Raw genomic sequence first — 62,630 nt, 5'->3', positions numbered from 1 at the left:
CCCTACTAAAGTGACCACCAAATTCACTGTTCTGTTTATATACCAACCCTCATCCAGAAGGAACTTGATAATTATATACATAGCAATCACTTCATCCACCACTAAAATGCTGTCACCTCTGGGTTGAAACATGGCAGCTGTTAAACTGCAGATATTTAAACTCCACACCATTTAGGACAAGAATATGGACCAAATCCTCAGCTGGTGTAACATAAAAATTGAGGCTTGAGTCCAATTAGACCAGCTTTAGAAAAGAGTCGGCCATTGTTACCAGTTTATCTGCCCATTGACTCCATTAAGGAGCTCTGCTGGGGTAGCATTTCTAGCTGACTATAGATTAAGCAAGTTCAGCAATAATTAGAACTTAATGACTTCAGTATTGCTGCATGTAGCTGCAATGCATTGAATCCCTGAGTCTTTTCCCACCCCCACACCCCAACATTCTTTCCAGATATGTCTATTCAAGACAGTTTAAGTTCCTGTTTCTTCCACATCCCATCACAAAAGCTAATCATACAAATTCAAATATTTTGGAACACAAGAGCTATTTCTGGAAACAAAATGGGGGGGGGGTCTTTGTGTTAAAACCCTGTGCACTGTTACATGTGGGTAACTCATAAGGGAGTTTGTAAAGTTATTTGAAAATATAAAGGGCTACATAAGAGCCACGTATCATTATAACCTTTACCACTGGCTTTAAATTACATGGTTCAGGGCTCAGTTCTTCAAGGGGCTGAGCTCTTCAATCTCCTGGTAATGGGAGTTTAGGGCTCTTCTCAACACAATGCAGCATCAAGCCCTGAGTTGCCATGTGTTAAAGGCTTCTCTACTCCGGTCATATATATATAAAGGGAAGGGTAACCACCTTTCTGTATACAATGCTATAAAATCCCTCCTGACCAGAAGCAAAGTCCTTTTACCTGTAAAAGGTTAAGAAGCTCAGGTAACCTGGCTGGCACCTGACCCAAAATGAACAATGAGGGGACAAGATACTTTCAAATCTGGAGCGGGTTTTTGGCTCTTAAAAATCCAAGGCTGGTTTGTGCTCATCTTGTTTATTCTCAAGTCTCCCTAGGAAAGGGGGTATAAGGCCTTGGGGGGATATTTTGGGGAAATAGGAACTCTAAGTGGTCCTTTCCCTGTTTTGTCTAAATCACTTGGTGGTGGCAGCATACTGTTCAAAGACAAAGCAAAATTTGTGCCTTGGGAAAGTTTTTAACTTAAGCTGGTAAAAAATAAGCTTAGGGGTTTTTTCATGTGGGTCCCCACATCTGTGCCCTAGAGTTCAGAGTGGGGAGGGAACCCTGACAACTCCCATATTTTTTAGCCAGCAGGGCCAAGTTCATTCTTACCTTGCCCCCTCAGCTTTTAAACACACTGGAAAGAGAAAAGGCCATTAGCAACTAATACCCCGATCCTGCATGGGCAGAGCCTTGTACTTGCATAGAGATAGTCATGTTCTTCTCACACTTTGGGCCCAAGAAAGTGAAAGTGGGTTCTTGTCAATTTTCTGTCATCTTGAGCCTCAGCTGAATGGGATTTGGAAAACAGGCTTCTCCATAGGTCTGGATCTAATCCCAATGTTTTAAGGTTTGAATCTGGTGATTTCATTCTCAATCCCCCCAAAATGCAGGGGAAGGCACAGATTTTAGATTATAGGTCCCAGTTTGGCCCCATCCCTAGTTATTCTGGAAAAAGTATGAGGGTGAGAGGTTGTGAGAACAAGTTCTATTCCTACATATTGTATGTGTTTCAATCATGGTATAGTTTATTCGCTTTTCATTTCATTTATGAGTCCTGAAACCCTGAAAGCATTTTGGAAGAGAGCCTCTCAGGTTATAGAATTTACATCCAAGATGGCTATCAGGTGGGCAACTTCAAACAAATTAAATCTCTGTAGGTGATGGAGCACACTAGAGCTACCTTCCACCAGTAACATTACATGTTCTTTCAAGAGCAAGAATTACCCAGATATAAAACAACTTACATGAGTGAGCCCAAACTCTGAATAAATTAGTCCTCTCTTGCTGCTTGCCTTAACATTACCCCGTCCACCACCTGTTAAATTATATCTTTGTCCTCTGCGTTGTATCTGTCTTTCCATCCAGAGATCACGTCCCTTCTCCCTTCAGATAAAATCATCTCCTATCCTGTTTCCTTGAAATCCAGATTCTGATACTCTCACCACTCTTAAGCCTCTTTCCTTCACTGCCTGTCCACCTTATAAAGCACCCATGCTCCCAAGAAGCCTAATTGTTACTCCAGCTGTGACCGTAGGGTGCATAAGTGCCTCCTCAGGCAGGGACAAAAATTGCAGCTGAAAACCATAAGTCACGTCGTTTTTTTGTTGTCTTACACGTCATACAGGAGCCAAATGATGGCTGGCCACAGCCATTTTTTCCCACCACGCTCTCCTTTTCCAAAATAGACCGAACACACATTTTAAAAGAAAGGTTTTAAATAATAGACGCAAGTTATCCTCAGAATGGAGTTTACCCTAGGAAAGTAATGCAAAGGTAGAAGAGATCAATTTTATAAGCTATAGCTCCTCTGTAACTTGACAGTTCTGACTTTTCACAAGAAGATCCACAAGCAGGAGATATACAAAGCTCACCTGAACGTTAGAGCTGCATCTCCAGGGGCCTCACCCATTTGAAAATTCTCTCCCCTTTTTGTGCTTTTTAAAATAAAACCCAGAATGTGCCTTTCATTAAATCGGTTTTAAATACATACTCAAAATTCCCAGTCACCTCCCTGTTCTCGCTATCTCCTCTTCTGTGGGAGACACTTGCCAGTGATGGCTTGACATACCAAGTCTTCACCACACTCAGACGAGGGACAGCGAAGATAACCATGCCACCAGACACTCTGCTTCCTTCCCCAGACCTGAAGAAGAGCTCTGTGTAGTTTGCAAGTTTGTACCTTCCACCAGCAGAAGTTGGTCCAATAAAAAGTATTACTTCACCCACCTTGTCTCTCTCATAGCCTGGGACCAAACATGCCATTTTAGTTATTCTTTGCTGCCCTCTGCTGGGCCACTTCCATCCTGCAGCAATCAGGGACCAACCCCTGCCAATATGCTCAAAGGAAAGAGCATTTGTAAAGACAGGCACTTGGGAGTCTGAACAAACTATGAATATATTTTAAAAGCAAAATTGAATAAAGCCACCCTCAAAATTACAAACGAGAGGCCCACTCCTGTGATGTCAGTTGCAGTGATGGCGCTCTGCTGCTGGAAACTGCACAGCACCTTGCAAGATCAGGCCCCAAGATGCCCTGCATAGACAGAAGGGGAAAGGTTGTCTATGTGTGGCCAGAAGTTATAATAAAAGCAATTTCAGAAGGGCTCTCAGGCTTTGTTCAAAAGCAAGGAGGAATGGCGGATTGCCAAGAGGATGTGAATTCCACACTTTGGGGGTGATCACAGCATACATCACCGCGAAGTCACCACCAATTGCCAGGCTAGCACATGGACAGTGGAATCTATTAAAGCGGATCGGCATTCTCATTCTGCCCTATTAGAATGCTGCTCCAGGAGGAAGCTCAGAAGAGCAGAGAGGATTAGACTAGAATAGAGTCTAGTCCCCAATGGATACAAACATAAAAGTTTAATTGTTATGGGGTGAGAAAAAACTGCTGCAAACTGAACTTTAAGACCTGAAAAGAAGCTATCCCATGTTCAGGCTCTAAAGCTCTTATTCCACTAAGATTTAGTGTTTAATAGAAGAAAAAGAACAATTTATGGAAGAGGCAGGTTTTTTTAGACTGTGATGTCATGCCTTAGGCCTTGTACACACTGGCGCTTAACTTCAATATAACTTAAGTCACTGGCATGTGAAAAAGCCACCCCCCTGAGCGACGTAAGTTACACCAACCTAAGCGCTGGTGTGGACAATGCTACGCTGGTGGGAGAAGCTCTCCCGCTGACATAGCTACTGCTGCTCGGGGAGGTGGAATAATTATGCTGACAGGAGAGCCCTTATTTGGGGTCAAGGGTTCAGAAAATGCATTATAAAGACCAATAAAAACAGCACGGCTCTCCAGTGCCACTGGCTGCGGCTTGTCATTCTTCTATTGCCAGCAAATCATGCAACAAGCTGCTGTGTGCGTATTTCATGCTGGAATGCAGTTCTCAGTTTTAAAACATACAAGAGCAAATGCCTATTTTGAACTATGGTAAAAACCCAATATATTTATAAACATTTATTCATAGAGATTTATCTGACACCTGTGGCTTCTGCATCTGTGTTCCATATAAAATTTTGATGACACCCTGCTTTTGAACTCAATTAACCATTGTTAAAGCAAGCCTTTGGGGGGTACAGATGGCACAAACCCTATTCATCATCAGCTCAACAGGAAACTAAAATCTAGGAAACGATGATGGCAAACTATGTATGACGAGGGTCAGGTTCTGTACTATGCCTCTCAGAAGGTCAGTGCAGCTCTTAGGGACTGCTCTAATTTACCGTGGCTTTATCTGGCTGCCTATGAGCTGCTCTGCAGTCCAGAATTGCTGGAGCCCAGAATACTCTTACCAGTGATCAGTGCTGCTTTCTTCCTATTGCAGGTCGTGATTTGACAATTTAACAGCCCATCACCATTCCTCATTTTTAAAGACCCATCCTTAAAAGACACAAATGATCCTCATTTTCAAAGCCTCATCTTAAGGTTGCAAAAATGGGACAATGATCTTAATCAGCTCTTGTAGCTCTGACAAAAGCTACTAGAGAATGATACAAAGGGAGAGTTTAAGTCTCTTTTTCTGCCACGTACAGGTAATTCTTATTGGTAAGTTTCCTGTATTTTCCTCCTTCCCCTCCATGCACTGTGCCCAGATAAATGAACTCCAGTTCAAATTTTAAAAGGATTCAGAAGCATGTAGTTGGTCAGGACTGGTCACCTAGGGGCATTTTTTAGCATTTGCATTTGTGTGAACAACAATTAAGGTTGTACAAAGATCCAAACTGTTTTACTTTTCTAAAAAAGACAAAATGTAAATGATCAGTGATGTTTTTAAAATGCACTGAGAAGAAAACAACAACATTTTATACAAGGTTTAATTTTTAATAGATGTTGTGTGAGCATTATACAAAGTATGCAGCCAGAGCTGCCATTTTGTCCTTGGGTCTCTTTGGGTTGGGTCTCCCTCCAGGTCTCCTGCCCTTTCCTCTTCCTCGACCCTGCCTTTTCCCCTGTCCTCCACGGTGCATAGGGTGCCTCGTGGCTGCGTGCTTAAGCTCCACCAGGTCCTGGAACACAGGGTCACAGAAGACACAGCCTGAATGCTGTGTCTCGTCACCAGGGAGGGGAGACTTAGCTTTATTAAAATCCACATCCACAAGGGCCGCATCACATGACTCGCAGGTCTCTGGCGACACTCGCACCTTGTGGGCATTCTCAAAGAAATGCACGATCACATTGCATTTGTTGCAGGCCATCTTCCACTTGGGACCTGACGTGGGATCTAGCACCAGAACCCCATTCTCGCATTCCACACACTGCCCGATTCCAAGCATGCTAAGCGAGTGCTGGCATGTTGGGTGAGTACACTCGTTGCAGCCCATCCCTAGGGAAGAGAGTAAAACCACATCATCAGAAACTTTGTGTTCTATTTTTGCATTTTGCAGGAAATGTGATGTAGGATTTAAACAGAGCTAAATGTACTCTATATACCCTGACAGTCCTACGCACAATACAGTGGGTTAAGAATGGAGTCTCAGGCTTAACTCAGTCTTCTCAGCCCAGAAGTCTAACTGTGGAAACAAGGAGAATTCACTAGTTCTGGAGTAAGACACTCTTCCCCCCGCAGCTTAATAAAAAATAATCACCCAGTGATATAAAATTGGGTCCAAGACTTAAATAGGTAAGACCCCATTCCGATCAACCCATTAATATTCTGATGTTTGCTGTGGAACTACTCCATGGAAGTCAAGAGTGGAGCTTACAGTATCAGTGAATCATAGCTATGGCGGAGCTGAAGTAGGACATGCAAAGCTCTTGCTCTGCACTGCCGCCGTGATTGCTCTGAAGAGTTCTCAGTGTCAATGTACAATGAAGAGTAATGGAGAAATTTAGAATGAAAATACACTATGTCCCACTGAAAACAGATTTATGATGTCCACTTGTTGTCTCACATGGAGACTGTAAGCGGTTTGGAGCAGGGAACCACCTTTTATTGTGTGTGTGTTGTATTACCGTAGCACAATGGAGCCCTGATCCACAACCGAGGCCTCTAAGTGCTACCTTAATACGAACAAGAATTGTGATAATAAAAAACTGGCGTTTTAGCTAGAAGTCAGTCTCATCTCGGTACCCAGGCTAAATACACCTCCGACCCCTTCTTGTCTCTCGAGTGCACTCCTCTTTCAGGTATCAGGCTTTGAGCCACCACTTTGCCTGTGTTTAAAAAAAAAAATCACACGATTCCCACCCTCTCAGACCTGTCCCTGGGCTGCAGTCTCTTGTGTGCTAACCATGACCACCTCTGCAAGACTGACTCAGATTCAGTACCTGCAGATCCCTTTCCTCCAGGAGCTATAAATAATGGTATCTAGTGACCAGAGGGTCCTCTCAAAGAAAAGCATGGTTTATTTAGAACCAAAGCATTTCAAAGAAAAAGATCTTAAGATGCTGACCAAATCTAAACACGCCTGTCTTTCCCTTAAATTTACCATTCCTTTGAAGCCAGGGAAGGCCCCAGTTGTTTCAAACAATCCTCCAGAACTGTCAGTCTGTGTTCTCCAGGGACAGCTCCCTTCCTCTCCAGAGGATCTTTTATCTACAGCCATTTTGTTTCCTTCTTGCCTGCTTTTACAATAGTCTCCTATTAAGCTAGACCAATACATTCCTATGGGACCGCCCAGTAACCCAATATAACTACACAGTGATTATCTCACTGATCAGGTCACACACAGAATTCATAAAATTATTACACAGCAGCTCCACGTCTGCCACAATGAGATCAATTAAACTTAGCCTATTAGTTTGAAAGTTATCCTAATCGGAATGCTCAATAAGATGCATTGCATATATTGAGCGTTATGAAGGATACCCTGCATGTGCAGAGAGGCTGCTTTCTAATTTATTTTGATTTATAAAAGCAGCTGTGGTTGTCCATCCAATTCTCAGAGTACCCACTTTATAAGCTGAAAAATAATACATTCCTGAAAACGACAGTAAAGGAGTTTTCATATTAAAAAACATCCCACTCCACATTATGGGTGTTAGAAAAATGCTCTGTTTTTAATATAACTGGACAAATATGAGACTGTTAAATATGATATTTTTCAAATAAATTATTCATTTTGGGGAACTTTGACAAATATTTTGCCAACGCAGATGAACTTGGTGAAATTTTTCAAAGTAAAATGGTCAAAAACAACTTTTTTTTTTAACATTAGAGTTGAGCTAATAATGAACAAATTTTAAAAAGCTAGTGAATAAAAAGAATTTTAAAATTAGTTAATCCCCAAATTTCCCTGCCTTTAACTCAGCTTTACCAGCTCTAGCAAGTACCTTCTCTCAGCCTAAAGGAAATTCACAAGTTTCAAGATTAGTTCAGATGTTAAAATCAATCCCTGTAGACAGGGATTTATCAAGGAAATCCTGTTAGATTCTTAAATTCAGGAACAGCCAGAAACGTGACTGAAAAAAATAGTACCTTCCTACTCAACAGATCTGTTCCTGTGTATCTTTAAGTCATAGCCATTTACCTCACTGATGAACAATTTTGAAGAATTCCTTTTAGCACAGAAGAGCCAATAAAGTTGTGGAAGAACAAACTGGTTTCTACTATTCCTCATTAACTGAACTAAGATCCAATTGCAGAACCTTTGTTAGTGGTGGTGAAGGGGCAGAGAGAAGGCCCCAGCTTGTTTTTAGGAACTTGGTTAGAAAAAGCACTTTTTCAGTTCTAAACTCTGCATATTTGATATGGAGCCTTTGGGAGGCAACAGTTCTAGACACTTACGATTTGGTTTTGAAGTTATTTAGCTGAACAGAATTTTAACGTTCATACCACTGACTGGGAATCTACTAAAAATGCCCCACAAAAGACCAAACAAATAATTGATTTTAGAATTGTTACAATGTGGTTGATCATTCCATATCTCAATGGAAACTCTACCTTTTTTCATGTCCCTGAAGGGTGGATGGTTGTAACAGTATGGACATAGTGGGTAGCTCTTTCCTCTGGATCCGGAAGACCACAGCACCAGCTCAAAGTCATCCAGGGGGCAACGCAGCTCTTTGTAGAGTTTGATGGTGCCATTCTGGGGAAGGCTGTATGTTTCATCACAGTGAGAACAGTGCAGACGGCTTGGCTTGGCCTGGAAATAGAATAAGAATCTCCAAATAAGCTACAAGAAAAGGAGTACTAGTGGCACCTTAGAGACTAACCAATTTATTTGAGCATAAGCTTTGGTGAGCTACAGCTCCGGGGACTGCTACTGGTCTCACACTGTCCACAGGCTGTGCCTTGATCAGAAGGACTTGGGCCCCCAAAGGGGCACCGGGGAGGGAGTCTTCTGTACGCCACATTTCCCACACCCCATTAAGTGAGCTGTAGCTCACGAAAGCTTATGCTCAAATAAATTGGTTAGTCTCTAAGGTGCCACTAGTACTCCTTTTCTTTTTGCGAATACAGACGAACACAGCTGCTACTCTGAAACCTGCAAATAAGCTACAGCTCTGATCCACTTTGTAAGGTTCAAAACCTCCAGTAACGCAACTGTTATTGCCACCTGGCCTGCTCCATGGGGAGAACCCCCTTTGGGCCTTTTGAGAAGCTCTATTACATTTTACAGGGAGCCATCTGAGACAAGATACAGATGAACCCAAATGTATTAAGGCAAAAAGATATTTTTAACCATTGATCTTCAGCAAGTAACTTTTGAAGTACAAACACAATCTCTAGGTTACCTTACCTGGATGTACTTCATAAAACGATGGCATTTGCCACAGCGAGAAAGAGGTTTGCCTGTGGCAGCTAATGGTGAAAAAGACACTTCCATCAATTCATCCATACCTGCAGAAAAGAAATTGCATAGGTTTTGGAACCCTACTGCTACCTTTTTCATAGTGAAAGTCACCCATCTCTCTGCACATAAAATCTGAGAAAGAGTCTGCTGGGCCAGAAGCAGACAAAATATTTAGTGATAAACATGTTATATCTGTGCACTCTGTTTGCAAAACAAATATATGTACTATAAAAGCTTTCTAAAAGAGCTGTAATAAGCATGCATAAGACACAATATATTTCAGCCAGTTTTAGTGTTTTGCTTCTTAATACCTACCACCATGCAAGCAGGTTACAGATTTCAAGTGCGACTTTGTGTATGCTGTTGTGATGGGGTGCATTCAGTCTTAGCAGCTCCCAGCTGGGGGCCCCGCTGTCCAACTATACCCCACCCCAAGAAGCAAGTTTGTCTACAGAGGCTTCTCCAAAGAGGCTATTTTGGAAACCACAGAGACCTTGGAGGCTTGAAGGGCTAGTAACAGCCAATCAGGACCCTGCTGGCCCAGATAAAAAGGAGCTTGTCTGACCTTAGCAGTTCAGTTTCTGGCTAGGAATAGGACCAGAGGGGCAAGGCAGGTTACTCCTCTCCAGCCAAATGAATGTAAGGAATAGCCACAGTTTGTTTTCTGGGTGCATTTTGCAAAGCTGGGTTTGCAGGGAGAAAGGGGACTTAGAACCTTAACCCTGAGATAAATGGTGAAGCTAAAGGGCCCAGGAAAGAAGCAGCAAATAACAGAACTGAGAAGTACATGGCTGTTGTTTATAGGGTTCTTGGGTTGGAACTCAGAGCAGTGGGTGGTCCTGGGTTCCCAACCAGCCACAGGTAAAGTGGCATAAATCCCAATAAATGTCTGGAACTTGTTTGGGAGCCTGAATAAAGGGCTGAATTTAAAGGGCCCAGAGCTGGGGCTGAAGACCTTAGGCAAGGGCAGACAGACTGTTTGTTTATTGGACTCTAATACCCTGGAAGGGGTTCATTTGGACTTGGTGACACTATACCCTGACACTCAGAGGCACTCCAGAATGAGTGCCCTGTTAACAGATGTTCATTCAAGTTCTCTGTGTACCTAGTCCCTTGAAAGGTCTCCTGAAGAATTATGGATTCTCTCAACTCCTTACCAACAATTAGCCAGATTTTGGAGAACTTCAGGTGTGAAGGAGCCTTACCTGCAATAGAATCAACAAAGTAGTGAAACTTCCTTTTGAAGATATCAAGGGTGTGCTCCAGAACCTGCTGATAGTTTGCTTTCCCTTGAGCTATCAAGTTGAGTTGCTTCTCTACTGCACTGCGGATTGTAGGAAGCACCAGCTCGGCATCTAACAAAGTCAGAAAGACAATGGGGAAGCAGCTATTAAACAAGAAAGGAGATTGGCAGACAACAGGGTGGGAGCGGGGGCAGTGAAACTGTCCATCCACAAAGAGCTCTCAAATGAGCAAAGAAAGCAAACTGAAAAAAGGACAAATTTTTAGTGATAATGCTAGGGGTTTGCAGTAGCTTTTTAAGGTCTGCTACCTGATTTCTTCTCTATAAATCCTCCTGTCCCTAGAGATGCAGTCACTGTGCTTTTCCCTCTTCCCCAGGGGGGTGAAAAAGAGGCTGTCTCCAGACATCACTGCAGCTCAACATGTGATGGGGTGGGGGGGGGGGGGGGAGACACACAAACTGTGCACAGCCTAAATCCTATACTTCTGCAACAAGAATGAGCTCTACAGTCCGGGGTAGTGAATGATCCTTAAAATCCTGCGGTGTCCAGAGTTGGCCAGGAACATAGTTAAATGAGAAGAAAATGACAGAAAATAAAACAGCAGCAACTGACCTATTTTGTAGTAACCATGAACCAGAACAATGCCAAGGTTTGTAGGTTTTAATCTGCGACCACTCTCCACTGTGACATAGTTCCGCTGGCAGATATTGTTAATGTGAACTGGGATACTTGCATCAGTTCCTGTCACACACAAACACAACATCCTTCTTGAACACAAATTACAACTTTACATGCAATATTCTATTCTCTCTTCCCCTTTCCTGGTTTGTAAGTCAGACACTAACTCTCTCTCATGCCTTAGGCAAAGGCTAACATCCAGTTCTCCCCACTTTTCCACATCATTCTCCATTTCTCAGCTACTTTTTCCCTTTTTGCTTAAAAATTCATATGTTCTTTTCAAATCTACAGGAAAGACTTTTCAGTTACAAGAAATCTGCAACACGTACTTTGTTTTTAACTCTTCTGCTGCTTCCAGGGAGACTGCTATTATGGCAACAGCTGTCTCATTCTATGTTGTCAGCATATATATACATATATATATACATATACACACACACACACATACACATACACACACACAATGAATGAAACTCCACTAGAATAAGGAGGATAACTAGACCTTTTCAGCAGTGTGCAGTTCACTGTACTTAGGAAACAGTTTAGATAAAAAAATAAATATTATAATGCTGAAATGTACATGCTACATTAAGATACCAGAGCCAACATGTACAAAGCATGCTGTAAAGGCAGGAAGTCAGTCCCTGGATGGAGCGAGCACATACAATCTCTGGTTAATTGAGGAGTAACACTGATGGGGTTATGCAAGGAATATTGTTTGGTGCTCTTTGGACATAAGAGTAGTAGACATGAAATGAGAGGAGGATAGGAGAGAAGGAGGGAGAAATGTGCGGACAAATTCTTGAAGGCCACCTAAAAGATGCCAAGGACTTTGTGATTTGAGAGGAAACATAAGCCATCATTGAACATATTTACAGGAACACTAATAGGCCATTTCTGACAGAGAAACTTCAGAAGAGCAACTCCTTGCCCTCTGGGAGGAGTATTACAACATCATGTAAAGGAGACACGTTCCTACCAATGCCATGTTTCTCCATCAGAGTGATGAGTTCTGCTTCAGTCAGGTAATCAGGAGGATTGGTTTGTTTCTCCAGCAGTTTTACTTCACTGACTGGGAAAACATCTCCCTTCTCACAGCTGGGGAGGCTCTCCTCCAACGGGATGCTTTGCCAGGGCATAATCTCAGTGAACCCTGTAAATAAAAATAAATGGAAACTGAACCGTTCCACAACTTCCTAATTCTTTCTAATTCTAACTGGAGCTGTACTACACAAGTCAAGGCTGAGAAGCTGACCTAATGGCAGTTTGCACTGCCACACAGAAGATCATGGATACCAGACTAAGACGAGGCCGGAAGCATTAAGGAAATAACACAATGAACCTCTAGAAGGAGTTGCTTCCACCACCCAACATCAACCCCTCTGTGCTGATTCTGGAATGCTGTTGGCAGGCCCCAAAAGTTAGCCCTCCTTGGCTAGAAATAGAATGGCATGAGATCGAACTTCAAAGGAGCAAGAAGGGTTTTTTAAAATACCAAGTGTGATTAGGCAAAATTAGCACAAAGCCTTAAATTATTTCCTTTTAGTACCAACAATAAGTTTGCCTTAGCAAATATAAATAAAAGACTGAAGAGCATACAATCTGAAACAGATCAAGTCTCCTCCTGCATGCAGGGGCAGCGCTTTTTAGCATGTTGTGGGCACAACTGGAACAGAAATCCTAAAATGGGTCACACTGGGAAATCCAAGTGTGAGGATGAGAGCAAGAGTTGGTGGTGGTTGTTTTTTTTAATATTGCAAAAAAATGCTTTAAATTCCCCCACTCTCAAAGCCCTTGCTTTTATTTTAATTTCTCTTCAAATTTTTATTTGGGGGTAGAGGGAGAAGAAAGTCATAACTAACCAAACAGTTTTTCCCATGTTTTCCTTACCTGGTGAAATAACCATCTTTCCTACACAGGTAAAATGTTCAGGGCCAATAATAAAAGAAATGGTGGTTTGGAGATATTTGCAATCAGCGCAGACAGTGGCAATGAAATGTCTAGTGATATATTCATACAATCGCCATCCATCACCACCTGAAGACATACAACACCTTGTTACTCACATAAAACCAACTTATGTTGAACTATAGAATACTTGTTTAAAAAAAAGTTTGCTATAAAAAACTTTACAGGAAAAACTGGCACTTAAAGTAAAACAAAATCTAAAAGTTCACCTATTTTCTCTTTTAAATCCACTCTGTCGAGCTTTGGTATTACAACGTACATGGATTGCCTACTGATCTTAAAGGTACTGTAATATACAGGCACACGAATGGTCTTTTATCTTTAGTTCTGAACTTGCTTGCCATTATGAGTTTAAGTCAATTTTCAACATTAATATAATGTATTTTTCTGTAAATTAATCTACTGTTCCTCATACTTCTATTTCAGCTTTTCAGGAGTTCCGGTGCAGTCACTAACTTTACTTTTTTTTTTTGTTTATATACCAGAAAAGGGTCAGTGACTCAGTTTTTTCTGAAAATACCAGCTGGGGTTTCCAAACCAGCTCCAAGACCTCAGGTACCCAACCTTCTTGCAAACGGCTGTTTTTTTATAGTAAGAGTTGTGTGTACCTAGTTCTGCTTCTGTTGCAGCTCTCATTGGAGTAATTGGAGGATGGTCTCCTGCATCATGGCCTTTCCTTGGACGATTAACACCTTCTGACAGCAATGCCTTTACCTACACAAAATGAAAAGGAGAAAGCAGAAACAAGTTGATAACACATCCAGTCTCTACAGACTAATGTGCTTTTCAGATCAAATCCATAAGATCACAAACCACAGAAAATACAGTTACAAATTTGTATACTGACTACTGAGGTCTACAGACCATTAAGAGATGCTTGTGCTATTTGAGAGCATGGATTTCTTGATACTGTTTTCCCTAGACCACTGGCCAAGAAAGAACTTGTAAAGCATTTCAAATTTTGCTTCATACACTTACTGTTTCTGCCCAGTAAGGGTTATTAGTCTGCTGTCTCAAAGGTTCTTTCAAGTCAAAGTTTTCTGGATAGTGGGTTGTTTCTGTTCGAGGGTAGCTAATATAACCCTGAGTATAAAGTCGTTCTGCTATTTGCATAGTATGTTGTGGACCCATTCCTAGAAGAAAAAAAATAATCAGAGCTATGCAGAAGATTAATCTCTGCCACAGCAAACATTTCCCCATGACAGGTCTTAAATGCACTACTATGATGTGTGTATTTTCTACAAAAGCATTTCATGACCAGAATCTGCTACTTTACCCTACACTTCACTGCTGACAAATTCTCTAAAATTATAACACAATGATCTTATATTACATTGTAGCTAGTAATCACTTGCCTGCATTGCTAACAATGTGTTCTAAATGTGCTTCCTTTATTTCATGAGACAAGTCAGAACCCAACACGTTTTCTCTTGAGAACAGTTTTAAAACTGAAACGTTTATATCTCCACATTATCTACATACCCAAAGCAGCGCTGGCAACTCGTAACATTTCTACTGTGTTCAGCGCCAGTGGTCTCTGCTTTGCTTTCTCCTTCTTACTCACAGATTCTACCTTAAAAAACAGAACAGCATTTCCCCAGTAAGTTCTGATCATGTTTATTTCATGATACTAGCATGAGTTTCATAGTTCGTCTAAGAGCACTACACAGGCTTGTAGTATCTATTTTGTTTTATGCTCTGTGTCCCCCAAGTCCCAAAATATTTCTTATTTCAAGGAACTTTGATTGGTGGAAGTTTTAGTAAAGGTTGAAAACCTGGCCCTAAGGTGTCTTTGTGCTAGAGGCCAGTTTAGCCCCAAGGTTAGGGGATGGAGAGAGGTATCTTACTGACATCTTTACCACCCACTCCCTCAGCTGCATGTCACTTCAATCAGCTGATGATTCAGTCCTTAATCCAAGTATAGTATCAGTTCTAACTATAACCCACATTTTTAAAGGCTTCATCTACATTCTTGGAACACCTTGCTGGGTTTAAGCACATCAATCCAAATAGACCGTCAAACTAGTACTGTATAGAATGGAATTGGCAGTTAATTGGCTATACAGACCGTACCATACTATGTATGTATGACTTCTGGTTTTAGGTTTTACCAATAAAAACCCACTATACTAAAAAAACAAAAAAAAAACCCAACCAAAAACCTCCAGGTATTTTTCCGAAAAATACCAGAAATTATTACTTGTATCTAAGGGCTTGTCTACGCAGTAATGTGAACTACTGGGGTGTGATTTCTTAAATGCATTGATTGGTTCGTGTAGGCTCTGCTGGTGCACATGAAAGGTTCCCGGGTGCTTTAACGTAGTGCCGTTTGAAACGGTACTCTGTTAAAGCATACTAGGAAAGATTTACAAAGAGACTACTCTTTACAGTATATACAAACAGAAAGCCTGGAAAACCCCTATTTTTGGACAACTATGTAAAATTTAAAAATTGCTAAAAACAAACCCCCCAAAACAGAAGCCCTAACCTTACACACGACCAAGTGTTTCACTACAGGAATTTTGTCATATAAGTAATTCAATTCTGATTTATAAAGCAGCTCTTGGGAAATAAATCTATTCAGCAAGGACAAAGCAGTACTTCTCAGGTTTAGTAATACAGACTTCTTCTCTAAGGGAAGCCGCCTTCCACCATGAGTGATGCCAACTCCCAAAGTCAACATTATTATTTGTATTATCGAGCGCCTAGGTGTCCCGTCCATGGATGAGGACCCCACTGTGCTAGGTGCCATTGGAAAGGGCCTTCCACAAAGAAGGCTACATGCCTGTAACATTAAAATGACGTGACCCACAATCATAACTCTTCTACCTTTCATTCTGCATGCACACTAAATGGAGCTAAAACCAAGACAAAAACGACATTTTATTGAATACCTTTTCTATTTCAGAATTAAAAGTACTATATAGCTATCTATATATATAAAACTTAGTACTTAAGCCATATGATATATGGCTTTACTTGTACTTACTACTGTTCTTACCTTTGCTTCTCTTGCCATCTTGGTTATGTTTAGGAACATTTGAGCAATCTCCCGATCGAACACCCTAACTCTATCCCACTCCAAAGTGAGAGAGCTTTCTTTTTCATGGTTCACCTACAGGGAAAAAAAAATAAAAATCTAAATGTTTTGTATTTAAGTACAGCTGACACACTCAAGCATTAACAACTTCCAGGCACAGTCTAAAGCCTCCTTTTGCATGGACTTCTGAGAAAAATGTGGATTCTTAGGTCCAGGGTTGTAGATGGCCTAGCTGGAGTTTCAAGGTCTGGTTAATAAGTTTCATCGTTCTTGCAGAGCAGCCAAATAACTGAAATATTGAACAACAGATTTAAAGTTCCTTAGTGATTGTGGGTGTTTTAAATTACATGGGATAGGTAGCAGATAAATCAAAATAGTTTGTTAATATAGATAACTATTCCATTTGTAATTATCTTAGACAGAGATGACTAATACAATTCAGGTTTAAAATCCTGATCATAAAAATAAGTATCAACCTGCACCATCCGGGTAAGGATGCTAATAAACTTAGGCTCTCGGAGAACAGAAATCAACATTTGATGTTGACATTCAGGAGAAGCATATCATGCAGGACTGGAAACAAGGAAACAAGAACTGACACATTAGCTTTCATCTTTTCATTTAAGATATAGCAGTCTATTAGCTTTTTATAATCCTGCTACTACTTTTTAAAGAAGTCAGTGTACACACAAACACAACTTTTTGGTTAGTTCTCAGAGCTTCAGCACCAGCAAGGCTAGTGAAACTGGTGTGCGCTACCAAAGTATTCAGAGGACTCACCTGGCAATTAGTATACCATGTGTTACACTTGCTTCAAAGCTCCCAGGCTCAGCACTGTGTGTTTGGCAGGCTAATTAAATCACGTATTGACTACAACTAGAAAACCAGTGCAGGGGCTTACTTACCTGAAGCAACCCATTTTGAGTAATCATTCTGGCTGAATCTAAGTTTAGACTGCTAGGATTCAAGAAGGCTGATAAACTGTGCATATAATCACTTTAAATTAAAGCTGACATCTTTGAATCTGTGCCATGAAGAGTGATCACATGCATATAAAATTAATAAAAATCCATCAGTTCTTTACACTGTAAATTATAGGCAATCTGAATTCTAGAGAGCTGTCACAAATATATAAGTTAATACACAGAGACAAAAATAAAAATGAATTTTACTGATAAAATGTGCACTAACAAAACAGACAACTATGAATGGCATAAAAAGTTACCTTGGCTTGCAGCACCCAATAAGTTTCAGGTTTGAAAGACTGGATTTTATCATGTCTTTCTACACAGAATCCAAGTGTCGGGGTCTGACATGGCCCAAAGGAGATGAGTGAGCTGTCTAAATTGCCATATTTCCCCTGAAAATATTTAGTTTGAAACCTAAGGAAAAAATATTGACAAAATTGTTTAAAATTTTTTGTATGTTAATAAATTCTATTCCCTTCAAAGGGTAAATTTTCATAAACTTACATGGATACATATCAATGTAACGACACACAGAGCTTAGAATATTTTTTCAAGAATGACCAAAATCTTTAATAGTCAATGTAATAAATAAATAAATAAATAATCCTTCCACATAGGATCCTGCTACCTCTTGAAGAGACTGGGAAGGGAGACTGAGATAGAAGTCAGGGTATACAACATTTTTAGAGCCTGGTTCAGGAAGACTCCTTAGCTAGAGAACATATATATCAGAACTGCAATGGACAATCAGTGGCTCTCTTTCATAAGAACGGAAAGAACAAATTTCACAAAAAAGTTAAAATTAAAAATAAAATTAGGGTTACGGTTTTAATTAAAAAAAATTATATGTATAAACTAGGTAAACAACGATCAGCACAAGAACAATCCTCTGTTACCTTGTAAATGCGCAGCCAATTCTCAGATCCAGCTCCTGGCGGGCATCCACTGACAAAGCCTCATTTCGATTGGGTTCTCCCAGGGAGTTCATAGCATTGCAGATGTCTGTGTCGGTAATGGAACTGAACTTTGCTCTGTAAACTGTCTTTTCAATGCCACGAGGTTTATTCATAACAGGAAGAACAGCATCAAGAACCTAATGGAAATAGAAGCATGTGTTAACAATCATAGGAGGCAAGAGTTTTCGTGTCTGTGCATCTCTCTAACAAAGATTACACAGAATAATAGCCAATATCTTACCACTTTCTTCCCACCAATGAGATTTCATGCTTTTCCATTAACACGCTGGCAAGAGCAGTATTGCTCATATATACACATTAGAAACACGTTAAGGAATAAGCACATCATAAGCACTTATTTACTAGACACCGGCAGCTAGTGAAAGTGAAGAACTATTTCTAGACAAGTGCAAAAAAGAAGTACCCATGGGATTTTGTTTGGCAGAGTTCACAGTATCACCCTGCAAAAGTTTGCCAGCTTCAATCTGAACCAACCTTTTAAGGCCTCAAAGACAATTCAGTCATTATGACAGGGCTAAATAAAGCTGCAGATGAACACAATTTTAATAAAACAAAACATAGCAAAATCCACTAATGTAGTGTTAATCGCAGCTGCAGGATAGGTACAGAAGTAAGGCTGTACAAAGTGACACATTATATCCTTTTGTGGAAAAATTGTTAATTTTAATTCTATACCTATTGTGTACCAAATCCAACTCTCTTGTGCACTTTAAGGTGGCCTCTACAAGCTAAAATTTCTACCTTCCTAATTAACAGAGCACTGTGGTGGCCAAGTTTTTACAAAGACAATAAAACAACTATTCCAGCTGTGAGATGTAGAAGGACCTTCACCACAGATAAACAAAAGTTACAAGACTGATTTATGATTTTCAACTAGTGCCCTAGATGTTGAAAATCCATGAGTTATTCACCAAGTTATTCCATGCCTTAAAAATCTACTAGCTTAATTTGTGTAGCCTTTAGTACATATCCACAAACTAGTAAAATGCCTGGTAACACAATGTATAGTAAAACCTACATATGTTATGGTTTTATAATAAAATAGTAATGAAAATCTTACCTCAAAACAGATGTTTTCCCCCTCCTTATCACAATCCAACCATAAAACAATGTAGTCACAGCCTCTTCCTTCCACCTATAAAAGAAATTAAAGCTTTCCAACAATTGAAAAGCAACTTCCTTCTGCTCATAACTCTTTCAATGTTAATATATTTATCTTCTGCACTTGTGAATTCAAATACCAAACTAGTGTTGAAACAGGGACGTTATTTGGGGGAAGGGCTGCAATAGAGAGGAAGGAGTATAGTGGCTAAAGCATGGAACTGGGAGCCAAGAAACCTGGGACCATATTCTCCACCTTCCTTCCTCCCTCCCCTTTTTCAAAAAATCCACCTGAAAAAACCCAACTTGTTCTGTGAATCAATATAGTTATAATGAACGCACACTGGTGTATGATTGTACCGTACCTTTAAACTAGAAAAATCTCAGAGCAAAGAACTATTTATTTGGGATCTCTCAATGACTCTACGCCTCAACAGCTTCATTGCAGCTGGATTCTATTCCTGGCTCTGCCACAGATAGCATGTATAACCTTGGGCTAGTCCTTTAATCTTCCTGTTTCCACATCTTTAAAACTGGGATACTACTATCTTATCTCACAAGGAAGTCATAACGCTTAATTCATCATTTGAAAATACACTCAATCCTCAGAAGGACAGAAATGCAAATTGTTTTTATAGGATTTCCAAAAAGTATTATTTTGTAAAAGGAACCACCCCCCCCCCACCACACTGCACATTCAGCAATACAGCTACCTTCTGGAGACTGCATCGGTGAGGAGTGATAAATAAAGGACATAACTAGTTTTAATAAACAGCTCACTTTCCAGGGCTTATGTCCGCTACAAATAAAGTGAATTGTGAAATGAATGAATTGTGTGCCTGTTGTAAAAAGTGACACATTAAGGGTCAAATTCCAATGGCAATGGCAAAACTGAATTCAGTGGGGCAAGGATTTAGCACTAACCAAACAGCCACTTAACAATAAAAGAGAAGGCCTGGTGGATTAACAAAGAGCTGCCTCCTGTAGTGAGGAAAACTGAGCCCTGGTCTACACTATGAGTATAAGTTAGATTTAGCAGTGTTAGATAGGTTTAGCCCTGCACCGGTCCACACTACGAAGCCATTTTTTCTTTAAGGGCTCTTAAAACGGGTTTCTGTACTCCTTCCCAACAAGTGGATTAGCGCTGAAATCGACCTCACTGGGTTGAATTTGGGGTAGTGTGGACGCAATTCGATGGTATTGGCCTCCAGGAGCTATCCCAGAGTTCTTTATTGTGACCGCTCTGGACAGCACTCTCAACTCAGATGCACTGGCCAGGTAGACAGGAAAAGCTCCACAAACTTTTGAATTTCACTTCCTATTTGGCCAGCATGGTGAGCTGATCAGCACAGGTGACCATGCAGTCCCAGAATCACAAAAGAGCTCCAGTGTGGACCGAATGGGAGGTACTGGATCTGATCGCTGTATGGGGAGATGAATCCACGCTATCAGAACTCCGTTCCAAAAGACAAAATGCCAAAATATTTGAAAAAAATCTCCAAGGGCATGAAGGACAGAGGCTATAACAGGGACCTGCAGCAGTGCCGTGTGAAACTTAAGGAGCTCAGGCAAGCCTACTAAAGAACCAGGGAGGCAAATGGCTGCCCTAAGTCAGAGCCCCAGACATGTCACTTCTATAATGAGCTGCATGCCATTCTAGGGGGTGCCCCTAGAACTACCCAAGCCCTGTGCGTGGACTCCGTCAATGGACTCTCACGCAACAGGGATGCGGATATCAGGGAAGAGGAAGAGGAGGAGGTTGAAGAACAGCAAGCAAGTGGAGAAACCGTTTTCCCCGACAGCCAGGAACTGTTTCTCACCCTGGATCTAAGTACCCTCCCAACCCACTGAAGGCGGGCTCCTGGACCTAGAAGGTGGAGAAGGGACCTCTGGTGAGTGTACCTTTGTAAATATAATACACGGTTTAAAAGCAAGCGTGTTTAATGATTAATTTGCCCTGAAGACTTGGGATGCATTCGCGGCCAGTACAGCTACTGGAAAAGTCTGTTAACGTGTGTGGGGATGGAGTGGAAATCCTCCAGAGACATCTCAATGAAGCTCTCCTAGATGTACTCCCAAAACCTTTGCAAAAGGTTTCTGGGGAGGGCAGCCTTAATCCATCCTCCATGGTAGGACATTTTACCACGGCAGGCCAGCAGCATGTAGTCTGGAATCATTGCGTAACAAAGCATGGCAATGTATGGTCCCGGTGTTTGCTGGCATTCAAGCAACATCCATTCTTTATCTCTCTGTGTTATGCTCAGGAGAGTGATATCATTCACGGTCACCTGGCTGAAATAGGGGAATTTTATTAAGGGGACCTTCAGAGGTGGCCGTTCCTGCTGGGCTGTTTGCCTGTGGCTGAACAGAAATCATCCCCGTTGCTACCCACGTGGTGGGGGGAGGGGTGAAGCCATCATCCCAGAGAATTGTGTATGTGGGTGGGTGGGTGGGGTGTTAGTTCGGTTTGTGCTGCACGTTAACCCGAAAAACCGCAGCCCCTCCTTTTCAATGGCCAACCCATTTTAAAGGGCCAATCCAATGGGTGCTTGGTATGTGAAATGAGTGTGCTGCTGTTTGAAACCATTCCCACACGTTAGGAAGGTTAAAGAAGCCAAAAGACTGGCTTACTATGTCTGTCTGCAAGCCGAATTCTGTTGCCTGCCGGCCCTGTGTGTGTGTGTGACCTCTCACACCAAACCAGCAGGCCCTCGATATAAGAGGCAAAATGCGACCTTGTAAAGAAACCACACGTGCTATGTAATGTTAACAGTTTGGTTCACCATGAAAGAGTCTACCCATTGTTCTCTAAAGTGTCTCTTTTTAAAAGACTAATCTCCCTTTTTCCCCCTCCCACAGCTGCAAATGTTTCAATACTCCCCCTATCATCTCTGTCCCAGAGGCTATCAAAGATTAAAAGCCGAAAAAAAATGCACTCATGATTAAACGTTCTCTGAGCTCATGCAGGCCTCCCACGCTGGAAGAGCCCAGCACAATGCGTTGAGGGAGACGTCAGAGTCCAGGAAAGCACAAAATGAACGCAAGGACAAGAGGGACGAGCGAGAGGAGAGGAGGGATGAGTGAGAGAAGGAGGTGGCAGGATGCAATGTTGAGGCTACTGGACGATCAAACTGATATTCTCCGGCATATGGTTGAGGTGCAGGAAAGGCAGCAGGAGCACAGACCGCCGCTGCAGCCCCTGTGTAACCAACTACCCTCCTCCCCAAGTTCCATAGCCTCCTCGCCCAGATGCCCAAGAATGCAGTGGGGGGGCCTCCAGCCACCCAACCACTCCACCCCACAGGACTGCCCAAGCAACAGAAAGCTGACATTCAATAAGTTTTGAAGTGCAGTGTGGCCTTGTCCTTCCGTCCTCCCCCACCCCATCCGGTGCTTCCCTCCTCCCCCTCCCCCACCCCCCCAGGCTACCTTGGCAGTTATCCTCCCTTTGTTTGACGAATTAATAAAGAATGCATGAATTTGAAACAACAATGACTTTATTGCCTCTGCAAGCAGTGATCAAATGGGGGGAAGAGGGGGTGCTTAGTTTACAGGAAAGTATCTCACAGATATTGTGGAGCGCGCAGCAAGCAGTAATAACAATGGGAATATTGGTTTCACTGAGGTCTAACCAAGTCAGTAAACTGCGCCAGCACGCGTTTAAACATCCAAATGCACATTCTACCACCATTCTGCACTTGCTCAGCCTATAGTTGAACAGCTCCTGACGACTGTCCAGGGTGCCTGTGTACGGCTTCCTGAGCCATGGCATTAAGGGGTAGGCAGGGTCCCCAAGGATAACTATAGGCATTTCAACATCCCCAACGGTTATTTTCTGGTCTGGAAAGTAAGTCCCTTGCAGCAGCCATTCCCACAGATCAGAGTTCCAAAGATACAAGCGTCATGTACCTTTCTTGGCCATCCTATGTTGATGTTGGTGTAACGTCCCTCGTGATCCACCAGTGCTTGCAGCACCATTGAAAAGTACCCCTTTCGGTTTATGTACTGGCTGCCTTGGTGGTCCGGTCCCAAGATAGGGATATGCGTTCCGTCTTTTGCCCCACCACAGTTAGGGAATCCCATTGCAGCAAAGCCTTCTACTATGACCTGCACATTTCCCAGAGTCACTACCCTTGATAGCAGTAGCTTAGTGATCGTGTTGGTTACTCGCATCACAGTAGCCCCCACAGTAGAGTTGCCCACTCCAAATTGATTCCTGACTGACTGGTAGCTGTCTGGCGTTGCAAGCTTCCAGAGGGCTATCGCCACTTGCTTGTGAACTGTGAGGGCTGCTCTCATCTTGGTATTCTTGCGCTTCAGGGCAGGGGAAAGCAAGTCACAAAGTTCCATGAAAGTTCCTTTATGCATACAAAAGTTTCGCAGCCATTGGGAATTGTCCCAGACCTGCAACACTACCTCCCACCACTCTGTGCTTGTTTCCCGGGCCCAGAATCGGCGTTCCATGGCATGAGCCTGCCCCATTGCACCAGGATGGCCAAACTGCCGGGACCTGTACTTTGAGAGGTGTCCATGTCCTCATCACTCTCCTCACCATGCTATAGTCGCCTCCTCGCCTGCTTTTGCGAGTTCTGGTTCTGCATATACTGCATGATAATGCACGTGGTGTTTAGAGCTGTCACAAGTGCTGCAGTGATCTGAGCAGGCTCCACGCTTGCTGTGGTATGGCATGAGCAGGAGAGCAGAGTGGCAGTGGAAGCGGCAGGTGGATGACGATGCTGACAGCAATATGACACCCGCACGGAAAAGGGCGTGAAACGATTGTCGCCCGTTGCTTTCACGGAGGGAGGGAAGGGTAGGCTGGCAGCAGTCGGTGCTGCTGGCTGGGAGAGCTATCCCTCTGCCAATATTCCAGGCAGGACTGAATCTCCATTAGACAAAACTTGAAGAGAATGACCTGAGTCACTCCCATTTATGTGCAGGCGCCCCCTACAGACCTCACTGAGGTCCGCCAGGAGCACCCACGTCTGCCCAGGCGCCCTGACCAACCTGACCAAGGCTGTCCAGAGCACCCAGGAGACGATGAGGACGGCTACCAGTCGTACTGCACTGTCTGCTGCCACAAAGCAATGAGCTGCTGCTGTGTAGCAATGCAATCCCATGTCTGCCAGCACCCACGAGACGTACGGCGACGGTGAGCTGGGCAGGCTCCATGCTTGTCGTGGTATGGCATCTGCATGGGTAACCCATGAAAAAAGGCGCGAAACGATTGTCTGCCATTGCTTTCATGGAGGGAGGGAGGAAATGGGGGCCTGACGACATATACCCAGAACCACCAGCGACAATGTTTTTTGCCCGATCAGGCATTGGGATCTCAACCCAGAATTCCAATGGGCGGCGGAGACTGCGGGAACTGTGGGATAACTACCCACAGTGCAACGCTCCGGAAGTGGACGCTAGCCTCGGTACTGTGGACGTACTCCGCCGACTTAATGATCTTAATGGTTTTAAGTGGGGACACACACAACCGACTGTATAAAATCATTTTCTAAAAATTCGACTTCTATGAATTCGACCTGATTTTGTAGTGTAGACATACCCTGGCTATGGCTACGCTACAGCTTATGTCAGTATAAGTTATGTTGCTTAAGGGCATGAATAAGCCACCCCCCTTTGCGACCTAAGTTACACCAATCTAAGCACCAGTGTGGACAGTGCTGTCAGTGGCAGAGCTTCTTCTGCCAACAAAGCTACTGCTACTTGCAGTGGCTGGAATAGTTAAGTCCACTGGAGAGCTTTCTCCCATTGGCTTAGAACAGGGATCTCAAACTCAAATCACCATGCGGACTAATACATTGGCCCGAGTGCCGCATCACTGACACCTTTTCATACAAAGTTACAAAAGCCCCCTCCTCTGCCTCAGGCCCTGCCCCTACTCCACCCCTTCCATGAGGCCCCACCTCTGCCCCACCTCTTCCCCGTCCCCATTTCAACCTCTGCCCCAACTCTGCCCCTATTCCAACCCCTTCCCCAAATCCCCAGCCCCACCTCTTCTCCACCTCCTCCCTGAGCACGCCATGTCCCCGCTCCTCCCCCCTGGAAAGTCCTAAGCACCGCCAAACAGCTGTTTGGCGGCGGGAAGCGCTGGGAGGTAGGCGGAGGAGTGGGGACGTGGCGTGCTTGGGCGGGGCGGTGAGGAGCAGAGGGGGAGTCGGTGCCTACGACAGGCCGCAGGAAATAGCTCCGCGTGTTTGAGACCCCTGGCTTACAGCATCTGCCCGAGCAGCGCTACAGCGATGTATCTGAATCAGCTGTGCTGTTGTAAGCCCTACAGTGTAGCCATAGCCCCAGAGCTGGGAGCACACTCCTCTACCTCTTCCCAGATGGTATTCGAGCACAGTGAAAGGCACGACTCCCAAGATATGGGTGATAAACCAGCAGAAAAAAGTCCAAGTGTCAGGTAGTGAAGAACTCGAGAAGACATTTGGGGGTACTCAGAATCAGAAGGGATTGTTGAGGTCACCCTGCACAAAGTAATTAGGCTGTGGGAAGCCAGGGTGGGATTATGCTTGTAGGCTGGCTACTGGTGTCAGAGTGCTGAACCATAACAGCATAGCATTAAGACATCCAAATTTACAACGCAGGGGGTGAAAGAGACCATTATTGGTCTGGGTGATCTCCCAAGTGTTACAGATGGCTACAACTCAAGTAGTAACATATTTCAGACTTTGAGAAACCACCTGCTTTTCTGGGGACAGAGTTGGAGAACATGTTACAGTGTTGTAAAGGACATGGTACCCTTCTAAAATCCAAAAGGAGAAGGAAATGGTTGGGGGTAGACAGATTCAGTTCCCACTATTAAAATGAAGCATTGTAGAACCTCACTAGTTCACACTAATGGCCAGGAGACAAAGATATGGAATTTTGTTAATTAACTGGCAGCGAACAGCAGAAAAACAAGGGTAATGCATCACAAAATGCTGTTTTAATTTTTTATTCTTCGCATTAGTAAATCTTCTGTAGAAGATTTGGAAAAAAAATTTAGTAATACGAGATCTCATATAAGCTCTCTGCTATTAAATCTTTGCTGACACGGAGGACAAACTGTGACTTTTGCAATAACTCTAGGGTGTAAGGATTAGCACATTTCTATTTCAATCGGTTTAATAAATAAAGGGAGAAAACAAAAATATTAAAGAAAAAAGAGCACCCTGAGTCAAAACATTTACAGTTCAAGCCTCAACCCCCCGAACTTTAAGATAATTAGCGGTGGGAAAAACATCTTTCATTGCCAAAGGATGAAAACTATGCAAATGGCCCTCTAGAAACGAGGATGAGGAGGAACATGAAAGATGGGACTGGTAGTCTCTGGAATAAAAGTGTATGGGAATTAGCAGCAGTGGCCTTGGATTCATAGATTACAGGGCAAGAAGGGACCACTGCGGCCATCTAGTCCAGAGGTTTTCAAACTTTTTTTCTAGCTGAAGAGAATTGTTGATACCTAAGACCCAATGGAGTTGGGGCAGGTGGTTGGGGTGCAGGAGCGGGTCAGGGCTCTGGGCTGTGGATTAGGGGTTTGGGGTGCAGGAGGGCGTTCTGGGTTTGGGGGGGCTCAGGGGTGGGGCAGGAGTGTGGGACTGGGGTGCTGGCTTACCTTGGGCGGCTCCTGATCAGCAGCGCAGCAGGAGTTCTAAGGCAGGCTTCCTGACTGTCCTGGCACTGCGGACCTCGCTACGCAGGTCTGGTTCCTAGGCAGAGGTGCACAAGCGGCTCAGCACAGCTCTCGCCCCCAGACACTGCCCCCGCAGCTCCCGGCTAATGGGAGTGCGGAGCCAGTGCTCGGGGCAGGGGCAGCGCACAGAGCCCTGTGGCTCCACTGCCTAGGAGCCAGACCTGTTGCTGGCTGCTTCTGGGGCACAGTGCAGTGTCAGAACAGGTAGGGACTAGCCTGCCTTAGCCGGGCAGCATCACCGACAGGACTTTTAATGGCCTGGTCGGCAGTGCTGACCAGAGCCGCCATAACATTCTGTGACCCATTACTGGGTCGCGATCTGCAGTTTGAAAACCACTGATCTAGTCTGACCTCCTGTATAACACAGGCCATAAAACTTCCCAAAACTATTTCTTACAGTATATATCTTTTATAAAAACTTCCAATCTTGATTTAAAAATTGTCACAATGGAGAATCCATCATGACCTTTGGTAAACTGTTCCTATGACCAATTACCCTCACTGTTAAAAAATGTACACCTTATTTCCAGTCTGAATTTATCTAGGTTCAACTTCCAGACAATGGATCATGTTATACCTTTATCTGCTAGACTGAAGAGCCCATTGTTAAATATTTGTTCCCAATATAGGTACTTATAGACTGTAATCAAGTCACCCCTTAACGTTCTCATTGATAAGCTAAATAGATTGAGCTCCCTGAATCTAGCACTACAAAACACGTTTTCTAATCCCTTAATCAGGCTTGTGGCTCTCCTCTGAACCCTCTCCCATTTAGCAACATCCTTCTTTAACTGTGGACACCACAACTGGATACAGTATTCCAGCAGCAATTGCACTAGGGCTAAATAAAGAAGCAAGATAACAAGGGAATCTCAAGCAGGAGTAGAGAGGTTATGTACGCAAGGATTGCATTTGCCCTTGAGGCCACAGCATTACATGGGAGCTCATGTCGAGCTGATTATGCACGGCGATCCCCAAATCTTTTTCAGATTCACTGTTTCCCAGGATAGACTCCTCACATCGTGGATGTAAGGCCTATGTTCTTTGTTCCTAGATGCATACATTTAGTCATGCTTGTAGTCAGAGAGAACACTAACCATTTAATTCCACCCCCCACAAAAAAAAACAACTTTAAAATACATCTCATAAAGAGTACCTGTAAAAATTTCACCATAGTCAATTTGGGGTTAGCTTCTTTCTTTTCTGTAGGGGCTTTGCTAAAAAGTTCTGCTGGATCCACTTTGTCCCAATTGTTATATTTTCCTGAAATGGGAAAGAGTAGTATCGGGCGTTCTAAATACCTTAAATGAAACACTTATTGTACAAACACATGGCTTCAAAGTGTATCATAGTATGCTGTCTTCAGAAATGGCATTCTTTAGGAAAGTTCAGTCCTTCATACTCCTCCACCAGGTACCATAATGACCTCTAACTTTGATTTATATTAAGATCAGTAATATTTTAAAAGGGACATCAACTAATAACACATTTCTAAGGGAAATTTGTTTTGTAACACATTGCTATAACTGAAAGATTAGAGGGAGGAGAAAAAAGGCTATTTTTCTCTATTTCCGCAATTTACTCACTTTGAGCATTTAACAGTCCTTTATGCATAGACAATTTCATTGTTTCTCCTATATAGTCAGTTGGGTCCCATTAGCTTGTTTCATCTTCCATATCTCATAGTCTTTGTTGATTGTAATTTCTAGCACTAACATGGTGCTGTACATCTTCAAAGCACTGTGCAAACTATTTAATCCTCATAACACCTGTGAGGTAGTTAAGTATTATCTTCATTTTACAGATGAAAAAACAGTTGTCAAATGACAATCCCAACGTCACAGAGCGAGTCAGTGATAGAGAGAACATTAGAAACCAAGGAGTTCCTAGTTTCCAGTCATGTACTTAAGCCACTACACAATGCCTTGAATATTCCATAACACATTAGACAGTGCCCTTTTAATAATATTTTACGTTTATAAAGTACCTTCCATTCAAGAATCTCAGTGTGTTTTACAAACTTGAGCAAATTTAGCCTCTCATCTCCCCATTTACAGATTAAAATAATGGAGGCACAGAGAAGGTAAGCGACTTGCCCTCGATCACACACAGTCTGTTGCAGTGTCAGGCATGAAACCTAGAGCTTCCGACTCTAGTCCCATGTCTTAACCCGAAGGCTATCCTTCCTTTCACCCTCCTTTCTCTTATCCAATTTTCACTGCAGCACTTACTCGGATTTTACTGTCAGAGTTATCTGTGCAGCTATTTAAAAAACAACAACACTGGTGCAAAAACTGCTCAAATTCAAACAGACGACAGACAGACACTACCTATGAAATCCAGAGTCATCACATGACCACACACAGATGTCATTTTGAAGTGGACACTCTGCCCTATGAATGATCCAGTGTACTCATGTACAGAGCATGCTCCATTCAGCCCTTTATGGGAGGACATGTTTCCTGTTACAATAAAAATAATAATTATTAACAGGCACTAAAATACTGAAAGTAATCTTGTTTCTTGCATCATGAAATTCACTCTTCCCTCTGTATCTCAACTCAGATTTCCCTGAAACCCTTTTCCACTCTCTAAACAAGTTTCTCTCCTGCCAACTCCCACCCTTTGGGCCTTTATTAACACCCTTCTGTTTAACATACCCCAAACTTCCTTCCTCTCCTCTTTCAAAAATTCCTTCTGATAGCTCAACTTGTCCTGGGGATCAAGATAAGTATAATGAACACACTCTTCTCTATATATGATCTGTACTGTACCAGCTCATACCTTTAAGGCAGAATAGCCTCAGAGCAAAGGATCTGCTATTTATTTGGCATCTCTCAACAACAGTACATCTCTATGTACAGTAAAAATACTACATTAAATAACAAAAGCAGACTCCTGTAACAGAGGCTGCTACTTTATTTTTCAATTTTATGGTTGTCTGAGGTTACGAGAAAATGGAATGATATAGAAGAGCTCTATAACAACCTTTTAAATTCTGAGTGCCATGCTGCTTCCTCATGATCAGCTGTCTGCAGCTGGCAGCCAAGATTAACATTGGGAGGTAACAGCTGCCCAACAGCATCCAAGTTAGCTGTCCAGGGTTTTTTTTTAGCTCCCAACTTCCCTGAAGTCTAGTAGTCTTTGTAACGTGCAGCGATTAGTAAACTGCTTCACTTCGAAGCAAAGCCATACGCTTATACGTTCTAATGGATTTAGTCCCTACAATACAAATATACTGTTTGTCAGAAAGACAAACAAAAAAGGCTGAAGAGATTAGCACATTTTCCATCTTACCTCTTGAGAGGATCTTGGCTATAGACTGAGCCAGAGAAGGCTTCTCTGCAACCATAAACACGGTCTTCATTTTCAGTTGAGGAATTCAAAGGGCTTCAGGCCTTAATCATGGGATTTTAGCCTAGCATAAACTATAGTTTGTTCTCACTGTGTTATCCTTCAATCTAAAAACAAACAAACAAACAAACTAAAACACAACAGTTCTAAATTAAATGAAAGCATTTGTGGAAAAAATGCTATACAAAAATGTGCCAACAATACACATTTTTCTGTTCCTAATTATTTTCAAATAGCTATTCCTTTACTCTAGGATTGTCTTTAGGTACTCCTCTGGTTACTTACCAGTGGTATCAGCATTTCTATTAACATGCAGAGGTTTATAGCTTGACTAAGAATTCACTCCAGGATGAAAGCTGCCATAGTTTTCCAACCAGGAACTCCTCTGGGGGCTACAGACACTTTTAAATGACTGGAGAAAATAGAAATTTCCATTTTCAGAAGCCTACTTTAAAATTCTGTGATTTTTTTTTCACCCATCAAATACAGCTCTCCAGGATGGATGATCCGTAATGGGAACTAGCTTTCTTAAACACTGTTTTTTCAAGTCCAAAACAAACTAAGTAGTTCTCTCATTCCCCATCCTCCTCTCCCATGTTATCTAAACCAGTGGGTCTCAACCGGGGTCCAGGGCCCCTTCAGGAAGCCTCAAACAGGTTTCAGGGGGTCCACCAAGCAGGGCCAGTGTTAGATTCACTGGGACCTGGTGCAAAAAGCTGAAGCCCCGCTACCTGGGGCTGAAGCCCAGGGTCCTGACCCCTGCCACCCAGGACAGAAGCCAAGGCCTGAACAACTTAGCTTAGTGCAGGCCCCAGGCGGCATCAGGCCCCAGGCAATTGCACTGCTTGTTCCTCCCAAATGCAGGCCCTGACTTTTCTATGCAGAAAGCCAGTAGCACAGGTGGGCTGTGGAGTTTGTACAGCATGTTGGGGGGAGGGGAGGGGCTCAGAAAGAAAAAGGTTGAGAACCCCTGATCTAAGCCACAGTCCGCCCCCCCCGGGCTCTGGGTTCCTCTCGTCCGAGCCTCCTGAGCCACGCCGGGATTTTCACGACGCTAATTCCACAGGAAACCGATTTCACTTAATCGTAAAGCGACTGGGAGGCTCGCAGTCCCCGGAGGGCAGCGGAGGCGGCTATCGCACCGCCGTGGGGACACCAGCGCTCACGGCCGCGGTCACCTGGGCCCCGGGGACGCCACGGGCCCGATCCCGCCGCCGAGATGCCGCACAGGGAGCGCCGGGCCCGGCCCGATCTCACCGCAGGAGCGGGGCCCTGCCGCGGCCCGCCCCTAGGGGGCAGCCCCCCGCCCGGGGTACGCTCCCAACCTGCTCGGCCCAGCAGCGCCCGGCCGCTCCCGCGGAGACACCCTGACAAGGCGAAGGGTCCCTGTGCCCCGGTCCCGGCTGCGGCGCTCGACGGGCCGAGTCCCGCCGGGGCGGTACCGGGGTCGCCCCGCCAGCCCCTGACCCAGAAGGCGCCCCCCGTAGCGGCACGCTCACCGGCCCCACAGCCGCCGTCCGCCGCCACGGACACCGCATCCACCGCCGGGTCACACGGCGCCGGAAGCCGCGGGGCACTGACACCTCCCCCTCCGACGGAGAGAGAGAGAGAGCGCGCCGCCCCGCCTTCACGGAGATGCTCTCCGCCCATTGGCTCCGCCGCCTGCCCTCAGGGAGATGCTCGCCCCCCATTGGTCCCGCCCCCTGGCCTCAGCGGGAGGCTCTCCGCCCATTGGCTCCGCCGCCTGCCCTCAGGGAGATGCTCGCCCCCCATTGGTCCCTCCGCTTGCCCTCAGGGGAGATGCTCTCCCCCCATTGGCCCCGCCCCCTGGGCTCAGCCGGGGGGCTCTCCGCCCATTGGCTCCGCCGCCTACCTTCAGGGAGATGCTCGCCCCCCATTGGCCCCTCCCCCAGGGACAGCCTCTCCTGCCCCTCTCCTGGAGAGGCACCTCCCCCCCTCCACTGAGCGCAACCCCCTCCCCCTGTGCCCCCTTTGCTCCGCTCTGCTCCTGGGGCCCCGCCCATGCTCACAGGCCCTCTCCCCCTGGCCTTGTCAGGGCTGCAGCAGGGCTTGAACCAGCCGCTCCCTCGGGCCCTCATTGGCTGGGAGCCACCCCTGCCCTGCCTCTCCCCCCAGGCCCCACTCCTGCCCTGCGCCCCCCAGTCGCTCCTTTTTCCCGCCCTCTCCATTGCTCACGGCTTTCCCCCCGTCCCACCCTCCCTGCGTGGCTCGGGAGGGACTCTGCCGCCGAGCCGGGGCTGGGAGGTGCAGCCGCCAGACGCAGGAAGGAGGTGGCCTTGGCTGAATAGGGGCTGGCATGGGTGAGGACTCGGCACCTCCCCTGCCCACAGTAACCGCACTTCGGGTGTCTGGTCAAGAACTGGCCACCCTACGTTCAAAGCACCAAAGGTCCGAGTCTCACTGGCAGTGCCCAGTATTGCCACTCTAAGCACTGAAAAATTACAGGATTTTAGACACCCAGACTAATACATTTGGGTTCTTTTTATTCTGGTTTTCGAGCCTTTAAGATTCATGTTTTCCAGCTTTTGTTCCTAACCATGAAGGCTAAAAACCTCCTTTAAAAAAAAAAAAAGTTGAAAGTCTCAGTAGATCACCTGACTCTGGGAGCTGGGGCTTTAAGAGTAACACCAAATATTGTGAGAGTCACAATAAAATCATGAGCATTGTCAAAACTGCCTGCACCTTATGCAATCATTTGCAACAGTGCATGTGGGTAAATAACACAACTATTCTGAGGTGGTAGTGTTTTGCACGCACTGCACAGGAATAAATGACTACAGAAGGGCAATGGAGCATCAGGACCCATGTCGTCTAACATTGATCAAAGCAGATCTTTTGGACACAGTGCTTATGACATGGGCAGCCATGGAAGCCCTCTCTACACCAGGGGTCTGATTCTTCATTGTCATGCACCTTGCACAGTTCACACCACCACAAGTGGCAAAGCAGGTGTGTGTTGCACCCCCAATAACTACACAAGGTTCAAGGCAACAGAATCAGGCACTAGGGCTCCCAATGTTGCTGACGCTAGTGGAGCTGAATTGAGAGCAATGTTGGGACATTTCTGAAAATTGTCCAGGCTGAGCTTAAGTTGGGAAAAGGTTGAAAGGGGATGAACAATAGCTGCCCCCTGCCCTCCTCGTGCCTCTGTTATTGGACACGGTGAAAGAGAATTTCATTCTTAACTCCCTTGCTGGTAATTTTCTCCATACTAAGGCAATAAAAGCAGCCCACTAAGTTGTTCTCTAGAGTCTCTTCCAAAGGGCAGTTCCTGCCACTACCTGTTTTTTAGGCACCTCTATGTGGCGTGGACAGTGCAGACTTTGTAAAGCAGAAGTTACTGTTGCTTCTCAAAACATTAACCTCTGCTACAATAAAAGGAATGAAAATACCCTACATTAGTCCTTATGATATGCAGTTGAATAGTTGTGTTTAAATCCAATGGAGGGCTGTTGTAGACATGTACAAGCCAGTTCATTACTTGAATCATGTAGTGTCCTATTTTACAGTAAACTAGATGACCTCTCTCACTGCTCTGACTTCTGGAATGTAAAAGAACAAAGATGGAGTGTTAAGAACTACAGCACTTTATTTCCTCCCACATAATGAATTAGATAGAAATGGCTTTTATCTCGAAAGGTCAAGCTATTGGCAAGATCACTAAGGTTTGAATAAATATTAAAATATGAATCAGATTTTGATTGTTCACTTGCAACTTATTTACAAATGAGGCCTGACTTAGAAATGTGCCTTTCCAACTGCAGTACTCTCTGCAGGGAGAAGACAACAAATTCTGGGCCAGATCCTGGAACTGGTTAGGTTAGATTTCTTCTGGGTTGGAGGTAAGAATGGAATACTTTCCCCACCACAGAGGGGCAGCAGAGCCATTCCATCTCTGCTGTTGAGTTTGAAGGATGCTGTGCTCTGACAGGGGGTTGGGTGTGTTGGTTAATGGATCAGTTTATTTGCATATCAACTTCTAAACTCTGATGTGCCCATGTGTGCTGGAGTGGAGGAAACTCCTGAAAAATATAGCCCTCAAATATGCAAGTTTTGCAAACCCTTTGTGCAGGAGCCCAGTAGGCCCCTACCTCAAACCCTGCACAGTGGAACCACATAATTTCCACTGCTTATTGGGCCTTCTGTGCGAGGAGGCACTCAGATACTGCAGTGATGACTGGAGCATACAAATCTAAACAGAATAGAGTGGGAAGCAGTTGGGACAGAATTTACCTCTCCATGCACATTCTCTGTGTAGAAATAGAGTAAATAGGAACAAATCACTTTATCTGACTGATTGGAAGTAAGTTTTGTTGACTGGTGATTGAAATTACCTGTACAAGAAAAATCAAAATGAACAAAAAGTTCTTAGTTCTTTGGCTGCTCTGAAGTTGGGACTTGTTAAAGCCAACGCATTCTGCTGTTTCAAACTGTCTATCCCTCAGACATCTGGAGAACATCTGGAATAATCAGGATGCAAGTTACAACGGTCTTCAGATATGTCAAATACATATTTTCAATTTCCTGTGGTAAAAAACAACATTTTAAATGACCAATTTAACATAAAAATTGACACTTTCTTAACTATGGAAGTACTGTTGTGTCTCTCTAATTTGCGGCTGAAAAACCCTGGGCCTGATCCTTGGCCCTGCTCTGGTCCCTTTGTGTGTGCAACTCTGATGGTGCAAGGGATTGTACAGATGGCTTATCTGGCCGCATGAGCCCTGGAGGAATTCCAACTTAGCACAAAGCTGACATAGCCACCTCTATGCCAACCCTTTCCATCCCAGCGTGTGTGGTGTGTCAGAGATTCTCGGCAATCCCCGTTTGGATTGTTTGCAGCTGAGTGCAAATTAGACCAGCTTTGAGTTTGCTCTAATTTGCAGAGGGGGACAAAATACCAGGTTCAAGGAGCCACAAAAATGGCATACAGCTGCCTTTCCCCCTTTCCTCAGGTACTATACTAAACTATGCTCAGCTAGACCTGAGAATTGGGCCCTTGCACTAAAGAACACTTACTAATGCTCTAAACACTTATTCTATATACTCAAGAACAGCATCTCTTTGCCTGCCTGCTCAAAGATCTGCTAAAACTGCCTTACACAGTGTACAGAGGATTTTCCCTAGCAAAGGGGGATACTTGGCAAATGTCACTAGGCTATAGAGGTGCAGGGGCGTAAGCCAGGGCATCCCTACTTCCTTATCTTAGCTACTGGAATGCCCTGTAGGAGTCTTAGGCAGCCCTGGGGCTGCTCTAAGTTGCACTTGCACTAGAGGAATCCATATGCACCCACACCCCCTGAAATGTGCTAAGTGCTCCTCATCTGCAGCTTAGGATCTGGGGAACAGTGTTCAAAGTTTTAAATAAATAGCATTGACAGGTCAATTAAAGGTTTGAGTAGTACTAGCTTAGTTAGTTTGTCATGATCCAAGCACAATTCTGTCTTATTTCAAGCACACTGACAAGATACACACATTGACTCTGCATCTAAGTCATATATGTGCAGGAGGTCAGAATACATGATCATGATGGTGCCTTCTGATCTTAAAGCCTATGAGTGCAAGGCAAATGGTGGTAAAAAGTACTAACATTAACTGTACTAACATAGCAAATTGTCAGACCCAAGATTAGAATAAAGGTCTTTTGATTCTACAGCCAATGCCTAATGCACTAGGCAACTGTGCCCAGGCAAGTCACTGAACTCCTCTATCTATCTAGGTATTACCTGGCTTCCGTCATATAAGGGCCTCAGTGCCTTACTCGCCCTGTCACAACCCTCCTGTGACAACACTGAGCAGACCCAGATGACAAGTTAAACAACCCCCCCATCCTTTTTAGTTTCTTGTATTCATAGTAGTTGCTTTTGTGTCAATAGGAAATGCTGTCTTGAACCAGTAATTTGAGCTGACAAGCATTCCTCGATCCCTGTCCTCAGCTTCCAGCTGAACTGGGCTACAGCAGCTTCTCAGTTCAGGGCCCTTATCTAAGACCTCCCCTGAGGATATTTTCTGGAGTCCATCAGTGGCTACCTTCAAAGTCCACCTTTGATCATCTTGGCCTCGAAATTTTCACTTGATCTTCCTTTCTTGAAGGATGTTTAATTTTTAAGCCCTGTTTATTTGCATGCAGATCCCTCTGGATTTGGGCCTAGTTTGACTTACCTTTCCTAGTTTGCACGCATTATCTCAAACACTGTTATAGGAGGGACACTTTTGAAATCAATCAATGAATAAGTAAGATGTGAAGCCTGACTTTGCTACCGTGCATCATGGGTAGCAATGGGAGAGATGGCAGCAACTTGAACGATGGTAGTCGATCACCGACTGCGTCTGGTGAGCCTCCACTAAGGTTCCCTTTCTAGGAAAGCGGGCGGCACTTTGTATTTGGGGGAGGAGAGCGGACGATTAATATTTTTTAGTTTGCATTCCAGTAGCACTTAGAGGCACCCACCAAGCTAACGGCATCATTGCACCAGTGCTGTAGAAACACAGGCAACACACAACTAGCACAAAAGCTTTTGCACAGGTTGGGGCAAATCGCCTTGCTGTGCTCCAGAGAGCACACAGCAAGCTGGACTGGCCCCAGATCTATGCCAGTTGTTCTCAACCAGCGGAATGTGTACCCCTGGGGGTACACGGAGGTCTTCCAGGGGGTATATCCCCTGATCTAGATTTTGCCTAATTTTACAATAGGCTACATAAAAAGCACTAGCAAAGTCAGCACAAACTAAAACTGCATACAGACAATGACTTGTTTGTACTGCTCTAAATACTATATACAGAAATGTAAGTACAATACTTATATTCCAATTGATTTATTTTATAATTATATGGTAAAAATGAGAAAGTAAGCATTTTTTCAGTAATGGCATGCTGCAACACTCTTGTATTTTTATGTCTGATTTTGTAAGCAAGTAGTTTTTAAGTGAGGTGTAACTTGGGGGTACACAAGACAAATTGGATTCCTGAAATGGGTACAGTAATCTGGAAAGGTTGAGAGCCACTGATCTATGTGATACACTAAACCAGGGGGTTTCAAACTTCATCCATTTGTAGACCCCTAAAAATTTTTGAATGGAGGCATGACCCCCTTTGGAAATCTTAGACATAGTCTGCGGACCCGCAGGGCGCGGCGGACCACAGGTTGAAAACCAATGCACTACACACAGAGCTCCCGATATTTAGCTGTACTGGAGTAGGTCTAGCATATTCATCCACTAGAGGGCAGTGACACTGCAACATATTTGTTGGCCAGGTTCTGGGTTCTGGCTGGTAGCAGGAGGCAGGCAGGCAGCTGGTTACAAACGTGGAATGGGGATCTTGGAAACTCCTCTTAGGGCAGGAGTGAGCAAACTGGGATTAACACTTCACAGAGACACACATTTTACAGCATTGTTCTTACTTTCTTCAGTGCGACACTCGGTAACAGTGGGCCTGGCTCCAGGACATTATAAATTCACATTGTTCCCTTCCCAGTTGTATCATCTCTCACGTGGAAAGTTGAACTGCGGCCCATGCGCTCTCCATGACAGGCAGAACTCTCTTTTGCCAAATGTGTGACAAACAGTCAGACTCAGCAGTGGGAAAAGGGCTGGAGATCCAGAACCCTCACCCTTTCACAAGGGCTACTTCGTGCTGCATCACAGAATTATTACCACGTCGGACGAACTAGACCGTTCATCTGTTGAATGAGTTTGGTACGGGAGGAAAGGTATCTGTCTATCTCTGTTCTGATACTGATGCCCATCACCATTCCGGGGGAGTGTTCAGGCCATTAGGGATGGGGGTTCATTCCTCATCACAAGAGTTAAAAGCCAGACAGCCGATGAATTCTTGAAAAGTGGAGCAGAATGTTAGATTGGGACGACAGCCCTCATCTCAGTTACCCAGCCCCCAACAGTAATCTTTGTACTAGGTGCAATTTTAAGACCCCACTAACTTGACCCCCACCCCAATCCTTTCAACTGGTCCTTGTCTCTGCAGTCTCTCTCTGTCTGGGGCAGCTGAAAGCCATAAAAATGCCACTCTATAGCTGTCTGATTGGAGTGCTGTAAAAAAGGAAGCAGCCCCTTCCCATCCTTCTTGTCCGAGGAAGACGTTTCATTCTTAGTTTAAATATTTAGCTTATTTTTCCTACACTGAATTGCATCAGACACTCACCTGCCTTACTCCTAATTATTTAATCTATGATGCTAGACCTTTTGATAACTGCTTAAACTGAACTAAATAATCTCAAAAAGAAAAGGAGGACTTGTGGCACCTTAGAGACTAACAAATTTATTTGAGCATAAGCTTTCGTGAGCTACAGGTCAGTTCCTAGCTACACCAAACTTCCTATTCTTGATTATTTCAAAGACTAAAGTCCTCCTGCTAGGTGAAATGTCTGTCTCATCTCTCTGACATTACTAAGAGGCAGATTTATCTAGTGGTTAAAGAATGGGACCTGCAGTCTGGACTCCAGTGTTCTAGTCCCTCTGGTACCACTAAGTCACTGTGTAACTTGTTACTCTGAAACCTGTGTAACTTTGGTCACTCAACCTCTTTGTGCATCCAATGCTCTCATCTGTAACATGGGGCTTATTGCTCCTCTACCTCACAGGAATGTTTTGAGGATTAATGTTTGTAAAGCACATTGATTTTGTCAGCTGGAAGAAGATATAGAAGGATCATGATGTTGGTGATGATGATTAATAACGTTCCCTTTGTCAGAAGCACTGGGCTCATTCTTGACTTCAAATTTACTTTTCCTTGTTTGTTTCCAAACACACACACACAAAATGGCCATGAAATTAACAGATATTGACAGCAGGGTCAGGCAGGCAGAAACACATCTGGAAGGAAGCCTCAGAAATTTAAAAGGAGGAAAAAGCAGGTCAAATTGTTAACATAAAACTTTATAAAACTATGTAAGAACTGTGCAGCCACAAAAAGGTGCTTGGAACTCAGAGTACGAAATCTATGTACATGGTATTTGTGCCTTCAGAGTGAGCAGACAGAATTCCACTGTATAGATACAAACAATATCCACTGAAATGGATCTTGCTGGAGAGCCATAGGTATGATAAAGATGATAGTCAGCTTCCATTCTACGAAACAAAAAAACCTTTGAATAGCAATTATACTCAGACAAGGACAGGGATAGTATATTATTAGCTGCTCTTGGAAAAAACCAAACCAAACAGGATAATCAACTTGATTGATCTTGCTTGTACTTTTCTCTCAGATTTTTAGTCCTTTATCCAGGGGAAGAGAAAAAAGTTAACAGGTAAACAAGCTTCTATGCCAGAAGACATCCAGGCTACAAATCGTATATACATCCAGTCTTGTATACATGTGTGGTAGCCTGCAATACTATTTGAGGACAAAAAAGTGCTAGAATAAAGTTAATGGGAAAGAATATGAGGAAGGCAAGAACTTGGTGACATAAGGGCCTGATTCTCATTATATTAATTACATTTACACACTGCCAGAGAGATGTAAAAGGGCTATAGTGTAAAGGAGAAACAGGCCCACAAGTATGGAAGAAAAACTGAATAAGTATGTTGTCTCCATTTTGTTTGATGTTTGGACATTCATAGGACAATATACATTGCAACTTAATTTTGTTTAGCATCTTCCATACAATCTATTTCCAAAGGAGTTACAGTAAATAATACAATTACAGAGTAAACAACAGCAGCTGGAGAGAGAAATCAAGAAGCATAAGGAATGGTGATCTTATAGTAAGTAGCATCAAATGCAAGTCCACACACAGTTTCACCATAAAGCAGTGTTATACATTTCATAGTAAATTCCATCTACTGTACATAGTCAATATAAATACGTCACAAAAATATTTCCACTGTTAATTGCTATATATATTAACTGATATTTCCAATTTTACAGAATTCATGAAAAGAAAAAATTTAGATACTGAATTCAAGACAAAAACAGTACATTAAAAGTATCCATCGGTCAAAGTTAAGATTGTAGTGTGATGAAATACATACTTCTTTATGCTTAAGAAAATATGTTTGTTTCTTATGTGGCTTGCAGAAGTTTTATTATGACCCTAATGATTCATTTCCTTGCTTTTAAAGGCTTGGATTCTGTAAATTATGGGTTAAGATAACTTTGGGCTGTCACTTAGCAATCTTAGCTGGTTTGGGAAACAATTTTTTGTTCATTCGATTGTTTTGGAACAAACCGTGTATGTAAAATTTCTGCATTGAATTAATAGGCTAGATCTTCAGCTGGTGTCAACTGGCGACTTCAGTGGAGCTATACCAATATACACCAGTTGAGGATTTGGTCCAGTGTTTCTTCTAACAAATAAAAAAAACCAGCATACAATGTTAGCCTCCCATTCCTCCCTTGGCTTTAAGCTTGCCTCTCACTCCAGGACATGGCCAGATGTCATCTTTAAAGAAACCCTGCTTCTGCCATACTCCTTAGCTATGCTTTTATTAGCTCTTCCCTTGATTATTGCAAATCCCTTCCTCTTTGGTCTTCCTACAGCCAACTCTAAGTTTCAGGTGTCCAACGTACTGCAGCTAAACTGCTCCCCCTGCTCCCCCGCAGCTTCAGTTTAGCTGCAGTACGTTGGACTGTAACACCTGAAACATCTGCTGGGATCCCATCTGGGTGGAAGAGGTGGCTTAGTGGCCAAAGCATCAGACTTGAAATTGTTAGACTGCTTACAACCACATTATCAAATTCCAGCATGATCTTCTCATCCTTTCCTCTTTCTTAGGAAGGAACAGTGAGATCTATATAGCTTACGCTGAATGGCTGTTTTGAATGATACCTTAAAAACTGAGGTCCCCTTGGCTCTGCACAGACATTATATATTCCATGGTACTTTTCATAAGAGTAAGGTGTTCCGTTGCCTCTTTGGTCAAAATCCACCACCAGCCCACGTGCGTGCACACATGCACTGTTGTGCCATGGCACTCCACCAGAGAGCTGGCTATATTTCAGTGGTGCTGTCTATAGCTTATCAAGGGCTCAGAAATCATTAGGAAAGGACGCTGCATTGCTATCTAGCAAAGTATTACTCTCTCAGAATTCATTTCACTATTAACCTCCTGGTTTTCCAAACTCTCCCTGGATCAAAGGCACCCTTCTTTTATACCCCTACTTCCTCTGCTCCTCAGGCTTTACCCTATAACTCAACGTGGTCAGGGAGTTGCTGTTTCACTTAGGTGGTCTCTCCTTTTGAGCCACTTGTTTCAAATATTATGAAACTTCTTTGCTGTAATTCACAATAGACATTCATCTCCACCCACTCCTCTCCCCACCTTTAGAGCATCCTTCTATTCCCAGCATAACTAGTATACAACAGTTTACTTCTTTACTGCTTTGACCGTGTAGCTTTCTTATCCAACTCCAATGGTTCTCAAACCGCTCAAGTCTGTGCAGCTGCTTCTGTCACAACAGGAAAACACCCATCATGTTGCAAGCAGTGATCTTCTTGCTAATAGTAGCCCAATCCATTTCTACCATTGCCAGATACTTTTTTGACCCCATGAACTAAGAAACAAGCCTCTCTCTTTTGCCTGTGCATATGCTTTAAATGTTACTTCTTTGCCCGGTGCTTTTTTAGGTGTAAACTGAATTGTGGTTCCATTTGTGGACCTCACCAAAAACAGTGTTAGAGGTTGGACTGTAAGTGCCAAGTGGCAATGGTGTCAAATCACAGAAAGGTCACTTTCTTCCAACACTGAAGAAAAAACTTTTGTAGAATAAGGAAAAACAAAAATTATCCTCAAAGTTACTGGCCCCAGTGTGGATGTATAGCCATTGACACCCTTGCAAAGTGGGTGTGAAATCCTACCAGATAAGAGTTTTGGTATTTTCCATCCTCCTTGCACAGGTATAAATGACTACCCAGGGTGCCAGGATCAGACCCACCATCTTACTCTCTCTTTTATTGAAAAGCTTGTGTTAAAACCTTCACCAGCCCCCCCTTGTACCTGGTTTCTCAGTAGAGTTTTAAAGAAACAGTACATATTGTCATAGTAACCAGCCAACTGTGACTAGAACACTGGAACAAATTAATTTTACTCGTTGCCTGTTTCCTGCTCTTTTAATATTACATTTGCATGACAAATATTTCTTTCACTTTCTCAGAAAATGAACTCAGTCTCCGAGGTAGCCCCGCAAAGTACCTGGCCACATGGATATTTCCGGCATAAACAATCATTGGCCTGTTTTTAAGAGGTGCTGAGCACCTGCACCTCAGCTTGACTTCACTGGAAGTTGTAGTCATTCAGCACCTCTGAAAATCAGGCCCGGTTATAACTATTTCATTAGAAGAAGAATGGAAATCTTCATTTGGTCTTATTTCAAGGCAAGGCAGTAATTACTGAACTTCATCTGGTTAGCATGGGCACTACAACCTACATAGATATTATCTTCAATGAATTTGTTAGCACAGCAATAACATCAATCAGCGACTATTTTGAGGTAGGGAAGCAGCTTGACAGATCCTTTCAAAGGAGAATTAGGTTCCTAATTATCTGCGACCCTGTGTTTTTCAAAATCATTATAGCCATTACAGTACATTGCTTGTCTCCGAGATGGCTTTTCCCTGCTCCATTTGTGTTTTCCCACATTCTCTGACATTGTTTCTGACAGAAACTTCTTGGTAAGCCAAGCTGTGGTCCTAAACTGAGCAAGAGATGACCTTTTTTTACCCTCCAGATGGCTAAAAACACAATGTAGTTTGAAGCGTTGTGTGTTCTGAGACTGAAAATTGTTGTGAAAAACCGTAAATTATGGGACAGACCAGAGGGACCCGTAGGATTTTTTAAAAAATGGCATGAAAGATAAGATTAGGGGTTGGAACAGAGGGAATTGTGGGAGCTTCACCTCACACTCCCATAATCCCCTGGGAGGAGCACTGGTATTCCACAATGCACTGCAAAAAGTCCCACAGGCAGTTCACTGAATGGTGGCACGGGGAGCACTGTGATGCCTACCTACAGTGCAATGTGTCTTTTGCCAGTACAACAACTCACTGTGAGCACATGCTGCACCAGGAAAGGCAGCCAAGCATGCATGAGTGCGAGTGAAACTGCAATGTCAGCAGCTGTATGTTGGCACGAATACTACCTGTAAAACTTCCTAATATAGATATGGCCTGAGAATAGTTAAAATCTAACACTTGCACTAAGAAAGCCCTGGTATCTGCTAGCCTTTGATAAGTGTGTCTATGGTATAGGAGCAAATATCACTTACATGCAACTGTGATTCTCTGTTCTTACCAATCATTTTTAGCTCATTTGTGGGTTGTTGTTTATTACAGTCACGTAGCACGAGTAGCTACTACAGTGAAACTGTTAACAAAGCAGGGAGCTTTGTTTGTTGGCAGAGCTGTGTGACTGCTCCCAGTCAGGTATTTTGAAATTCCATTTCAGTTTGCAATTTGATAGGTTAAGGTATTTAAATGGATGGGCTGCTGCCATAATTTTATCATCTGAGGTATGTGATGGGGTATGTGGGGGAGGGACATAGAGAGGGTGATCAGGAGGTTGGATGAGCTGGGAGGGTAAATGCAGTATTTAACACGTTTATTAGTTCTTCAAACTGTTGCATTAGCATGTGTCTGAAATGAAAAAACAATTAGCAACCCAAGTCAATTTCAAGATGATGATCTTAGGTCATTTTTTGCATAGCTTTCAAAAGAGCCCTCCATACTTATACAGAATGCTGTTGAAACTATTATTTGAAAGATGGTTTCTTTCTCTCTTTTTTGCATTTCCAGCAGCAGTTTGTAAAGTGAAGGAAGGGTTAACTGAACAAGAGAAGTACGAATGCTGAAGACACTTTCAGATACCTGGGGTACCTTCGACTTCACAATGTTGACCTCTGACTCTTGAAGTTTATCAGCACGTTCACTAATCAGGGGTGTTTAATGGAACAGCCACATGGATTCTTGGAATTCTTGAAACGTTATGACCCTGTCAGTTGTATGAAGACTAAAAGTTTTTTGCTTTTGAACTCACTATAGTTTGCACTGCCTTTAGAGGCCTTTGATAAATACTTGCTGATTTCTTACCTAGCTGCTCTAATCTGCCCCCGATCATCATCCCAGAAAAAGGGCTTTATTTGTGGGCATTCATCACCTAACAAGGATCAAATCAATATTTTCTCAACTACAGAAAGGGAAACATTGTGTGCCACATTTATGAAATCTAGCAGATTCCAGATTTATTGTCCTGTTACATGTGGCCCCTTTGTGCTCACCTTCAATCTCTAAAGATCAGTAAATCACAAACACCAAATACATTTTCCACAAAAATCAACCTTGCTTAAGAACTTTTAATGCAAATATGCACTGGATATATACTACACTGACTGTGCCCAGAGAGTGCTCTTTCCGGCTGGCTCATGCTGAAGGGTTTCCAACAAAAAATTCAGGGTACAGTTACAGTTAGGGACCCACAAACTAGATCGGATGAAACAAGTGACCTGAACTTTCCTCAGGACTCAAATGGATTCTCAGCTAAACTTGCTGAAGTTTGAAGAAGTGACGCTAACTTGGTTTTAAATGTATTAAATAAATAAATAGGTAAATAAATCCCCAAATCACAGAAGTTAGAGATGGAAGACCACCTCATCTTGTCCATCACTACTAAGAACATGCTGAACTTTAGGTACATTCTTAAGCCCCGTTGCAGTCAATGGGAGTTAAGCATGTGCTTGCATGCTTTGCTGAATAGGGATGGACTGCTGATTTGGAGCCTCAATCAGTGCATTGTTACTCCTGATACTTAGAAATGGATAAAAACTGAAGAAAAAAATTTGAATTCTGAATATTAACCTGTGTTCATTCTCCTTGTGTTTGCCTTTGGCAAAAATCCAAACAAATGAATTCACTGGCAAGAGTGTTCACGGCAAAAACCAGTTTAGTTATTATTTGTTATTCACTAAGTGGTGACAGTGTGCTAAAATATTTTATGGGGATATTGTAGAATATTCAAGGAATGAAAATTGCAAATCAAGTCATGAGTCTTTGCACCAGTACCTTGATTCTAAGAGTTACACTCGCCCTAGGTAAGTGTTTTAAAAGTGCTCAAGGAGACTCAAAAAGCAACTTCAGCACTTAGGGGTAAAATGGGACAGAGGCTCCTCAGTCACTTAGGCACTGTTGAAAAATTTGCTCCCAGATCAGCCCAGTAACATGTGACTGAATTGTTTAATTCAAACAGCTTGAATTTTGAGTACCAAATATTTGTAATAAATTGTGACCGACCTACAGCCCAAGCCATAGGTGCTGGAACTAGGGGTGCTAGAATTGCAAGAAAAAGAGGCTAAATAAAGAGCCTAATAAATTGCATGTTATGAATGACTCGTCCAGCTCCACCTGCTGAATTTTCATGAATGTTGTGACTGATTAAGTTTTAAATTACATAGTGGGATTCCACTTTATCCCTTGTGAGTCTATTCCTCAGTGTAATAGTCCTCACTATCAGAAGAATGTGCCTGATATCCAGCCTAATTTTCTTTTAGCAAATTTCATTTCATTCCTCAGAGTTTTAATTCCTTGGGCCACGTTTCAGAACTGCTCTTTCTCCTTGAAGTTGATATTCTTCAGATACCTGGAGATAGTTATTAGATTCCACGGCTTAGCCACGCTCTAAGAGATTTAGTTCAAGATGGATGACAGAAAGGACCTGAGCCTGTGTCAGAGTCTTTGCATGCTCTCAGACAGGCAGCCTCTCTCTTTCCTCCTTCAATAAATTTCCCTCCCCCTCACACTAACAACAAACAGAAAAATCCTAAAAATAAAGTGACATGAAATCCATGCTGGTGCGTAACATGCCTCCTTTTTTGAGAAGAAGAAAAAAAATACAGAAAAGTAACAGGACTTTTTTAAATGAACCATTCCTGAGCAGGTGACAGCAGCTCTGCCCCACAGAGCCCGGAACCCCACTCAATCCAAGATGCAGGCAAGCCAAACCACAGGTATCCTACCCACAGCCCAGAACAACACTGTCAGGCATTTTGGAAGTCTCCATGTCTTTCACTCCTATCCAGTCCTTATTTTCAGGCATGTTGGTACCTAATCCCATGTCCTGCCCTGAGGATGCACTTTACCCTGTATTTCACTACTACAAATAAAACAGTTTAATGGTCCCATACAAATAAGCTTTGTCTTGAATTTATTGTACCATTGTCTTTTATTTCCTTGAAACATAGGTCAATTTAAGACTGAAAGGAAGCTGAAGTGACTATGTGGCAAGTGAAAGAAATTCTTCAAGATAAACCCCTCCTCCCCCGCAAAAAACCCCCCACATACCATCTAGGACAAAGCCCTGAGAGAATAGACAGCCTTGCAGTGAACCCTGAAGGTCCACAAGCTTGACCAATGCGGGAAGAGAATTCCAGAGAGGAAGGCCACCTGTGGAGAAGGCCACCCTCCTGCAGCCCAACAGCCTTTCAAGTCTAAGAACTGTGCGCAAGTGCATCTCAGGTAATCTCCCCTCTTAAGGTGGTGACCTCCCATCTTCTGGTTTTACACTAATGCAACTCTATTGACTTCAGTGGAGTTACTGCTTGTAACAGATTCTAGGCCCTTGCACGGAAATGTAGGGTTCTTCCACTCTGTCAGGGGCTTGATCACAGGATAGACATCCCAAGTCACGCTGAGCTTAGCTCAGGGGTTTTCAGTTAGCTACCGTCTTGGCAGATAAGGCTTTGTCTGCTCCAGCATCGATCTTAAATTAGCTAATATAGTCAGGGCATAGACGGATGCTGGTGTTTTAACTGCTGTGTAGTCTGTGAAGCAGTCGTTGCTGGCGTCACCTAAGGCTGAGGTTTGTGTTTTGTGGTTGTCATATGAGCTAACCTTAAAGGCAAGCCCACTGTCAAGTTTGGACCATATCCCGTGTGTGCAGAGCCGGGTGAGAACTCCTCCTGCTTAGAGTCCTGCTTGTCAGCTGTGTGAGTGACAGCAGAATCGGGACCGTGGTTGCTAATAAAGTCAGGGCCCAAACTACACAAGGCTTTGTAGAGCGAAATACGATCACTGATATAACAAGTATCAAAGTACAACAGGAAGAAACCGCCACACCACAGGAAACACACAGAAATGGCAACCACAAACTGCAGGTGAGAAAGCACCACTGAAAACTTTAAAGATTGGCTCATGTCTCACACAGCAGTGAGTCAACACAATGCCCTGCTATTCCAACCCCTCCCTCTGCCCGTTAACCAAACCGCCCAAGCCAGCGTAGTCCTGCCCACCAGCCAATCAGCACAGCCTGACAACAATGGATATGTTTATGTAACCAGCTGGTTAAAGATAAAACTTTACAAATGAAATACCATGTAAATCACATAAGCCGTATAGCTGGGAGCGGGCAGCGTTATGTGAAACATTAGCACAGGCTAATAATGACCTAACAAGCCACACTTGAGAATTTTTAAAGGTAATGGCCAACTTGTGAAATTATTGCTCCTATTATTGCTCCTATCTTTCAGCTAGTACATGTGGGCTGCTCTTAGGAGCATGCTGGGGCTAGTCTTGTGACCCTAAGTACATTTTCTTCCTTTGAGTATTTTAGATTTACCTGGCCCACATGACTATAGTATCTGAGCCCCTCATAATTGTTAATGTGTTTACCTTCACAACACCCAGGTGGTGAGGAAGGGAAGTCCCTTTATTTCCATTTTACAGAGAAGGAACTAAGCCACTGGAGAGACTAAGGCCCAAATGCTCAAGGCTATTTGGGTATTGAAATCAATGGAAGTTAGGCATCTAAACACCTTCAAGGATCTGGGCCACAGAAACTAAGTGGCTTGCCTAGGGTCACACACAGGAAGTCAACTGCAGTGCAGGGAACTGACCCTGGGTTTCCTGACACACACACCCCGGCTGGCCCCGTAACCCCTGGACCATCCTTCCTCTCAATCTTTTATCTCATTAAAAGTGAACTCTAGTCAGAAAATCTGAGCCATACCTTGAAAGTTCAGTCATGTTAGGAAAATCGGAGGGGTTTTATTTTCCCCCTCCCTTTTTTTTTTTTTTTTTTTATTTTTTGTCATGGAAGGGCAATGTGTGTGGGGGGGGGGGGGCTGGCTCTTTAAGACTGGAAAACATTTGAAATCTGCCAGCCACTCTGAGACTGGAACCCTTTGCAGTTCCCAAGAATGTTAATGGTTTAAGACTATAGGGCAAATTGCTCATTAAAGGTGAAGCCAGTGAAATGTTAATGTGTTCCTATCCCTGTTAAGGCTGCAGGATACTTCAGCTGCTGGTGAAAGTTTAATCATCCGAGCTTAAGTGAACAGTTTAGCTAAAGTGAACAGTTGGTTTCATGCTTCACTTACTGAAACATTCTGAGCAGCAAGACACCCATTTGGCTTTGTGTGTTGGAAACAGCTAATTCTTTATGCATTTGTATCTGCTGGCTGGATTATTATGTGCACTGTCGAATGTAAGACGTTCTTGTAAGAGCCTTACAGTGGATTGGATCAGTGAACATCAGCCACGGCATGAGGTGACTCAATAAACCACAGACGCTTATTGGTAGGGCAAAGTTCTCTGGGAATGCCCGAGGTGGAGTGGAGTCCAGATACTGCCCAAAGACTACTTGCTAGGAGATTCAATGCATAGTCTGCTTGCCACAGACCTCTTTGGTGTGGTACATCACAGTAGTCTCTCTAGCTGTACTCCTTGGCCAAGAACTTACTTTTCACAGTGTTGTGGTATATTTAATATTAGCTTCATGCTTTCCTTTTTTGTATATATGTAGTGCTTTTTCTGCGTGGGTTTTATATGGTGTTCTTTTGACGTTATTCCCATTGTGTAAAAATATATTGAGCTTTTGATGTATGATACTCTAATGGGCCAATACATATTGCTAGAGGGTGTAAAGCAGGGGATTAAATGAGCCTAAGTTGTTCTGCCCTTGTATCATATTACATTTCAACAGATGCCTAAGAGGGATCAAGGAGTTCTGTTGGCTCTGGATAGTTACAATCATAACAGAATAGTGGTGTCATTAGAATTATAACTAAAGCCCTCTTAAGAGCCCCTTGATGTAGACAGATTTTGCATCTGTGGGAAAAATGTAATGAGAGCAGAGATGTAGTGTACGATATCATGAGATATTAGTGAGATATCATTTTAGGATCCCTGGTATTGAGCTGAATGAAGTTATGGCAAAGCTGGGAGTTGATGATTTGAGGCAGAAAGTGGCGGGGGGGGGGAACAAAGCAGGGAAGCTTATGTAAACGTGGACTTCATAGATTGCTAATGAATATGGGACGCAGAAAGGTGGTGGCACAAAAGAGGGAGGTGAAGGACTGACTCTGAGTGATAGCATCGACAGTGGGGTGAAGGAGTAGTGTGTTATGGTAGAAGAGTACAGTCAACATAACTAAAGAGTAGTTGGCCAGAAAGGAGCAAAGTCACAACAGTAAGATACAGCCTGTGTTGGACAACTGGAGACATAGATCATGGCTGTTCGTTACCAAATGCAGCACTGAGCTTAAGAAAGATGAGGAGACAGAAGGTACCAGTGTCAGATGAGAGATCCCTAAACTGACAGCTTCACTAAAATGAAAGGGTTATAAAAGATCCTGGAAGGTTTTTTTGGAGAGGGGGTTTGATATGAAAAAAATTGACTTTCCCCTATTCCATGTTAGTCCTAAGAAATGGAGCACTGGCTGGACTGGCAGCAGGAGTGCCTGAAGGACTAGGTTGGGTATTGCACGCCACAGCAGATTTGCCTTTTGCCTCATAGACTTACCTCTGTCTTTACTAACGTCATTCTGACCTTGTTGCAGTCTGAGGCCCTGAAACCCCATTCAAACAGCAATACAGTGAATTAGTTCCACTTTAGCAGAATGAAACATTTCTGGACCTCACATCCACCCAACTTCTGCAGCAGGTCTAGGCAACCATAGTGAGCATGGTTGGTACTGAGCTACCAAAGAAAGAGATTTGCATAGGAGCATCCACGGCTCCCATTGAAGCGGGTAGGAGTTCATCACCTCTGAAAACCAGGCCATTTTTATTTAGGTGCCTAATTAGAGATTTAGGTCCATAACTTAAAGCTCATAATTTTGAACTTTTTGACCAATTAATATAATAATTGCTAGTTTATTTCCTGCTCAGATAGGCAGTAAATCAGTGTAGTTTTAGAGAGCAGTCAGAATAGATTGGAAGGATTGTGGTACCCATATGACAATGGGATGCCAAATAGAGTTACAATACCATTCAAGGCTTTCCGATGAAGTGAGCTGTAGCTCACGAAATCTTATGCTCAAATAAATTTGTTAGTCTCTGAGTTGCCACAAGTACTCCTTTTCTTTTTGCAAATATGGCTGTGTTATTAATGATTTATTAATTATTATTATTATTTGTGTTGGGTAGCACCCCAGATGTGCCGGGTACTTTTCAAACATAGAAAGAGGTAGGTCCCTTGCCCTGAGAATTTGACAGTGTGCAATAGAAAACTGTGGTCTTGACTGGCTTTTTGTGTTGTGGTTAAATACTTGCCACCACACACAGGAAAAGAACTATGTGCTTGAGTCTCAAATGGTGACTTTTGGGTTATGATTCCTGCTTGTGGCCCTGTCAAATGTATCTTAATTTGTTAACAGTTTTGCTCCATTAGGCTGACTCCGCTAAAAGGCTATAAAAAGTAATAGTCCATTTGTGAGTTGACTGCTATTAGCTACAAGTGTTAATTCATGCGCAAAAACTATAGGGCTATATACATTCAGCTAGTAATGAAGTGGAGGAGATTACATAGCTGGTAAGGAAATTATTCCCATTGTAGATTTGGTGGGTATTCGTCTGTAAGCAGTTGTCCTCCTGCTTTAAGAAAAAAAAAAGTGATAGCTTCTTGTTTTTAATCACACTCTTGTCAGTTCTTCTAATTGCTTCACAAACAACATCACAGGAGTGGTTAATTGGGCCCTTCAGCTTTTCAGTCATAACAGTGTTTCTGCTCTGCAGAAGAAAAAACAAATTCCAATCCATGGCAGAGGCTTAAATTAAAAAAAAAAAAAAAATCCTGCGTGTGTGTGTGTGTGTGTGTGTTTTACAGAAAAAAGGGGGATCAAAAAAAGGTTTCTGAAATGCGTTCACGGAAAGGTTGCATTCCTTTTTATAATGTGAATCTGTGTCTATGTGGGGAAGGCGTCCTTTAAAAAGACAACACTTACGTTTTACCACAATTTAATAATTAAGGGAAGACACTGCACGAACATTCCACTTGATGGAAGTTGTACAGGAGAAACAGTTGCACGTGTAAAACTTCAAACTAGCATGTGCAGAATGCTGCCACCTACCTTTTTACACATATAAAACGGGTGGAGTCCATCATGCACCCTTCCTCTATCTACTCCACTGGCTGGTCAGCATTTCTTATAGCCAAAAATATTGTCAAGAATACGGAGTCCTTCTAGAGGGGATCCCATAGGGGTTTGTTTTAATGGGGTTTTGTTTTTCAGTGGCTGTGCTGCTGTGTTTATGTGAGAGAAGGTAAGGTCAAAGAAGCGTGCCTTGCAGGTGAAGCGTCCCAAAACAGTACCCTGCACACACAACTATCCCCCTGGAGGAGGAGAGAGAACAAACCCCCGATGTTAGCCACTTTGCTTAACGTACAACTAGGAGGTGCTCAGATACCATGGTGATGAGGATTGTGTAGGAGCCTACTTACAACAGAATAGACTACAGTAGAACCTAGGAATTATGCACAGCTGGGGAATGGAGGTTGTTCGTAACTCTGAAATGTTCGTAATGCTGAGCAAAATGTTCTGGTTGTTCTTTCAGAAGTTTACAGCTAACATTGACTTAATACAGCTTTGAAACTTTACTATACAGAAGAAAAATGCTGCTTTCCCTTTCTGTTTTTCGTAGTTTACGTTAAACACAGTAATGTACTGCATTTGCTTTTTTTTTTTTTTTTTGGTCTCTGCTGCTGCCTGATTGTGCATTGTCGGTTCCAGATGAGATGTGTGGTTGACTAGTCAGTTTGTAACTCTGGTGTCCATAACTCTGAGGTTCTACTGTAATGCATATGATCATGAATAAACAGAATGTAGTTTAGTGGTGATAAGATTCGTGAAGGTCCTTAGTTCCGGTGGGGGTTTGTTTCACAGGCTTCAGACGAGCCCTGGAGAAAACTTTTGTCTTTTACCCAGAGGAGCTTTATCCTTACAGTAGAACAAACCCACGTGCCGGAAGTGTGCTGACTTTATTATGGATAAACAACAAGGAAATCAACCAGGCAGAATCACGTTGGTTTATGCTCCAGAAGAAAATGAGAAGAAATCAGTATCTGCCAGTGAGAAAGGGATAAAACCAGTGGGAAAAGAAATATTATTTTCATCCCTTCTGGGTATCGTAAGCACTGGAAAGTAAAAACTAAACAACAAGAAATTGCAGTGTATTTTAAAAAGGAACTTGATTTTTGTAAAAAAGATAATAGAATTACAAGAGATGGCCATTAGTGTTATTAATTATTTATATTGTGGTAGCACCTAGGAGCCCCAATCATGGACCAGTCCCCCATGGAGCTAGGTGCTGAACAAACACAGAAGAAAAAAATTTGTCCTTGCCCCAAATTTGCCTTCTAGCATTCTACTTCACTACATTCAATCATAACAGTTCTCTTATGTAGCAGGAACTCCTGGGGAAAGCAGCTAGATTTACTCTTTCTCCCTCTTTTTCCCAGTTATTTTGATAGGTTTCCAGGAAGAGCCTGGGCACTTGCAGAAGCAGCTAGCAGCAAAGAAAACCTGCAGCACCGCATGACAGGTCAGCCTTCTGTGGGCCAGTGGTCTTAGTGCAAGAACTACTACAGTAAACTATTCCCCTGCACTATCTCCAAGATACGCCAGAGTGATTTTCACTAGCCCCATGAGTCTCATGATTTCTTAACGTCTTTGTTTAAATATCTACCTTCTCCTTTCTGTTCTCTGCCTTTGTCCTGCCTTTACATTCTTTTTTCACTTCTGCAGCCTTTCCAGCTCTCAGACATGCCTCTTCCTTGGACCCAGCACCTTTTTGCACATCTTGTTCATCCACATTAGTCTTTATTCCTATCAGGACCTTTTATTTGTTTGTGGTTCCATGGCCCACACATCCCTTGGGAAAACATTTAATTTTTTTTCCAAACAGTTCCCCTTATCAGCATTTTCCCAGTGCCTTTTGCTATTTGGTTTCACCCAACGTGACCTGCAGTCTTGTAATATTTTCCCTGCTCACACTCACCATGGTTTACTCCATCTGCTCTCACTTCAGTCCTGTTTTCACTAACTCATTTGTGGTCTCTCTTGCTTTCCCATTGTTCACCTCTAACTCTCCAGCCTCGTCTGTTCTGTGACTTAAACACAAGTAAAAATTGCTCTCAGTGCTGCAACTCTACAGCCGTATTTCCCATTAAAGCTGAAAATGTTTCTCAAGAGTCTTGGGGAATGAAGTCAATGGGGTTACTTTGTGTGTTTAAAGTTATGCACATGGCTAAGTACTTGGCTGGATGGGGGCCTTAATCTTTTTGCAGTTATTCAGTATATTTAAGAAACAGTTTCAAGCGGTTTATGTTGGAGCAGTGAAGAGACACTGAGGTATAACTGCTCATATTTTGTGGGCTCCTGCGAAGTCAAATGTGTTTAAAAAATGAGGAGACATTTCTTCTCCAACAAGAAGAGGAGGTACTAAGATCAGTTGTTGTATCTGCCTGGCATTCATTCACACAGGTATTACAGTCTAATCAGTTTCTCCAATAATAAATATCCATAACATCAAGGACTAAGTTATGAGTCAGAATTGGCCAGGGTAGAGGGAAGAAATACACAGGGAAGAAAATGAGCCTGGAGGTAATACTGAAAGTCATAATGTCTTTGTAAACCCAGTGAAAATATGGGGAAAGGCATCTTTTGTTTCACATGTACAAAACTCTCCTCAGTGTAACCATCCTGGTGAATGGGTGGGGTGAGGCCATGCCAACATGCTGATAGTGCTGGAAAATCACACTTGCCACTCCCCAGTGCAGAAAGGCAGATTATACCTGTGCCTGGGGAGATGCATTGTAGAGACAGAGCTCTCTGTGCCCTCTTCCCAGTTCCAGAGAATCCTAATTTAGTGCCGTGTATTTCCTAGAAAAAACCTAGTGCAAAATGTGGTGGCTTTTTTTTGAATCAGAAGCTACATTATCTGGAACAGGACAAAGATCTAACGGGAGCTTAAAGCTTCAAAACCTGCCCAATGCTTAGAAGCAGAAGATAGCACATACCATTTTAGAATGTATGAGGAGAAATGTTTATAAACCCAACAGAAGTTATTCTGACACCACGTAGGGGATTATTGAAACCATCTTGCGAATACCATGTGCAGTTCTTCTTGGTCTCCCAACAAGGACACCTGGCTGGTCAACTCCCTGGTTTGTTGTCATTTTCCTGAATTTTAAGAGGGTATTATCATCTTATTTTAATGTGTATCCACTACGTTATACAAATTGCCTCTTCAGGAAGGTGCTTCATAATCCAATTATGTTATTAGTAGCAGTGGAAGAAATTTCAGTATTAGAGTATCGACAGAAATGGCTATGCTGTTTTAGAAAAGAGGTGGGAAACGGAAGAAAGGAGGGGGCTGTCAGCTGATGTGTCAAACATACATATACAAATAATGAACTAAAGAGGCGTTGCAAGGGTACCAACGTCAATGAGACACTACAGATAAAAGTAGCAGAGACAAAATCAAGCTCATTTTAGTCTGAGTGTGTTACAGAGCTAATCAAGAGGTTGAGAAGGACAAATCATTGCTTGGAGAAGTGGAACACACGGTAAAAAATCCCAAATGCGTCAGTGCTCCTGGTTTCAGCAATCCATGGATTGGATGGGAGAAGTTTGCAGGGCAGCATCAAGTCTTCAGAAATGTCTTCAAAACGTGTGGCATGCCATTGATGGACTCAAAAGGTAAAAATATAGCAAGCAGAGGGGATGCAGTCCTTGATCTGATATTCACAGATATGGAGGGAATAAACCTAATGGGAAAAGGAGGCTCAATAATAGAAGATTAGGGAAACAACCCAGGAGGCACATGTGGTCATTGTTTCAGCAATCTAATATCGTTCTGTTGGCTAAACCTTTGTTTTACTGTTCCATGCGAGTGTGCGCATACATCTTTTAATAGCTCATGGCTTGTCATTTGGCAGTTTTAGATCTACAACTCTTTCATGACCCTGCTCTCAATGTACCATGAGATCCACTTGGTGTGTTACAGATGACATTCCAGGCGCTCTCAAATTCAAACAGCCAACCATGCCAATGAAAAAGGCAGACATCCAAGAGCAAGTAGGTTGAAAGGATTTAGATCTGAATAGTTGAAATAAAAGTGCATCAGACTCACTATGCCACTTAGGGCCAGGCTTTCAAAAGAGCTCAGCTCCCATTCAGGCACAAAAATAAGTAGCCGGATTTCCAAAATCTTTCAGTGTGCCGGTGTCCATTGGCTGCTGAGAGCTGATGAAAGTCTGGCCAAAAATGTCACAATGGGAATTGTTGGGGGCAGAGTACTTTTGACAACCTGCCCCTTATTTAGGTGCCTAAATGGGAACTGAGCTCTTTTGAAAATCGGGACCAAATTGCAAGTGCTGAGCACTTGGAAATCTGGCATTTAGGTCCTTCACTTTGTAAGGTCAAAGAAGCTCATGGAGTATTTTACATGTTACGTAGTAAACTATCAGAAAGTGCTTGCTATCTAGACACAGAGAAGAATATCAAAGTACTGAAGAGCACAGTAACCAGTGGGGGATCCTGGACATATTTCCATAATACATGTAGCCCCTTTGTAGGAAATCATATGAATGCCCATGTAACTGATTAATCCTCCGGCACATTTAGGAGAAATGCATTGAATAATATATACCCATTACTAGCCTTTGTAGACAACTCTTTCTATTAGCCTGAATGGCTTGTCATAATATATTCAAAGTGATACATGATGATGGTGAAATCTGTTATCCATTAAAAAGGTGCTGAACACCAGCTTGTCAGAAGACATTTTTTTTTCCCTTCAGTTTTGCTCCTCATTAGTTTTTGAAGCCTGGAAGTTATAGAACAAAGTTCATGTTAAAGGCTACCACCAATATTATCATGCTGCTTTAACGCTGAAGCAATCAACTATGGGAAAACCTATATTCCCTGATCCATTGCACCGCATTTTTACTCTAACCATTGGGAGAGCACACACATCATGGAGAGAAAAATGGTTGCAGGTGACCAATATTTATCTGAAAAGTGTGATTTCCTCAAAAGCAGCTTGATGTGGCTTCCAGTCTTGAGGTTCCCTAATGCCGCGGTGTCTGATTCTGAACTCATTTACTCTGTAAATTAACACTTTATACCAGGAAAAAAGAAAAGGAGTACTTGTGGCACCTTAGAGACGAAAGTTTATTTGAGCCTGGGTCTCATCTCTATTGTTTATTTAATGGAAGGAATTCAAGGCTGCATTCTGATTACCGGGATATAGTACATGGAAATGAGCATGTCCTCCTCAGTACCACAAAGTCAGAGACATTTAACCATATGGGTCTGATTCTGCCATATATGCTCATTAAGATTAATTTTTGAGTCGGTTACTACACGGTGTAAGGGTAGCAGAATAGGACCAAGGTGTTTGGCTTGATTGGTTTTTATTTTTCTCTTGCTGGTCACTGAAGGTGGGCTTTTCAAAGTAACCTAGGAGATTTGTACACCCATTTGTACATCCATTGACCATTAACTTTCATATAAGATGCATCCGATGAAGTGAGCTGTAGCTCACGAAAGCTTATGCTCAAATAAATTTGTTAGTCTCTAAGGTGCCACAAGTCCTCCTTTTCTTTTTGCGGATACAGACTAACATGGCTGCTACTCTGAAACTTTATACCAGAGTAATTTCATTAGCTTTAACTGAGTTACTCCACATTTGCATTAGTGTGAATGAGATCAGAATAAAGCTCTCCACTTCTGATTCTGCAATTTAATTCTCGTTTCATGGGAATGGGAGCTTTTTGTAATAAAAACACAGGCAGGTAGAATTACTTTGATTCTCTAAGCAAATTCAAGACGGTGTGTTTTTGTAGACAAGGGTCTGGTTTGCATTCAGTCCTCAGGCATTGTCCTCTTGTTGAAATAAACCTGGTGCTTTCTAAAAAATACTACCTTTGCATGCAAAATGCAAATGCTAAGGGAGGTCAGCTGCTGCAACCTCTTTCCATCACCTAGAGAGATTCCTAAAAAGGCTCAATTTAATTCTTCTGTGAAAAGTTCAAGCTGCAGTGCAAAAAATTCTGTGCTCCCATCTTCTGGATACTAACTTTTTCAAAGAAAACATTCCCCGTCTTCATGGCACATTTCCCCTATGCACTGAGACTTTGAAGAATATGATTAAAAGCCAATGATAAATTTTGCACAAGCTGGTGTGGAAAATAAATGGTTCTCAGTACTGTTCATCAGATTCTGGGATTGTTGAATCAGATTATTAGATTGATGAAGAAAGGAGTGTAGACAGAGTATGATCCTGTTGCCATTGAAACCAGTGGGGAAAAAACTCACACTGGACCTTAATGGTACAGAATTAAACTCTCACAGAAGTGAAATAACTGATTGCTAAGGCGTTGGAGAGAAACGGTACTGAACCAAACCTCTAGACGTCCTTGAACTTTGAGGTGTTCCTGGATCCAGATCTGTATTTTGTGCCTGGGTCTCATCTCTATTGTTTATTTAATGGAAGGAATTCAAAGCTGCATTCTGATTACCGGGATATAGTACATGGAAATGGGCATGTCCTCCTCAGTACCACAAGGTCAGAGACATGTAACCATATGGGTCAGATTTTGCCATATATGCTCATTAAGATTAATTTTTGAGTCAGTTACTACACGGTGTAAGGGTAGCAGAATAGGACCAAGGTGTTTGGCTTGATTGGTTTTTATTTTTCTCTTGCTGATCACGGAAGGTGGGCTTTTCAAAGTAACCTAGGAGATTTGTACACCCATTTGTACATCCATTGACCATTAACTTTCATATTTTCAAATCAAGCATTTTAATATTTTGGAAATATTAATTGTTTATGTTGGAATTGAACAGCCCAGTCCCTTAGGCAGCTTTGACAATTTCTTTCCTTTTCCTTTAGTCCTCTTCTCTGGATGACATCTCCTTTCACAGACACAAGCCTTATTGATTTTCAGCCAGGTAAGTTTAAAAATAGAAATGCAATGCAAAACACTGGATTCAGTGCTTGCTTTTTCTTTCACAGAATTCAGCATGGCAATGCAGCCGTTCTGAGGTGTGTCTGAGGTAGTAGAGAAAGGGACTGGTGAATATTTTTGAGTGAATGCAATAAGATTGAACTGCTTTTACCGGTGGAATCACATTCTTAGTCATTTGTGAATATATAAACAACCACTGGGTTAGTCCCGAAAACATTCATGAGTCCTACCATATGAATTTTGGCACCAATGATGATTTATCTGGAATTTGTTCTGGAAAGTGTGTTCTTCGATAGTCATCATTCATTGTGCTCCTGTTTAAAAATTTTCAGTCATCCAATCAGGGATCAGAAACACTACCATGTGACATCAACAGGGTTCTGTATGGATCTGACTGTGTGATCACGTGGATAATTGTGACAAGGAAGCCAACTCTACTGATCCTATAAACTGAAAAGCTAAACCTTTCAACACCCAAAAACTCTCCTTGGTAAAAACAAGACAGTCATCAAGGGACAGTTCTAATAAGGAACCCTTTTTCTGAAGCTGTAAGTGTGTAGCATCTTCAGAATTTCCAGCATAAATTTTGTTTAGCCTTTAGTTAGAGATCCACCTTTACCAGGAAGTTGATTCTTGTTGGTCCCTTGGCTTCCCTGCATTTTCACTGCATTTTTTTAAAGACTTTAAAGGCAATTTACTATAAAGAGAAAAGGAAAATTCAATGACAGAAGTCACCCTGTGTGGGCAGAGAGCAAGGCTTAGGGTGAAGATTTTAAACCTCCATGCCCTCAACCCATCTCTCTCTCTCTCTCATAAAGTGACTGGAACCTTAGTTTATGTCTCCATTAGTGCACAAAAGTTCCAGCCCCATTCCATAGTGTGGAACCGGAGGGACAACCTAAAGATATTGTTGTTTATAATGAAGCAGGATAAATGACTGCAGTTCTCCATTAATTTTAATTGCTGCAGCAAACCTGGGAGTGCTTTCTTGTGTTAACCAGCCAAAGAGCTCAATGGAAGCCTCTTTGAAGGCTCACTTGGCTCCCTGCTCAGTGACATTTCTGCTCTTAATGGTATTGCTATTATACCAGACAGCACATTAAAAAGGCAGCAGCTCACAGAAAGGCTCAGGCTAGAGTACACTGAATTAGTACTCCTGGAATTACAGTGCAGGGTGAGCTCCACAGGATGTTCCCATCTCCATCAGACTACGTTAACCAGTCATTGTGCTCCAGCATGATTAATTGCATGACAGCAACAGCTAGAGGCCTCAACCAAGCCTGGGGCCCATTGTGCCAGGTGCTGTACAAACACACAGTAAGAGATGGTTCATGCTCCCAAAGAGTTTACAATCTAAAGAGAAAAGAAACATGGACAGAGAGAGGGAAGTGAATTGCCTCAGGTCACACAGCAGGTCAGTGATAGATCCTTGGTCTCCTAAATTCAAGCCAAGTGCGCTAACCACTGGACTAAGCTGCTTCTAAATCCAAAGAGAAGGTGGGCTCTGAGTAACAGAGTGGCCCCTTTTTAAAAGTTTCACAGGGAAAAGCACTGACTGGTTTTTAATCCTTTAGATGCCCCAGGATGTATAATATACTATGGTGTATTGAAAACTGTATAAACATTGTAAGCTATCACTTTAAATTGTCAATGAGTTTCCTGCTCCTGCTTGCAGGCGAGGGGGCCTTGTAGAGAAGCATGCGACCTGGATCTAGCAGCAAAGAGCTGCTTAATCTGCAAAGAGCCAGTTTAGAGTGAGGTGGGGCAAGTTGGGCCTCTGCTTTGGAGAGCAGCCTGCTTTCTTGCTCTCTGTTTTTGGCTCTTGTGTATTAATGTTCTGGACTTAAAGAAATAAATCTGTGTTACCTACACTTCCAAAAGAGTATTTTAGTTTTTTATCCAATTTCTCTGTTTGTATGCTGTGAATGTAACATATACCAAAGTGGTTCTCTTATTGATTGGCCATATGAATGCCTAGCTCCAGGGAGATTTTATGCTCATTCCAGAGCCAGCATCAGGCTTTTCAAACATCGGATTCCACATGGAAAACACAAGTCAGAATGGTTCAGCCCTGAAGTCACATATATCTGGAGCTCTTGTTCCCCTTAAAGTGGGAGGAGTTGCACCTTTATGGAACATCCCCCCCAAACCACACAGAGCCCCAGAATCACCAAGGAGCCAGAATGCAAATGTCAAGGCTTCTGTATGAAGGGCCTGCCTCTTTGTATTGTCTTTCGGGACCTCCTCCCACTCTGGAGCCAGTCAATGCCACCCCCAATGGCTGCACCATAGACACTGTGGAGGAGTCTCTGGGGGAGCAAATGTTGCGGTTGTTTGTTTAATTGCTTTTTGCCACTTATAAAATAGGCCTTTTGATGCAATGACACTAAACAATGAAATCTAACAAACATCATTCCGCAGCTAGACCATTATTAACCGGTGCCGACAAAACAAGTCCCCCACCATACGAACAAAAACCTCAGAATTCCTGCCCACAAAAACAACACAGCCCCTCCCCTCCTACCCTCCCAACGCACACCCTGAAAGACATTGGATAAATATGTTAGCCTTGCAATGTTCCCTGAAGGTCACCAAGCCCAGGCTCTGTCACACCAAAGAAGGAAGCGAATTCCAGAGTCAAGGACCCTTTACCAAGAATGCTCTGCTCCCAGCCTTCACATGCTCAAATGGAGGGACCCTCAGATTGAGCATTCCATATAATCTCTGCTTCTGCGGTAAAACACAAAGAGTGAGGAAATGAGCAGAAACCAACCAAACAGGGCTTTATACATCAAAAACACCACTTGCCTTGCACCTCCCAGAAATGAAATGACAACCAGTGCAGTCTACGGAGCACAGATGTAACATGTTCTGTTCACTAGCCACTGCTGTGTAGACCAGCCACTGTAGCTTTGCTAGCTCTGATTCAGGAAAGCACTTTTAAGCACGTATTTAAGTCCATCCCTCTTCAGGACAGCCCTTGAGCACATGCCGAACTTTAAGCATGTGCCCAAGTGCTCTCCTGAATAAAGAGACTTTCCTGAATCAGGGCCTGGCTGAAGTTTGGTCTTCCAGGCTAGCCCCAAGTGGAGCATATTACACTGATCCTATCTGGAGGTGACAAAGCCCTGAATGACTATGCTGAGGTCCCCACATCCACAAGGGAAGGTTCAAACAAATGTAGGAAAAAAGCATCCTTGGCCACAGCTGCTGTGTGAACATGCAGAGGCAGCCGGGTATTCAATAAATCCCTTAGGTTGCAAACTTGAGGAACAGGAAGGGGGCACTGTCCCTGAGCCAGTAGCATCTCCACTATTTCTTCTGGTTACTTCTTCCTCACCAACCAGAATCACCTCTGTCTTTTCTGGGTTGAGTTTCAGCTGCATAGCTGTCATCCAAGCCCCAAGCCCCTGCACCGTCTGGGTATAATGACACAGACAAAGTTGAGTGTCATCAGCATTCTGTAGGCACTGCAGCTCCTGGCCATCACAATCTCTCTCTCATCAGCCCCACATATGAACTGAACAGGAGAGGTGATAATATAACTCCATGTTATCCCCTGTGAATGAGTCCTAGGGACAGAGGAGCAATCACCCAAAGCCCCCTGGTTCCTCTCAAAGAAAAAAGAATAAAGCCGCTAAAGCACAATTCTCGCTGTCCCAGACAGGGTCCACAGCTGTGTCAACACCTTGTGGTCAATAGTATCAAAGGCAACTCATTTTCTCTAACAAACTCAGCATGGCTACTTGATCTTCATCCATCTCCAAAAGGAGATCAGCAACCGGTGAAACCAGTGCGGTCCCCTGGGACCTAAAACCAAACTAAAACAGGTCAAGGAAATCTGAGATGCGAGGTATCACCAGTTGCCTCCGCATATTTGTAATCTTCCTCCACAGTAGGGGGCAGCACCTTTGCAAGGATTGTCCCTCAGAAGTCCTCAGGGTGCTGAAACTAGCATGTCATCCAGGTGGCATGCTCCTGATTCCCAGATCCAGGCCCTCCCCCATAATTTGCCCGTCACACCCCAGGCCCAGGCCCAAGAAGCTCATGGAAAAGGGATTCATCATTCTGTGCGGGCAGGGGGAATCATCATGCAGAGAAACAGTTCTCTTCTCTACATGTTTGTGGCCTTTTCTGACCCATTTTCCTCTTTCCTGCAAGGTCTGTAGCTCATGGTCTCTGGGATGGAAAATGCCCCACTGCCTCAGTTGTTTGGAGACTTCTAGTTTATTACCCAGCATAGAGATGCTAAAATATTGCACAGCCTGGGCCTCAGAGCCTCTGAAATGCTGAATGTCAAGGGGAAGGAAGACACAAAGAGCTCCAAGACCCCCCAATCTGGCTTTCTCTAGACCTCAACATAGCAAATTGACATGGGCCTCTTTTTGCCCCTGGCTCTTCCTATAATT

General features: G+C 43.1%; 1 protein-coding gene across 4 annotated transcripts; it reads right to left on the bottom strand.

Annotated features, from left to right (window-relative positions):
* Nucleotides 1–5,046: 5,046 nt before the first annotated feature.
* TOP3B (DNA topoisomerase III beta) lies at nucleotides 5,047–31,613 on the bottom strand. Of its 4 annotated transcripts, XM_084649155.1 has the most exons (19): nucleotides 31,501–31,587; nucleotides 30,287–30,413; nucleotides 29,945–30,108; nucleotides 28,978–29,109; nucleotides 27,804–27,910; nucleotides 18,917–18,991; nucleotides 17,776–17,972; nucleotides 17,137–17,293; nucleotides 15,873–15,986; nucleotides 14,354–14,444; nucleotides 13,850–14,004; nucleotides 13,480–13,585; nucleotides 12,794–12,940; nucleotides 11,883–12,056; nucleotides 10,838–10,966; nucleotides 10,187–10,336; nucleotides 8,928–9,028; nucleotides 8,129–8,330; nucleotides 5,047–5,569 (listed from the first exon to the last, which is right to left on the bottom strand). In XM_084649155.1, the coding sequence occupies exons 3-19, from the start codon at nucleotides 30,012–30,014 to the stop codon at nucleotides 5,088–5,090; spliced, it is 2,589 nt and encodes an 862-aa protein (XP_084505281.1). In that variant the 5' UTR covers nucleotides 30,015–30,108; nucleotides 30,287–30,413; nucleotides 31,501–31,587; the 3' UTR covers nucleotides 5,047–5,087. The 4 variants fall into 4 exon arrangements, with proteins under 4 accessions (XP_084505281.1, XP_084505282.1, XP_084505283.1 ...); XM_084649156.1 differs by lacking the exon at nucleotides 30,287–30,413 and having other exon boundaries at nucleotides 31,501–31,613; XM_084649157.1 differs by lacking the exons at nucleotides 29,945–30,108; nucleotides 30,287–30,413; nucleotides 31,501–31,587 and adding an exon at nucleotides 28,234–28,416 and having other exon boundaries at nucleotides 28,978–29,101.
* Nucleotides 31,614–62,630: the final 31,017 nt, after the last annotated feature.

Source organism: Lepidochelys olivacea (assembly GCF_965140295.1).
Source record: "Lepidochelys olivacea isolate rLepOli2 genome assembly, chromosome: 15".
NCBI lineage: Eukaryota > Metazoa > Chordata > Testudines > Cheloniidae > Lepidochelys > Lepidochelys olivacea.
The sequence above is the reverse complement of the archived record's forward strand: the minus strand, read 5'-3'. Positions and strand labels throughout refer to the sequence as shown.

Excerpts from the sequence above, each read along its gene's own strand:
- TOP3B (XM_084649156.1), bottom strand. The coding sequence starts at position 30,014 with ATGAAGACCGTGTTTATGGTTGCAGAGAAGCCTTCTCTGGCTCAGTCT. Across the intron at positions 18,992-27,803 it reads CTATGGTGAAATTTTTACAG|GTGGAAGGAAGAGGCTGTGA; the intron begins GTACTCTTTATG and ends TTTCTTTTATAG. Across the intron at positions 10,967-11,882 it reads GATGGAGAAACATGGCATTG|GAACTGATGCAAGTATCCCA; the intron begins GTAGGAACGTGT and ends TGTGTGTGACAG.